General features: G+C 51.0%; 4 protein-coding genes across 10 annotated transcripts in view; 2 read left to right on the top strand and 2 right to left on the bottom strand.

Annotated features, from left to right (window-relative positions):
• Nucleotides 1-20,263, top strand: part of FBXO46 (F-box protein 46) — a 22,053-nt gene extending 1,790 nt beyond the window's left edge. Inside the window, exons 2-3 of one of the 3 annotated variants that reach the window (XM_054250564.2) lie at nt 13,114-13,681; nt 17,341-20,263. In XM_054250564.2, the coding sequence (XP_054106539.1) occupies nt 17,419-19,230 (1,812 nt within the window). In that variant the 5' untranslated portion in view covers nt 13,114-13,681; nt 17,341-17,418 and the 3' untranslated portion in view covers nt 19,231-20,263. Of the gene's footprint in view, nt 1-12,555; nt 12,746-13,113; nt 13,682-17,340 lie in introns of those variants that run through there. The other 2 variants (XM_078360155.1, XM_008988245.5) reach the window with 2 other exon arrangements.
• Nucleotides 20,264-26,955: 6,692 nt separating this feature from the next.
• Nucleotides 26,956-40,383, bottom strand: QPCTL (glutaminyl-peptide cyclotransferase like). Of its 3 annotated transcripts, XM_035284827.3 has the most exons (7): nt 40,139-40,383; nt 39,494-39,637; nt 36,553-36,834; nt 33,379-33,531; nt 33,179-33,278; nt 29,340-29,456; nt 26,956-28,096 (listed from the first exon to the last, which is right to left on the bottom strand). In XM_035284827.3, exons 1-7 carry the CDS (start codon nt 40,343-40,345, stop codon nt 27,951-27,953), a joined length of 1,149 nt encoding a protein of 382 aa, XP_035140718.1. In that variant the 5' UTR covers nt 40,346-40,383; the 3' UTR covers nt 26,956-27,950. The 3 variants fall into 3 exon arrangements, with proteins under 3 accessions (XP_035140718.1, XP_035140719.1, XP_078216284.1); XM_035284828.3 differs by lacking the exon at nt 29,340-29,456; XM_078360158.1 differs by lacking the exon at nt 36,553-36,834.
• Nucleotides 40,384-41,100: 717 nt separating this feature from the next.
• On the top strand, nt 41,101-48,262 carry SNRPD2 (small nuclear ribonucleoprotein D2 polypeptide). Its single transcript, XM_002762247.7, has 3 exons — nt 41,101-41,152; nt 43,732-43,911; nt 47,985-48,262. Coding segments are annotated over exons 1-3 (357 nt in total). The 5' UTR covers nt 41,101-41,150; the 3' UTR covers nt 48,160-48,262.
• A 3,232-nt stretch (nt 48,263-51,494) lies between these two features.
• On the bottom strand, nt 51,495-64,677 carry GIPR (gastric inhibitory polypeptide receptor). 3 transcript variants are annotated; one of them, XM_017968207.5, is made up of 14 exons: nt 64,608-64,677; nt 63,317-63,432; nt 62,194-62,293; nt 61,581-61,688; nt 60,731-60,834; nt 59,792-59,895; nt 59,141-59,285; nt 57,197-57,356; nt 56,920-56,980; nt 56,510-56,579; nt 56,298-56,386; nt 56,066-56,204; nt 54,013-54,054; nt 51,495-53,928 (listed from the first exon to the last, which is right to left on the bottom strand). In XM_017968207.5, the coding sequence occupies exons 2-14, from the start codon at nt 63,386-63,388 to the stop codon at nt 53,722-53,724; spliced, it is 1,401 nt and encodes a 466-aa protein (XP_017823696.3). In that variant the 5' UTR covers nt 63,389-63,432; nt 64,608-64,677; the 3' UTR covers nt 51,495-53,721. The 3 variants fall into 3 exon arrangements, with proteins under 3 accessions (XP_017823696.3, XP_054106540.1, XP_078216282.1); XM_054250565.2 differs by having other exon boundaries at nt 56,298-56,579; XM_078360156.1 differs by having other exon boundaries at nt 51,495-54,054.
• Nucleotides 64,678-66,700: the final 2,023 nt, after the last annotated feature.

Raw genomic sequence — 66,700 nt, 5'->3', positions numbered from 1 at the left:
CTGTTGCCCCACCTTAGCCTCCCAACTAACTGGAACTAATTTTTTATTACATGCGTTTGATTTTTTTTGTTTTTATTTTTATAGATATCCGGGTCTCAAAATGTTGCCCAGCCTGGTCTCAAAGGGTCCTCTTGCCTCAGCCTCCAAAAGTATTGGGATTGCAGGCAAGTGCCACCATGCCTGGCCCTGGGCAAGTCTTTTGGCTTCTTCTCATCTTTAAAATGGGATCAGTAACCCTAGGAAGGTGAGAAGGTTCAGGAAGGTAATGCAGTGAAGGGGACTCCATTACTTAGGGAAGGGCTCGGTACATGTGAGTTTGTTGTTTTTTGAATGTGGTGGGAAAGAGAAGGCAGTAGAGAGGAACCAGAGAGGGAAGATGTCAGGCTGCCTCCTTTCTTTCTCATGCTATCATCATGTCCCTGCCCTCCACCCGTGGACTCCTAAATCCAATTACATTCCTGGAGAGAATGCTTACAAACTCAATCTGTGGGCGGGGCATGGTGGCTTATGCCTATAATGCCAACACTATGGGAGGCTGAGGCAGGCAGATGGCCCGAAGCCAGGAGTTCGATCGAGACCAGCCTGGCCAACATGGCAAACCACTCTCTCTACTAAAACTACAAAACTTAGCCAGGCATGGTGGTGCACGCCTGTAATCCCAGCTACTCAGAACCCAGGAGGTGGAGGTTGCAGTGAGCCAAGACTGCGCCACTGTACTCCAGCCTGGGTGATAGAGACTCTGTCTCAAAAAAAGAGGAAAAAGAAACTCAGTGTGTCCTCATTCCCATTCCTGTCCCCGCCAAATACCCAGTCTGGCCTAACTCCAGGGGTTTCAGTGAATAGAAGATGTTTCTAACCAGGTTTTTGTTGTTGTTAGTTTGCTTTTGTTCCTCTAATGTTTGGGTCATTAGGGCCTCACTGGGCAGTTTGACAACTTTGTAAATTCACCTTGAACCAGTTTGGTTTATATCTTGTGAGCTCTCTGGGCTTCATTCAGTGTCTGTGACACTAAGCTTATGGTTGAAAACATTGGCTTCAGATAGGCCCAGAGTAAAATCCCTGCTTCTGTTGCTGTGTGTCCTCGGCCAAACTGCATTCCTACTCTGGACTTCAGTTTTCTTTTTCTTTTCCTTTCCTTTATTTTTTTTTTTTGAGACAGAGTCTCGCTCTGTCGTCCACGCTGGAGTGCAGTGTTAAAATCGCTCACTGCAACTTCCACCTCCCAGGTTCAAGCGATTCTCTTGCCTCGGCTTCCTGAGTAGCTAGGATGACAGGCTTGCGCTACCACATCCAGCTAATTTTTGTATTTTTAGTAGAATTGGGGTTTCACCGTCTTGGCCAGGCTGGTCTTGAACTCTCAACCTCTCAAAGTGCCAGGATTACAGGTGTGAACCACCATACTGGTCTCTTTTTTTTTTTTGTTTTGAGCCAGGCTCTCACTCTGTTGCCCTGGCTGGGGTGATGATCTTCTTGGCTCACTTCAGCCTCTACCTCCTTGGATCAAGGGATCCTCCCACCTCATCCTCCTGAGTATCTGGGACTACAGGTGTCTGCTACCACGCCTGTCTAATTTTTGTAGAGTCAGCGTTTCACCATGTTGCATAGGCTGGTCACTCCTGACCTCAAGTGATCCACCCACCCGCCTTGGCCTCCCAGAGTGCTGGTGTTACAGGAATGAGCCATGAGGCCCAGCCAGCCTCAGTATTCTCATGTAAAAATGGGACCACATTTAACCTCTGAGCTTCTCGTAAGGAGTTCATGTGGTAACTGATGAGGTGGCATATATAAAATGCCTGGGGTGTATTATGCTCTCAATAAGTGTGAGATATTTTTCCAATATTTTTTTTTTTTTTGAGATGGAGTCTTGCTATGTCACCCAGGCTGGAGTGCAGTGGCTCGATCTCGACTCACTGCAACCTCTGCCTCTGAGGTTAAAGTGATTCTTCTGCCTCAGCTTCCCTAGTAGCTGGGACTACAGGCACCTGCCACCACACCTGGCTAATTTTTGCATTTATAGTAGAGACATGGTTTCACTATGTTGACCAGGATGGTTTCGAACTCCTGACCTTCTGATCCATCTGCCTCAGCCTCCCAAAGTGCTGGGATTACAGGCGTGAGCCACCGCACCTGGTTTTCCTATGACTTTTATTCTTTCAAGAAACGATATTGAAGCTGGGCAAGGTGGCTCATGCCTACAATCCCAGCACTTCAGGAGGCCAAGGTGGGAGGCTGGGATTAACCAGGATGGCAGGATCACTGGAACTCAGGAGTTTGAGACCAGCCTGGGCAACACAGGGAAAATTCATCTCTACAAATAAAATTTTTTTTTTTTAGACAGAAACTCTTGCTTTGTCGCCTAGGCTGGAGTACAGTGGCACGATCTCATTCACTGCAACCTCTGCCTCCTGAGTTCCAGCGATTCTCCTGCGTCAGCCTCCCCAGTAGCTGGGCTTACAGGTGTGCACCTCCATGTCCTGCTAATTTTTGTATTTTTAGTAGAGAGGAGATTTCGTCTTGTTGGCCAGGCTGGCCTCAAGTGATCCACCCACTTGGACCTCCCAAAGTGCTGGAATTATAGATGTGAGCCACTGTGCCCGACCTTGTTTTTTTGTTTTGTCTTGTTTTGTTGACAAAACTCTGTTTTGTGACCGAGTGGAGGGCAGTGGTGCGATCTCAGCTCACTGCAGCCCCAACTTCCTGGGCTCAGGTGATCCTCTCACCTCAGCCTCCTGAGAAGCTGGGACTACAGTTGCATGCCACCACATACAGCTAATTTTTGTATTTTTTTGGTAGAGACGGTGTCTCACTATGTTGCCCAGGCTGGTCTTGAACTCCTAGACTCAAATGATCTGCCGGACTTGGTCTTCCAAAGTGTTGAAATTACAGGCATGAGCCACTGCACCCAGCCTCAAATAATTAAAAAAAAAAATTAGTCGGGCTTGGTGGCATGAGCCTATAGTCCCAACAACTCTGGAGGCGGAAGTGAGAGAATCACGGACCAGGAGGTTAAAGCTGCAGCGAGCTCTGATTGCCCACTACACTAGCCTGGGTGACAGAGCGACAGCATCTCAAAAAAAAAAAAAAAAGCAACAACAAAACAAAAAGAAAAATGTACTGAGTGCAAGCTCTGGAGTCAGAGTGCCTGGCTTTGAATGGAAAATGGGGGTTCATTCCTTAAGTGTTTGTTTATTTATTCTTTTTTAATTTTTTTTAGTTGCCCAGGGTGGAGTGCAGTGGTACGATCTTGGCTCACTGCAGCCTCCACCTCCCGGTCTCAAGCCATCCTCGCACCTCAGCCTTCCAAGTAGCTGGGACTGCAGGCATGGGTCACCATTCCCAGCTAATTTTTTAAAAATTTTTTGTAGAGACAGGGTTTTGCCATGTTGCTCAGGCTGGTCCTGAACAACGAGACTGAAGCTGTCCACCCGCCCAAAGTGCTGGGATTACAGGCGTGAGCCCCCACACCCGGCCCACAGGTGTTTTAGTTATTCATTTATTTGTTCATTTATTCTTTGAGACAGGGTCTGACTCTATTGCAAGGGCTGGAGTGCAGTGGCACTATCTTGGCTCACTATGACCTCTACCTTCTGGGTTTAAGCCATCCTCCCACCTCAGCCTCCAAAAACCTGGGACTACAGGGGCATGCCACCATACCTGGATAATTTTTGTAAGTTTTGTAGAGACAAAAAATACATGTTGTCCAGGCTTGTCTCGATCTCCTGAGTTCAAGGGATCCGCCAGATTCAGCCTCCCAATGTGCTGGAATTACACGGTTGAGCCACCGAGCCCAGCCTGTTTATTTATTTAGAGACAGGGCCTGTCTCTGTTGCCCAGGCTGGAGTACAGGGGTGCAGTCATAGCTTACTGAAGCCTCAACCTCCTGGCCTCAAGTGATCCTCCTGCCTCAACCTCCAGAGGAGCTGGGACTGGAGACGCTCGCCACCACGCCCAGCTAATTAAAAAACCTTTTTTTGTTGTTGGCAGGGCACGGTGGCTCACACCTGTAATCCCAGCACTTTGGGAGGCCAAGGTGGGCCGATCACTTGAGATCAGGAGCTTGAGACTAGCCTGGCCAACATGGTGAAACCCCATCTCTACTAAAAATACAAAAATTAGCTGGGCATGGTGGCATGTGCTTGTAGTCCCAGCTACTCAGGAGGCTGAGGCACAAGAATCTCTTGAACCTGGGAGGCCAAGGTTGCAGTGAGCCGAGATCGCGCCACTGCACTCCAGCCCGGGTGAAACAGCAACCCTGTATCTCAAACAAACAAATTTTTTGTTTTGTATAGACAGGGTCTTGCTGTATTGCCCAGGCTGGTCTCGAATTCCTGGGCTCAAGTGGTCCTCCCACCTCAGCCTCTCAAAGTGCTGGAATTATAGGCATGAAACACGGTTCCTGGCCCACAGGTGTTAATAGAGCACTTACCATGTGCCATGGCGCCTCACATGTACGGGGTACAGACTCCACCCTGTCATTGGGGAACTCGCTGTTGTCATAATGGTGCGGTAGGTATGTGGGCATTTATGCTCATTTTCAAGTTTGAGTTTCTCTATTCCCAATTCATTTTCAGCCCCTTATGCTAGCTTTGCCTGCTTGTCACTGCTTTCAGGGATTCTTTTTAACACTCTGTCTCCGGCTCTCATTGAATTATCTGGAAATCTATTGGTTTAGGGAAAAGTTGCCAATCTCTCACTTGTCCCTGTTCCTGTGTGTCACATCTGGCCACCCTGGGGTGACCCGACACTTCTTTGTTTTCCATTGCCTTCATTTATTTGTCTTAGAGCATTTGTCTGCTTTCCAAGTTATTTTGCCTTTTCTTAAAATCTCAAGTTTGTTTTCAGCCTGTGCTTGTCTGAAGCTTACTCATACAAAATGGTATTTTTACCATTTTTATTTCAAAACCTGTGACATATACTAGGAAACGAAGAAAGAAATTGTATTTTTTACCATGTTTAATGTTGTATTTCTAACTGCTATGGTAAAGCTGTCTTATTCCTAAAAGCACAAGTTTTCTCAAAGGTTTGGCTCATAGCACCTGCTTGGTGATGCCATTCTTGACCCCTTGATTTATTATTTATTTATTTATTGAGACAGAGCCTCACTCTTTCTCCCAGGTTGGAGTGCAGTGGTAGTACCATCAGAGCTCACTGCAGCCTCAACCTCCCAGGCTCAAGCAATCCTCCCACCTCAGCCCCTCAAGTAGTGGGATTACAGGCCTGTGCCACCACAACCAGCTAGTTTTAGGTTTCTTTTTTGTTAAATTTTAGTAGAGTTAGGCTATTCTTGTGTTGACCAGTCTGGCCTCCAACTCCTAAACTCAAGCAGTACTTCTGCCTTGGCCTCCCAAAGTGCTAGGATTACAGGCCTGAGCCACTGCATCCAGCTCTTTTTTTTCCCCCTGTAAGATAGAGATGAGTTCTTGCCATGTGGCCCCAGCTGGTCTCAAACTCCTGGGCTCAAGTGATCCATCCTCCTCAGCCTCCCCAAGTGCTGGGATTACAGGCATGTGCCACTGCACCTAGCCCCCTTGATTTAGAATCATACCCTCACCCTTCCAAATTCTCTTGAGATCTGCCACCTAGGTCTCCCAAAGTACCGGGATTACAGACGTGAGCCACCACACCCATTCAGTGATTTTCAAAGTCTTCATTAGCCTCCCTTTTCCTTATCTTTTGTTGTGTTTTGCTTTTGTTCTTAAGAGACAGGGTCTCACTCTGTGGCCCAGGCAGGAGTGCAGTGGTGCAGTCATAGGTTACTGCAGCCCCACCCTCCCAGGCTCAAGAGATCCTCCCACTTCAGCCTCCTGAGTAGCTGGGATACAGGCATGCACCACTATGCCAATTTTGTTTATTTTTTGTAGAGACAGGGTTTCACTATGTTGCAGGGACTGGTCCCAAACTCCTAGGCTCCAGTGATATGACTGCATCAGCCTCCTGTGCTAGGATTACAATTATGAGCCACCATGCCTGGCCTCAAATAAATTTTTTTTTGTTTTTATTATATCTCTTTTTTCATTTTCAAATAATTTTTTTTTTATTTTACTGACTAGAAGAAAGGAGTTTTGTGTGTTTTTTTTTTGACACAGTCTCCCTCTGCTGCCCAGGTGGAAGGGCAATGGTGTGCTCTCAGCTCACCACAACCTCCAATTCCCAGGTTCAAGCGATTCTCCTGCCTCAGCTTCCCAAATAACTAGGATTACAGGCACACAGCACCATGCCTGGCTACCTTTTATATTTTTAGTAGAGATGGGGTTTCACCATGTTGGTCAGGCTGGTCTCGAACTTCTGACCTCGTGATCCACACCTCGGCCTCCTATAAGTGCTGGGATTATAGGCATGAGCCATTGCGCCCAGCCTCAAATAAATTTTTAAGAAGAATTAGTTGGGGCCAAGCACGGTGGCTCATGCCTATAATCCCAGCTCTTTGGGAGACTGAAGCAAGCAGATCACGAGGTCAGGAGACTGAGACTATCCTGGCTAACACGGTGAAGTGAAACCCTGTCTTTACTAAAAATACAAAAAATTAGCCAGGCCTTGTGGTATACACCTATAGTCCCAGCTACAAGGGAGGCTGAGGCAGGAGAATCACTTGAACCTGGAAGGCGGAGGTTACGGTGAGCTGAGATCACACCATTGCACTCCAACCTGGGCAACAAGAGCAAAACTCCGTCTCAAAAAAAAAAAAATGGATTAGCTAGGCTTGGTGGCTAAGGAGGTTAAAGCTATATTGAGCTGTGACAGCACCACCGCACTCCAGCCTGGGTGTCAGAGTGAGATCATCTCAAATAAAAAACAAAAACAAAACGAAACGAAATGAAAAATGTGTTGAGCACAAGCTCTAGAGCCAGAGTGCCTGGCTTTGAATCCTGGCCTCATCTGTCATCAGCCGTGTGACCTTGGGTAAGTCACTTGATCCCGTTGGACATCAGTTTCCTTCTCTGGGAAATGAGGGTTCATTCCTTAAGTAGTCCACAAGTGTTTTATTCATTTATTTACTTAGAGACAGGGCCTGCCTCTGTTGCCTAGGCTAGAGTGCAGTGGCAGGATCATAGCTCACTGCAGCCTCAAACTCCTGGGCCCAGTGAATCTTCCTGCCTCAGCCTCCTGAAAAGCTGGGACTACAGGCTCATGTCACCATCCTCAGCCAATTACAAATTTATTTTAGAGATGTGGTCTCAGTTTGTTTCCCAGGTTGGTCTTGATCTCCTGGGCTTAAGCGATCCTCCTGCCCTGGCCCCCTCGAAAGTGCTGGGTTTAGGCCGGGCGCGGTGGCTCAAGCCTGTAATCCCAGCACTTTGGGAGGCTGAGGCGGGTGGATCACAAGGTCAAGAGATCAAGACCATCCTGGTCAACATGGTGAAACCCCGTCTCTACTAAAAAAATGCAAAAAATTAGCTGGGCATGGTAGTGCGTGCCTGTAATCCCAGCTACTCAGGAGGCTGAGGCAGGAGAATTGCCTGAACCCAGGAGGCGGAGGTTGCGGTGAGCCGAGATTGCACCATTGCACTCCAGCCCGGGTAACAAGAGCGAAACTCCGACTAAAAAAAAAAAAGTGCTGGGTTTAAGGCATGAGTCACCACCCTTATCCTTCACTTTTATTTCTAATTAATTATTTATTTATTTGAGATAGAGTCTCCTTGTGTTGCCCAGGCTAGAGTGCAGTAGCCCAGTCTCAGCTCATTATTGTAACCTCCACCTCCCAGGTTCAAGCGATTCTCCTGCCTCAGCCTCCCAAGTAGCTGGGATTACAGGCGCCTATCACTACGCCCAGCTAATTTTGTTGTATTTTTAGTAGAGATGAAATTTCACCCTGTGGTCCAGGCTGGTCTCAAACTCCTGACCTCAAGTGATCTGCCTGCCTCAGCCTCCCAAGGTGCTGGGATTATAGTTGTGAGTCACCACACCCAGCCCACTTTTTCTTTAATCCCAGAACCTGCATATGGGGCTATTCCTTAGTGCCAAACTGGTACCAGGTGCTCTACTGGGTTTGTTTCAGCAAATGGTCAGCCAGCCCATGGGTGGATGCTGTCATTATTGCCATTTTACAGTGGGGGAAACTGAGGCATATGGGGATGCAAAACCTGCCTGAGGTCATACTGCCAGAAGTGGGAAAGCTGGAATCCAGCAGGCCTTGCCTGGTTCCTATCTGCTTCCAGGATCTCAGGGCTTGGATGATTCCCACCTTCAGGGAGCTATTAGTCAGAAAGGAAAACTTAAAAGGGAGAGGACCCAGCAGACTCTTAAGGCCAAAAAACCAGGGGCAAGGTATGGATGAGTCGGGATTGTGGACAAAGGAGCAGCAGGGTGGGGCACAGAAAGAACTGGAGCCAGGCAGTGGCTCATGCCTATAATCCCAGCACTATGAGAGGCAGGCGGATCACTTGAGGTCAGGAATTCAAGACCAGCCTGGCCAACATGGTGAAACCCCGTCTCTACTAAAAATACAAAAATTAGCCGGGCATGGTGGCGGGTGCCTGTAATCCCAGCTAGGCAGGAGGCTGAGGCAGGGAGAATTGCTTGAACCCAGGAGACGGAGGTTGCAGTGAGCTGAGATCGCGCCGCTGCACTCCAGTCTGGGCAACAGAGCAAGACTCCGTCTCAAAAAAAAAAGAAGGAACAGGACCAGGAATGAAACCCTGGTGTCCTGCCACCATTTCCCACGTGACTGGGCAAGGGCATTCCTGATAACCTGCAGCCTGCTGCATGCCCAGCCCTGTGCTGCATGTGACCCTGGCCCTGTGATGGGGAATGGGGTCATCTGACTAGGGGTAGGGATGGGGAAGTGGGGTGGGTTCAGACATCTACTTTTTATTATTTATCATTATTTTTCCTCTCTTTCTTTCTTTCTTTCTTTTTTTGTTGTTTTTGAGCCAGGGTCTCGCTTTGTTGCTCAGGCTGGAGTGCAGTGGTACAATCTCAGCTCACTGCAACCTCCGTCTCCTGGGTTCAAGCAGTTCTCCCTGCCTCAGCCTCCTGGGTAGCTGGGACTGCAGTTCCATGCCGGCTAACTTTTGGATTTTTAGTAGAGACGGGGTTTTGCCATGTTGCCCAGGCTGGTCTCGAATTCATGGGGTCAAGTGATCTGTCTGCCTCAGCTTCCCAAAGTTCTGGGATAAAGGCATGAACCACCACACCCGGCCTATTTTTCCTTCTTGGTTTAGTTTATTATGTTGTTTTTCACCCTTTCACTTTTTTTTTTTTTTTTTTTAAGATAAGAGTCTCGCTCTGTCACCTAGGCTGGAGTGCAGTGGTGCAATTTCGGTTTACTGCAGCCTCCTGCTTCAAGCTCCCAAGTAGCTGGTAGCTGGGATTACAGGTGCCTGCTACCACACCTGGCCAATTTTTGTTTTTTGTTTTTTTTTTGAGACGGAGTTTCGCTGTTGTTACCCAGACTGGAGTGCAATGGCATGATCTCGGCTCACCGCAACCTCTGCCTGCTGGGTTCAAGCAATTCTCCTGCTTCAGCCTCCTGAGTAACTGGGACTACAGGCGTGCACCACTATGCCCAGCTAATTTTTGTATTTTTAGTAGAGACGGGGTTTCACCGTGTTGACCAGGATGGTCTCGATCTCTTGACCTCGTGATCCACATACCTCAGCCTCCCAAAGTTCTGGGATAATAGGTGTGAGCCACCACACCCGGCCCAATTTTTGTATTTTTAATAGAGACTTGGGTTTCACCATGTTGGCCAGGCTGGTCTTGAACTTCTGATCTCAGGTGATCCACCCATCTTGGCCTCCCAGAGTGCTGAGGTTACAGGCATGAGCCACCGTGCCCATCCAGGATGATGTTTATATTGTAGTTTAGACCTTGAGCTCTGGAGTTAGCTGATCTTTGATTCTAAGTTCTGACTGGGTGTGGTGGCTCATGCCTATGGCACTTGGGGAGGCCAAGGTGGAAAACTGCTTGAGCCCAAGAGTTCAAGACAGGCCTAGGCAACATAGTGAGACCTCATCTGTACACAAAAATGTAAAAAATAGCTGGGCATGGTGGTACACACCTGTGGTTTCAGCTCCTCAGAAGACAGATAGGCTGGAAATGGTGGCTCACACCTGTAATCCTAGCACTTTGGGAGGCTGAGGCTGGTGGATCCCTTGAGGTCAGGAGTTCAAGACCAGCCTTACCAACGTGGTGAAACACCATCTCTACTAAAAATACAAAAATTAGGCGGGGTGCAGTGGCTCATGCCTGTAATCTCAACACTTTGGGAGGCTGAGGAGGGCGGATCAGCCTGGCCAACATGACAAAACCCCATTTCTACTAAAAATACAAAAATTAGCTGGGCATGGTAGCGTGCGCCTGTAGTCCCAGATACTTGGGAGGCTGAGGCAAGCTAATCGCTTGAACCTGGGAGGCAGAGGTTGCAGTGAGCCAAGATCGCGTCACTGTACGACAGCCTGGGTGACAGAATAAGATTCCGTCTTAAAAAAAAGAAAAAAAGGCAGCTCAGATGGGAGGATCACCTGAGCCCGGGAGATTGAGGCTGCAGCCAGGTGGTGAGATTGCATCACTGTACTCCAGCCTTGGGGGACAATGAGATGTCTCAGAAAAAAACAAAAAACAAAATACATGCTCACAGAGAATTCTGCCACAACGCTGTAAATGAGGGCAATTACTTAGCCATTCTCTCCCTCAGTTTCCTAGTCTTTAACATGAAATTAAGATAGGAGATAAAAGAATCAAATAAGTTATTTGTAGAGTACTTGAGTATTGACCGCTGTTGTGATTATCATTTTCTGTCTATTATGTTCATGTTGGTTATGACTTTATTTGGATGTCTGACCCCTTTCCCATGAGCCATTCCTGGGGAGCTCAGTGTCACCTCTGTGTTCCAGCCCTCAACCCAGGGCCAGCATGCAGGACCGCAGTGAATGTCAGAGACAAGTTTTTGCAAACGTTCCACGTGTGCTGGGGATGTGAACGTGGATTATTTCATTGTTAGGGGCATTTGACCAAGGGTGTAGATTGTGTGGTTCAGGTTCTTACTAATTTTATTTTCTCAAGCATATCTTTTCTTAGAAATATGTTAAGCTTTCTAATACCAATTGTGGATTTAACAAACTTTCCCTTGTCATTTTTTTCTTTTCTTTTTTTTTTTTATAAAGACGGGGTTTCACCGTGTTGGTCAGGCTGGTCTTGAACTCCTGACCTCAGGTGATCCGCCCTCCTTGGCCTCCAAAGTGCTTGGATTACAGGCGTGAGCCACCACACCTGGCCCCCCTTGTCATTTTGTAAGTTTATGGCTGTCATGTGCAGAGATGTCTGTTTTTTGCCGTATATATTTGGAGACCATAGTATTTGGATCATGTATGTTGAGAACTTTTCTGTTTTTTTTGAGACGGAGTTTCACTCTTGTTACCCCGGCTGGAGTGCAATGGCGCGATCTCGGCTCACCGCAACCTCCGCCTCCTGGGTTCAGGCAATTCTCCTGCCTCAGCCTCCTGAGTAGCTGGGATTATAGGCACGCGCCACCATGCCCAGCTAATTTTTTGTATTTTTAGTAGAGACAGGGTTTCACCATGTTGACCAGGATGGTCTCGATTTCTTGACCTCCTGATCCACCCGCCTCGGCCTTTCAAAGTGCTGGGATTACAGGCGTGAGCCACTGCGCCCGGCCGAACTTTTCTGTTTAATGGGTCATTTTGTTTTGTCATCCTTTGCTTTTGTCAGTTTATTTTTTATTTGTTTATTTATTTTTAATTTAATTTTGAGAGTCTCATGCTGTCATCCAGAGTGGAGTGCAGTGGCTGGATCTCAGCTCACTGCAGCCTCTACCTCCTGGGCTTATGCAGTCCTCCCACCTCAGCCTCCTGAGTACCTGGGACTACAGACGCACCACCACACCCAGCTAATTTTTGTATTTTTTGTAGTGATGGGGTTTCACCATGTTGCCCAGGCTGTTGTTCTCAGACTCCTGAGCTCAAGCGATCTTTCCACCTTGGCCTCCCAAAGTGCTGGGGAGCCACTGCACCCTGCCCAGTTTTTTTTTTCTTTTAAAGGGGTAATGTTACTCCTCTACTTATCTCTTAGTTCATGTTTTCCCAGCCAGTTTTTTTGCCATCTTTTGATTTTGCATATTTTTGGTTCACAGTGTATTACAAGGAATGGATTTTCATGGAGTAGTTGCTAAAAGCTGACCTAGTGTAGGGCGTTGTGCTGGGCTCAGTGTAAAATATCTCAGTTAAAAGATCCTGCCTCCAGAGGAGGATCACAGTGAGGGAGAGAGACCCACCCCCAGACAATGATGACCCAGAATGGGCAGGGAAGAGGGAACCCAGAGGTCCCCTCTGGGCAGATGGGTGGTTTCCAGGAAGGGAATGGGGAAGGCCTCTCTACTAAAACTGCATTAGAACACAGACCTGAATGAAGTAAGGAATTGAGCCATGTAGAGCGGGAATGTATTGCAGTTGGTGGGAACAGCAAATGCAGAGACCAGGGAAAGCAAGAGCCGGGTGACTCTGAGGAGGAGATAGCAATGAGTGCACCGCTTGGATGTCCTGGGTGGAGCCTGACCCAGCCTACTGGGTTTGGGGGTGTCAGCTTCCTGGAGGAGGGGTGATCGAGTTGATACCCCATAGTGAAACAGTAAGGCACAGTGACTCTGAAATCAGATTCCCTGGCTTCACATCCCTGCTGCAGCTCACACCTCAGCTCTGTATGACCTTGTGGTCAGGAGACCTGCCCTGCGTCAGTTTCTTTATCCGTAGGGTGGAGATGATCACTCCTACCGCGATTCAGATGGGGCGTGAGTATTCTATGTATGCCAGATCAGGTGCCCACCAGGGTGCACTGGGGTATTGCCTGCGGGGTGGAGGGGTGGGGAGGGATGCAGCTGGACCGGTGGGGTACCTGGGCTTTTTCCAGAGGGCACTGGGGAGCCATGGCAGGTTCTCACCAGGATAGGGACGTGGTCAGGTTTATTGGATTATGCTTTAACAGGACTCTTCCAGCTGCCCTTTTGTACTAAGTGTGGCAGGTTTGGGGCACCGGTTTGGAAAGGCTGAACTGGCAACTCCGAGTGGCTACACGGCCTGAGCCTTGAATGCCAGGCCCAGAGGCTTGTATTCATTTGCCGCGGGAACCTTCGTACGGTTCTGCCCGTTTGTTTTTCAGGGGCCGGTGATCCCGATGAACAGTTCCCCCGCGGACATCCTCAGCCCCCCACAGTTCCCAACCAAAGCTGGACACTGATCTCTCCGTCTGCTTCCTTCCGCCTTGGTGTTCTTAATCTCTGCGCTGCCTGGCCCTTTAAATCTCGAGCGTCAATCAGGGCTTCTGTTCGAGGGAACGTTGTGTAATACGCCTCACAATAATGAGGAGTGTCGTGGCCTTTGCCCTGACCTTGTTCTGTTTAGCTGGACGTTGGGAGTTGTTCCACGCTCCCTTAAATCTGGCTATGTCTATCCCACCACCCCCCTCCCGTCACCTCTCGCCTACTCCTCCCTATTTCGAAGTTGGGCCCCTTCGCCAAGGCCTGCCTTATATGGGCACGGCTCCGAATGGCGGCCTCTCATTGGCTGAGGCCGTCACGCGCGCTTCTGTCAACAAAGGGGCGGAGGGAAGCTAGACGCTTGCCAGCCCGCGCGGTGGCCGGAGGGAAGGAGCGAAGGGGCGGGCCCTCTTACCTTCGCACGCATGCGTATGGGCTGCCGCCTTCTCCCGCCGCTTGGGGGGGCAGCGGGTGAGGGCTCTTTGGAGGCGTGTATAGGTTTCGAGGGTCACCTGAGGGTTTTGGAAGGTTTCTTTGTGGGGGGCGGTTACAAGGTTTGGGGGTTCCCTTTGCATTTGCAAAATGTTTTGGGGCTTCGGGAAGTTTTGGCGTGGGGTTTAGGGGATACTTTGGGGGTTCCCTTGCGCTTAAGGGGCACCTTGGGGTTTCGTTTGTGTTTTCGGGATCGGGTTCCCTTTGTGCTTTGGGGTGTTTGGTGGGTATAGGATTTGGGGAGTTCCCGGAGAGACAGAAGCAAAGAGCCGGAGAATACCAGTTCTGGAACCGGAATGTCTGGGCTTGTGTCCTGACTTCTTCCTACCTGTCTGAACCCGGACAGGAGATTTCACCGGTGTCTCATCGGGAGCTGGTGATTAATAACACTACCTGCTTCCTAGGGACCCAGGAGGATTACAGGATGGTTAGCATGGTACCTAGTAAGCCCGCAGCGAGTGTGCAGTAAGCACATGTCTGCTATTGTAACATTTGTGAGGTTTCCTTTTTTTTTTTTTTTTTTTGCTTTTTTTGCTTTGTGAAACATTTTTATAGTTTAAGATTCACCTTAAAGTATTAGGGAGCTTTTGTGTTTTCGGAGTTCATCTGCTGTTGGAGGGCTTCTAGTGGAATTAGATAATGGAGGAGGGTTGGGGGAGTATAGGATTCCAGGAGAGTGGTTGTTTATGACATAGGTTGGGAAATTGCTGTGTTGGGATCTGTGATAGATTCATTGAGATTGGGCCCTTCTGTGCTGGAGAGGATATTTTTAGGTTCATTGGTTTAAACTAGTATTTGAAAGGTTTTTGATATTTGGGGTAGGACATTAAGATGCTGGAGGTTGGAACTGATGAGGGGACTTGAGGGGCTGGCCAGGCTGTGCAGGATGACATCTGTAGAGACTGGCTTTTGCTGTGTTAGTCTGCCTCCCTGGACAGTTGGATATACAAGTTAAGCATTGCTTACCCGAAAAGCTTGGGACCAGAAGTGTTTCGGCTTTCGGATTTCTTCAGATTTTGAGTATTTGCATTATACTTAGCAGTTGAGTATGTCAAATCTGAAAATCTGAAATGTTCCAATGAGCATATCCCATCAGTGTCATCTTGGTATTCAAAAAGTTCTGTATTTGGAAGCATTTTCAGATGTGAGATGCTCAACATGTCTGTGAATTGGTGGTTGGTAAACAGCCATCTATAGGTTTTGGGGGCTGTGGGGTGATATTTTTAACACTGAACTGAGATTACAGCAAGGACTATAAGTATTTGAGGGGTAGGTGGGATTAGGGGTTGTCTGGGGGGAAATACATGGGGATTCTCTGTGTTTACTGGTCCTGTGAGTGCCTGGAGGCTGTCTGGATTTGGGGTTTTTTGTTTATGCTTTTTCCGTTTTACACACTTCTACTCAGTGAAGGGTTTTTTTTTGTTGTTTTTTTGAGATGGAGTTTCATTCTTGTTGCCCAGGCTGGAGTACAATGACGCAATCTCAGCTCACTGCAACCTCTGCCTCCTGTTTAAAGTGATTCTCCTGCCTCAGCCTCCCAAGTAGCTGGGACTGCAGGTGGACTCCACCACGCCTAATTTTTGTATTTTCAGTAGAGATGGGGTTTTGCCACGTTAGCCAGGCTAGTCTTGAACTCCTGACCTCTGACGATCCACCTGCCTCAGCCTCCCAAATTGCTCTGGAATTACAGGCATGAGCCACCACGCCCGGCCTAGAATTGCTTGAATTTAGATGGACAGTCTGTTCTGCAGGAGTTGGCAAACTATTTTTATAAGGAGCCAGATAATGGATATTGTAGGCTTTGCGGGCCATGTGGTCTTTGTTCTGCTATTCAGCTCTGTTGTCAAAGATGAAAGCATCCATAAACAAATGAGCATGTTTCAATAAAACTTTATTTACAAAGACAGTGAGCTGGATTTGGCTTCTGGGCCATAGTTTGCTGTCCTCGCTGGCCTATAGCCATGTGGAAGTTTCAAGGCTTAAAGGGTCATTTTGGTTTTGAGCTGTCTGGAGGGAGATGGGCCAGAGAAAGATTGAGGTATGTGTTACTTAGTAGGTAGCAACTGCAACGAAAGTGATCGTATTGGACTCATGCACAAGATTGCCTCCAGATTAGGTCATTCACATGAAATCATTACGAAATAAAATGGTTATTATTAACAGAACCCTAAATTGAAGAGTCCAGAAACCAAGTTGAGAGCCTCTTTTTGCTCCAGACCCACTGTAATCTTAGCTATATCACCCTTCCCCTCTCTGAGCCTCTGTTTATCTGTGTGCAGTTTGAGGAAAAAGCTAGACTAGAACAGGCCCCCTTTTTTTTCTTTTTTTTTCCAAGATGGGTTCTTTCTCTGTCACCCAGGCTGGAATGCAGTGGTATGATCACAGCATTACAGCTCACTGCAGCCTCAACCTCCCGAGCTCAAGCGACCCTCCCACCGAAGCCTCCCAAATAGTCTCCCAAGATGCGCCCACCCACCCAGCTAATTTTTGTTTCTTTTTTGGTAGTGATGGGTTTTGCCATGTTGCCCAGGCTGGTCTCAAGTTCCTGGGCTCAAGCAATCTACCCACCTTGGCCTCCTGAAGTGCTAAGATTACAGGCACAAGCCACCACCCCCGTTCTTTTTTAGAGGGTCTCACTCTGTCACCCAGGCTGGAGTGCAGTGGTGCCATCATTGGTCCCTGCAGCCTGGAACTCCTAGGCTGTAGAACAGGCCCTCTTATTTCACATGTTCACAGCCACACTTCAGGGAATTACCTGCACCATCTTGGCAAGTGTGTGCATTTTTCTAACTGAGGACACACAGCTTTAAGATATTCTTATTAAGCCCAATGACCTGAAAAAAATGAAAAGCTGATTTTTTAAGTGCTTGTCTGAATCAGACCTCAGATTTTTTTCCCCATCCCAGCCCATCTCGTTCCTCTCTCTGTGGGTTTAAGCAGCCATAACTGTGGGCAGGGCTGGGAATGCCTTGTCTTTTCAGCAACAAGCTACTGAGTGAATAAATAGAAAAAGGACCTTGTCTGTCAGTGGTCTTTTCACTTAGGTGTAAAGGTTATGGTGTGTAAAGGCCTCTGGATTGTGGGTGAAGGCAGTTGGCCAGTGGTGTAGGATCTGTGGAGCTCGAGCATGCTGCCAGTTAGGCTCATACTCTGTGAGTTAAAGGAGCATCTCATCCCCTCTGCAACCCTCTGTCTGTTCACCTGAGCATGGTGGTACGAATAGAGGGTTGTTTTTTTTTTTGAGACAGTTTCGCTTTTACTGCCCAGGCTGCAGTGCAATGATGCTATTTCGGCTCACTGCAACCTCTGCTTCCCTGGTCCAAGTGATTCTCGTGCCTCAGCCTCCCAAGTAGCTGGGATTACAGGTGTGCACCACCACACCTAGCAAATTTTTGTATTTTTAGTAGAGATGGGGTTTCCATGTTGGTCAGCCTGGTCTTGAACTCCTGACTTCAGGTGATCTGCCTGCCTCAGCCTCCCAAAGGGCTGGGGTTACAGGCAGGAGCTACTGCGCCTGACTGGGAGTTGAGTTCTTGATGGTCTGGTTTGGTCTGTCCCCACTGGAGAGGTGGAGGTTGGGATGGTTCTGGGAAGAAAGGCCATCCCCCAGCTCCCCAACCTTCTCTTCCTGTCTCCAGGTGGCATGTGGAGCCTCCCACCACCATTTAGGTCCTGAGATGTGTTGAAGCCCAGCCTGTCTGCCATCATCCCCCAGCATGGACCGCGGAAGCCTCCTGCCCTTCCAGCTGTGGTGCCCCCGGCCCTTTGGCACCTACTCACAGAACCAGCCTCGCCCAGCTTCTGCGGCCCTCAAGCCATCAGCCTGCGCTGAGCCTGGTGGCGGAGTTGAGCCAGACCATGGGCCTGCCCACTCAGAGAACACACCACCTGCCTTGGCCACCGAGGCCCCTGCCTCCCAGCCGGCTCCACTCCTCTCAGCAGCAGCTGCTGGCGATGAGGGTCGAGTCCTCCTAGACACGTGGTATGTCATCAAGCCTGGGAATACAAAGGAGAAGGTGGCCTTCTTTGTGGCCCACCAGTGTGGTGGGGGCAGCCGGGCCAGCTCCATGAAGGTCAAGGGGCACTGGGGCAGCGACAGCTCCAAGGCCAAGCGGAGACGGCGCTGTCTTGACCCCACCAAGGCTCCTCCTGATCCAGGGGGTCGGGAGGGGCCCCCTGCTACTGAGGAGGGCCCCTCCTCAGCTGGTGAGGATGTGGACCTGCTCTCTGTGGCCGAGATGGTGGCCCTGGTGGAACAGCGGGCAGCCCTGGCCCTGCAGAGCTACCCACGACCAGCCACCCCAGCACCTGTAGTCTTTGTGTCAGCTGAGCAGGGTGGACCGGCCAAGGGGGTGGGGTCCGAACGGCGGTCTGGCGGTGGGGACTGCAGCCGTGTAGCCGAGGCTGTGGCCCACTTTGAGGCGCAGAGGGACAGCCCTCCCACCAAGGGCCTCCGCAAGGAGGAGCGGCCCGGACCAGGCCCTGGGGAGGTGCGCATCGCCTTCCGCATCTCCAACGGCCGGGAGCCCCGTGCACCAGACAGCGGCCTGCCCAGTGGGGGCGGGGGCAGGCCTGGTTGTGCCTACCCTGGCAGCCCAGGTCCTGGGGCCCGAGCCAAGGACAAGATCACGTGTGACTTATACCAGCTCATCAGCCCCTCGCGGGATGCCCTCCCCAGCAACGTGGAGTTCCTGCTGGCCAGGGCGGATGAGGCCAGCGAGGGTGAGAGCCCAGCGCCCGTGAGGCCCGAGGACACTCCTCCGGCGCCGCCTCCACCCCCTGCCCGGGACTGTGGAGCGTCCGGCTTCCACGTGGACGTGGTGGTGACGGGCGTGGTGGATGAGTGCATCTTCTTTGGCAAGGACGGCACCAAGAACGTGAAGGAGGAGACTGTGTGCCTGACAGTCAGCCCCGAGGAGCCGCCGCCTCCGGGCCAGCTCTTCTTCCTCCAGAACCGCGGGCCGGATGGGCCCCCAGAGCCTCCCCCGGCAGACTCGCCGGCCACCGCGCCTGGCCCGGACGATGCCGAGGGCACGGCGGATACCTCCCTGTGCCGCCTATACCGGCACGTGTCACACGACTTCCTAGAGATCCGCTTCAAGATTCAGCGGCTGCTGGAGCCGCGGCAGTACATGCTGCTGCTGCCCGAGCACGTGCTGGTCAAGATCTTCAGCTTCCTGCCCACCCGCGCGCTGGCCGCCCTCAAGTGCACCTGCCACCACTTCAAGGGCATCATCGAGGCGTTCGGCGTGCGGGCCACAGACTCGCGCTGGAGCCGAGACCCGCTCTACCGCGATGACCCGTGCAAGCAGTGCCGCAAGAGATACGAGAAGGGCGACGTGTCGCTCTGCCGCTGGCACCCCAAGCCCTACCACCACGACCTGCCTTACGGACGTTCCTACTGGATGTGCTGCCGTCGAGCCGACCGCGAGACGCCAGGTTGCCGCCTGGGCCTCCACGATAACAACTGGGTGCTGCCCTGCAATGGGCCGGGTGGGGGCCGGGCAGGCCGGGAGGAGGGGAGGTGAAGCCGGGGGAGGGGCGGGGAGAGCCCACTATGCCCGCCCCTCCCCCTCCCCCGGGAGCCGAGGGTCCGGACTGGGCCGCCTGCTCCCATTCCCCCACTCCAGGCAGCATTGATCCCCCCACGGAACTGAGCCGGTGTTCAGCGGGAGTGACCCAGGAAAGCACTCTGCTGGCTCCTGTTGGTTTTCTATTCTTCAGAACCAGGGCGGTGGACCCTCTGAGAAGGGTGATTTTTTTATCAGCATCTCACTTTCTTCTACATTCAGCCCCTACCCTCTCCCTGCCATGCTCTCCACCCCAGGGACTCACCAGCAGGGAGCAGACGGCAGCTAATTTTGGTACCACTTAAGGGTTCCCCCATTCTGGCCCCCCATCCTCTCCCACGCCCCAATTCTTTTTCCAGGAGCTGTTATTTCCCAAGAGGCCGCAGCGCCCAAGGTTGGCACCTCTTCTAACCTGCCACACCAGGGTTCACACCTCCCTAGGAATTGAGGGCTGTCAGGTCACAGGTGGGATTTGGGATTTTTTCATGACAGCCCGCCATTTCTAGATGGTTTCCCTATTAAAGAAGTTGGGGGGGGGGGCGAAATGCTGTTTTCTCCTTAACCTCAAGCTACCAGTCTCACTTCCCCAGTGAGGAAGAAGGGAAAAAGCTGAAGTATAAAAATCCTCCTCCTCCCGTTATTATTTAAGCTACTGCCATCACCCCCACTCCCATAAAGCTGTGAAGCCCTTTGCCTGGCTCTTGACAGCGCAGGGGCCCATGGGCAGGGACTGCGGATTTGCATTTCTGGGTTTTTCCTTCCACTCTGGGCTCGTTCAGGCATCGGGGTCTCCTCACCCCCGGCCATCTGTTTTTTTAAGAATCCTTTGGTCAACCAGGACCTTGATTTTTTTTCAGGCATTTTGGTCTGGGGTATTTTTGTTTGTTCTCTCTCTCTTGTTTTTCCCCCATCATTGTGGTTCTGGAAGCTTCTAGCGTGTGGCATCTGACCAATTTTGAATTGGTCCTTTCTATAAAATCAATATTTATAAGGCTGTGCTCAGACTGGTTTGTATGTTGTGAAGCGAGGGTTTGGGAAGAGAGGGGAGCTGTGGCCTGTGCGTGGGGGATGGAAAAGTGGAGAGACAGGATCCCTCGCCAAGTCCCTTAGCCTGAGATTATTTTTTACTCTTCTCATCTGTGTCGGTTTGGATTTGAAAAATCTCAAAATAGTAGTAGCTTAAACAAGATTTTTTTTTTCTTAGAGATAGGGTCTCACTGTCACCCAGGCTGGAGTGCAGTGGTGCCATCACAGCTCACTGCCGCAACCTCCTGGGCGCCGGGAAACCTGCTACCTTATCCTGCCAAGCAGCTGTGTTTTCTACAGGTGTACGCAACCATACCCAGCTAATTTTTTAATTTTTTTGGTACAGATGGGGTCACCAAGTTGCCCAAGTTGGTCTCAAACTCCTGGGTTCAAGCAGTCCTCCTGCCTCAGCCTCCCACAGTGCTGGGATTACAGGAGAGAGCCACCGTGCCCAGCCAAGGTCATTTTGCTCTTACTATCACCATTTTGCTTGGAGACCCCCTTCCTCGCAGAAGCACTACACTACGTTTCTATATACATCTCACCCGTCAGACTTAGCCACAGAAGGGCTGCACAAGAGTCTAGGAAATGCCATCTTTTAGCTGGGTGCAATATGTCCAACAAAATATTCTTTACTAAAAATCTCTTTAATTAAAGTTTTAAAATAGCCACTTATTATTATTTTTGAGATGGAGTTTTGCTTTTATTGCCAGGCTGCAGTGCAATTGCACGATCTCAGCTCACCACAACCTCTACCTCCCGGGTTCAAGCGATTCGCCTGCCTCAGCCTCCTGAGTAGCTGGGCTCATGGGTGCTCGCCACCACACCCGACTAATTTTTATATTTTAGTAGAGACAGGGTTTCACGATGTTGGCCAGGCTGCTCTTGAACTGCTGGCCTTCAGTGATCCACCCGCCTCTGCCTCCCAAAATGCTGGGATTACAGTGGGGGTGAGCCACCGTGCCCAACTGGATATCTTAAATTTTCAGTTTTAAGAAAGAGAAAACTGGATATTGAGAGGCAGCTAACAGTCTCTGACATTCTTCTCAGGAAATCAATTTCTAGAAGGCTAGGATACATCGTGGTAGTGATTCAGTGCTTCAATTTTAGATCAAAAAGACTTGGGTTTGAATCTTGTGGGATTTCAATTTCTTGCGGGGAGGGTGAGTTAGATTATTCAGACCTTCTTGTTGAGAACAACTGAAAAAAAAAATCTCCTGAAAAGGATCAAATTGGTATAACCAATAAAATACAGTAAGGATCCACCATGCCAAATAGTTAAGAGAATGGTATGTGGGGCTCTGAAGCCACATTTGCTGTCAGGGCATTTGCTGATGTGGGCACACTGGGGTTTCCTACCTCGCAGCCTTACTGGAGCGAGCAGGTAAAAGTCAAGGCCAACGCCAGCCCATGGTGAACAACCACGGGAACTGGCATCCCAGAGAACGGCAAGCTCAGGTAGGGATGACCCAGAAGACTGCAGAGGTATCCAAGATGCAGAGATCAAATGAAAAAAGATCCGGAGAATTTGTGGCCACAGACTGGCCCTTGGCAGTTCCTTTGGAAGGAACTGTCATCTAGAAGCCCCACAAACAATTTTTTTTTGGGGGGAGACAGAGTCTCACTCTATCACTAGGCTGGAGTACAATGGCTTGATCTCTGCTCACTGCAATCTCCACTTCCTGGGTTCAAGCAATTCTCCTGCCTCAGCCTCCCAAGTAGCTAGGATTACAGGTGTGCGCCACCACACCCAGCTAATTTTGGTATTTTTAGTAGAGACAGCGTTTCACCATTTTGGTCAACCTGATCTGGAACACCTGACCTTGTGATCCGCCCACCTCAGCCTCCTGAAGTGCTGGGATTATAGGCGTGAGCCACTGTGCCCAGCCAATTTTTTTTTTTTTTTTTGAAACCCAGTTTTGCTCTTGTTGCCCAGCTGGAGTGCAGTGGCATGATCTCGGCACACTGCAACCTCTACTTCCTGGGGTCAAGTGTTTCTCCTGCCTCACCTGCCAAGTAGCTGAGACTACAGGTACGCACCATGATGCCCAGCTAATTTTTTGTATTTTTAGTAGAGACAGGGTTTCACCATGTTGGCCAGGCTGGTCTCAAACTCCTGACCTAAGGTGATCCACCCACCTTGGCCTCCCAAAGTGCTGGGATTACAGGTGTGAGCCACCATGCCTGCTTTTTTTTTTTGCTACAGAGTCTCCCTGTCTCTCAGGCTGGAGTGCAATGGCACCATCTCAGTTCACTGCAACCTCCACCTCCCCAGCTCAAGTGATTTTCTTGCCTAAGCCTCCCAAGTAGCTGGGATTATAGGCGCCCACCACCATGCCTGGCAGTTTTTTTGTTTGTAATTTTTTGGTAGAGATGGGGTTTCACCATGTTGACCAGGCTGGTCTTGAACTCCTGACCTCAAGCAATCTGCCTGCCTCAGAGTCCTAAAGTGCTGGAATTACAGGCATGATGAGCCACCGCACCCAGCCCGCCACAAATGTTTCAGGTAATGAGTAGTGCACAAATCACCAAACACAAATGGAAATAATATGAACAAGAACCAACAGAAACAACAAAGACACCCACATAGGCTTCACGTGGTGAAACTGTCAATCACAGGTTATAATACAACATTTAAACTATGTTTAAAAATTTAGGCTGGGCACAGTGGTGGCTCACGCCTGTAATCCAAGTACTTTGGAGGCCAAAGCAGGAAGATCACCTGAGGTCAGTAGTTCAAGACCAGCCTGACCAACATGGTGAAACCCCATCTGAAAAAAAAAAAAAAATTAAAAAACAACTTGGGGTTAGCAAGGAAGCCAAAACTGTAAAAAACAACAAAAAAATCAAGGCCGGGTGTGGTGGCTCATGTCTTCCCAGCACTTTGGGAAGCTGAGGCAGTTGGATCACCTGACATTGGGAGCTGACCAACATGGAGAAGCCCCATCTCTACTAAAAATACAAAAAATTGGCCGGGTGTGGTGGCACATGCCTGTAGTCCCAGCCACTTGGGAGGCTGAGGCAGGAGAATCTCTTGAACTTGGGAGGCGGAGGTTGTGGTGAGCTGGGATCACACCATTGCACTCCAGCCTGGGCAACGAGAGGGAAACTATGTCTTAAAAAAAAAAAAAAAAAAAAAAAAAAATCAAAGTGCCCTAGTAGGTAGGAAAGAGAAAGAAAGCCCGCTGACATAACTTTCACAAATCAAAAATGCATACATCAGTGTTGTGTAGGGGAAAAATGAGAAATGCAATAACCAAGAGTCACCCAATAGCTGGGTGAAATAACAAAAAGATCTACCACATTTATACAAGTGGCTTTTTAAAGGCAGAAACAATAACGTTTAATTGGCATTCCAGAATCAAAAGAAAGAATACATACAAAGACAATATTAAAAGACATGATAGTTGGAAAATTACAAACTGATAAAAGACACAAATAGTATTTTTTAAAAGGCCAAGTGTGGTGGCTCACACCTTTTCTGAACTTTGGGAGGCTGAGGCAAGAGTAGCACTTGAGGCCAGTTTAGCAGCAGCCTGGGCAACATACCAAGATCTCATCTCTACAAAAAACTAATTTAAGCCAGGCTCGGTGGCTCACACCTGTAATCCCAACACTTTGGGAGGCTAAGGGCGGATCACCTGAAGTCATGAGTTTGAGACCAGCCTGGCCAGCATGGCAAAACCCCATCTCTACTTAAAAAAAAAAAAAATTAGCCGGGCGTGATGGTATGTGCCTGTAGTCCCAGCTACTTGGGAGGCTGAGGCAGGAGAATCGCTTGAACCCAGGAAGCAGAGGTTGCAGTGAGCCGAGATGGTGCCACTGTACTCCAGCCTGGGTCACAGAGCAAGACTCTGTTTCAAAACAAAACACAAAAATTAACTGGGCATGGCAGCGGGCACCTGTAATCTAAGCTACTGATGAGGGAGAGTCACTTGGACCCAGGGATTGGAGGTTGCAGTGAGCCAAGGTCATGGCACTGTACTCCAGCCTGGGCGACAAGAGTGAAACTCCATCTCAAAAAAAAAGTTCTCATGATGCCTGGCACACAGTAGATGCTCAGTAAACGTCAGCGAATGTAGAACCTAAATTTGGGACCTATGTTTACCCTCTCATTTGATATCCTGAGTTTCAGACCTGGAGGTGATTTGCAGGGAAGATGCTCACCTTCAATAATCCTCCAACCTGTGCTCACTGCTAAGTCTCTATCAGAGTCATAAACCCTGGCATGTTTTTGTAAGTAGAGAAAAAAGAAGTCATGAACCTGCAGGGTCATAAACCAGCAGGCACAGAGTACAGCGTAGAACTCTGCTTCCAGGCTCTACCTGTCTCAGCTTTTTCTTTTGCGTTGGTTTGCTGAGCAGCTGTGTATGCACCAGAGTGTATCCTTAAGAAGAGCATGGGCCAGGCGCAGTGGCTCACACCTGTAATCCCAGCACTTTGGGAGGCCGAGGCTGGCAGATCACAAGGTCAGGAGATTGAGTTCACCCTAGCTAACACAGTGAAAACCCGTCTTTACTAAAAATGCAAAAAATTAGCCAAGCGTGGTGGCATGTGCCCATAGAGTCCCAGCTACTCAGGAGGTTGAGGCAGGAGACTCTCTTGAACCTGGGAGGTGGAGGTTGCTGTGAACCGAGAACGCGCCACTGCACCCCAGCCTGGGTGGGCAACGAAATGAGACTCCATCTCAAAAAAAACAAAACAAAACAAAAAAACCTCCTGGGCTCAATAGATCCTCCCACCTCTACCTCTCAAAGTGTTGAGATTGCAAGGATGAGCCGCCACATGCAGTCTGCATTGTTTAATAAGCACCCCAGCTGAGTCTGAGAATTAGGTAGGGCTGGGAAATACTTTCTCACTGGAGTTTGCAATTACACCTGCCGTCTCACACTTCTGTGCCCACAGCTGAAAGGAAACAGTGTGCTCTAACGACTCTGCAGTCAGTCCAGGTCTTTCTTACCCATTCCTCCCATAGATGCTCTCGGACTTTCAAAACTCCGTGTTTTTTGAAATAGGATACCTCATCTTCTGAAGTATCCTAGTTCTTTTTGTTGTTGTTTTGTTTTTTGAGACAGAGTCTCGCTCTGTTGCCCAGGCTGCAGTGCAGTGACGTGATCTTGGCTCACTGCAGAAACCCCATCTCTACTCCGCCACCTGGGCTCCAGCGATTCTCCTGCTTCAGCCTCCGGAGTAGCTGGGATTACAGGCACCTGCCACCACACCCGGCTAATTTTTTTTTTTGAGGCGGAGTTTTGCTGTTGTTACCCAGACTGGAGTGTAATGGCACGATCTCGGCTCACCGCAACCTCCGCTTTCTGGGTTCAAGCAATTTTCCTGCTTCAGCCTCCCGAGTAGCTGGGACTACAGGTGCGCACCACCATGCCCAGCTAATTTTTCTATTTTTAGTAGAGACAGGGTTTCACCTTGTTGACCAGGATGGTCTCAATCTCTTGACCTTGTGATCCACCCGCCTCGGCCTCCCAAAGTGCTGGGATTATAGGCGTGAGCCACCGTGCCCGGCCTACGCCCGGCTAATTTTTGTATTTTTAGTAGAGATGGGGTTTCACCATGTTGTCCAGGCTGGGCTTGATCTCCTGAGTTCCGGTGAACCACCAGCCTTCGCCTCCCAAAGTTCTAGAATTATAGGTGTGAACCACCGCGCACGGTCAAGGTATCCTAGTTCTATGAAGTGCTTCTCACTAAAAAGGGTTCCATAGTGAAATGGATTCTGTCTTAAAAATTCACATCATGCAGTGAGGAAACTTTTTTTGCGGGGGGATGGAATCTCACTCTGTTGCCCAGGCTGGAGTGCAACAGCGCTATCTTGGCTCACTGCAAACTCTGCCTCCCGGGTTCAAGTGATTCTCCTGCCCCAGCTTCCTGAGTAGCTGAGATTACAGGCGCCTGCCACCATGCCTGACTAATTTTTATATTTTTAGTAGAGAGGGGGTTTCACCATGCTGTCTAGAATGGTCTCGAACTCCTGACCTCGGGTGATCCACCTGCCTCAGCCTCTCAAAGTGCTGAGATTACAGGCATGAGCCGCCACACCCAGCCAAGAAAACTCATTTTATGTTGTCTCACCTGCTTCTTGGATTTCAGATCCCCCTTGTCATGCACCATCTATTTACATGAGTCCTACAGCATGTTTGGGGTTTTGTTGTTGTTTTGACACAGAGTGTCACTGTGTTGCCCAGGCTGGTCTTGAACTCTTGGGTTCAAGGGATCCTCTCACCTCAGCCTCCTAAGTAGCTGATGCTACAGGCGTGCACCACCACACCTGTCTTATGCAGGCAGGCAGTGCTTTGCAGAAACACTTGTCACACTTTTTATTCTTTTCCTTTCTGTGGAGAATGGGGTCTCCCTATATTGCCCAGGCTGGGCTCAAAGTCCTGGGCTCAAGCTATCCTTCCGCCTCTGCCTCCCTAGAGCTGGGACTGCGGGCATGAACCACCACACCCAGCCAGAAACACTGGCTTATTGCCCACTGGGTCTGACAGAATCTGGACTTTCACAATAACAGCTTCCGTCTCCTCTGTGCCTGGTTATGAGCACATCCTCTGTGTGCCCCATGTGGGAGTTAGGTTGGGACTGGTGCAGTAGCAAGGCGGCCACTCTGGAGAATGAATGGACACAAAACAAGCCACAGAGAATTCATTTGGTTGGTGGCATTACTGGTCCAGACCAGTGACAGTCTTTTATTCTTTTTTTAAACTTTTTTTTTTAAAATTTTTTATTTTTTGAGACAGAGTCTTACTCTGTAGCCAGGCTGGAGTGCAGTGGCATGATCTCAACTCACTGCAACCTCTGACTCCCAGGCTCAAGCGATCCTCCTGCCTCAGCCTCCCAAGTAGCTGGAGTACAGGCATGCACCACCGCCACAGTCGGCTAACTTTTTGTATTTTTAGTAGAGACGGGGTTTCACCATGTTGGCCAGGATGGTCTCAATCTCCTGACCTCGTGATCCACACACTTTGGCCTCCCAAAGTGCTGGGATTACAGGTATAAGCCACCACACCCAGCCTCAATTATTTTATTTTTATTTTTTGAGACAGAGTCTTGCTCTGTTGCCAGGCACCAAGCTGGAGTGCAGTGGTGCGATCTCAGCTTACTGCAACCTCTGCCTCCCGGGTTCAAGCAGTTCTCCTGCCCCAGCCTCTGGAGTAGCTGGGACTACAGGCACCTGCCACCACACCCAGCTAATTTTTGTATTTTAGTAGAGACAGGGTTTCACCATGTTGACCAGGATGGTCTCGATCTCTTGACCTCGTGATCCACCTGCCTCGGCCTCCCAAAGTGCTGGGATTATGGGTGTGAGCTAGCGCGCCCTGAAGTCTTTTACTCTTTTAGTTCACAGACTAGAACAACAGCATTTGGCCCCTGTAAACCTTCAGACCAAGTATTTACCTCTGGGGAGGGCCAAGTTCTTATTCCTCTGGCTGTCACCCTACAATGGTCTCTTCCCTGTCCTTGAAGGGTGGCAGCTTGAGACAATCAAAAGAAAGAAGGTCTTCCAATTGTAGCACAATTTGGAAACAAAGGTGTGAAAAGGACAAGCAAGCATCCCCTAGGCAGGTCCTGCCTGAGAGCCACTGGTCCCGCACCAGGACCTTCTCTCTCACAGTCCTCTCCACAGGCATTGGGCCAGCTCACTAGAGCCCCAGGTATTCGGCCAGGAACACGGCGAGAATTCGGCTCAAGTTGTGTACCGTGGGCGGGTGGAGATTGGCCTCGGTGTCTGCAGGGGTGTGCCAGACAGCAGGGAAGGGCGTGGAGATTAGATGGAGCACGGGGACCCCTGAAGTGACAGAGGAGACTTCGTCAGGTCCGATGCAGCCCACTATAACCCAGGAGTCCAAGCCCCGCCTCTGGATAACCTGGCCTTGTCCCCACACACTGGCAAAAGATATGTTCTGGCACTTTTTTTTTTTAAGACGGAGTCTCTCTCTCTCGCCCCGGTTGGAGTGCAGTGTCTCGGTCTCGGCTCACTGCAGTCTCAGCCTCCCAGTTTCCAGCAATTCTACTGCCTCAGCCTCCTGGATAGCTGGGATTACAGGCAGATACCATGATACCCAGCTAATTTTTGTATTTTTAGTACAGGTGGGGTTTCACCATGTTGGCCAGGCTGGTCTCAAACTCCTGACCTCAGGTGATCCACTCACCTCGGCCTCCCAAAGTGCTGGGATTACAGGCATGAGCCACCATGCCCAGCTCTGGCACTTTTTTTTTCCCCCCTCTGTCGCCTAGAGTAGAGTGCAGGGGCTCGATCAAGGCTCACTGCAGCCTTGACTTCCCAGGCTCAGGTGATCCTCCCACCTCAGCCTCTCAAGCAACTGGGACTACAGGCGCGCACCACCATGTCCTGCTAAATTTTTGTATTTTTAGTAAAGACAAGACTTATGCAATGTTGCTGGTTTCAAACTCCTGGGCTCAAATTCCTCCCGCCTCAGCCTCCGAAATTGCTGGGATTACAGGTGTGAGCCACCGTGCCCAGCTGCAAACATTTCTTGAATGCTTGCTATGTGCTGGGCGCTGGTCCAAGCGAGGTCTTTATAGGTATTAGCACGTTCAATCCCCTCAACAATACTCTAAGATAGAGAGTATTAAGGCCTGATGCGATGGCTCATGCCTGTAATCCCAGCACTTTAGGAGGCCGAGGCAGGTGGATCACGAGGTCAGGAGATCAAGACCATCCCGGCCAACATGGTGAAACCCCGTCTCTACTAAAAATACAAAAATCAGCTGGGCGTGGTCACACGTGCCCGTAATCCCAGCTACTCGGGAGACTGAGGCAGGAGAATTGCTTAAATCTGGGAGTCACAGGTTGCAGTGAGCCAAGATCCTACCACTGCACTCCAGCCTGGGTGACAGAGTAAGGCTCTGTCTCAGAGAGAAGAGAGAGTATTATCCCCATATTACAGATGAATAAAAGCACAGAGGTTAAGCCACTGAGCACCATTCCCCAGGCTTGGGAAGGGGACACGGCCAGTTCCAATTTGTGGCTTCCTAGGTTGCCCACCCTCCTCGCTGCCCACAGGTACCTCTTCGGAGGAAGGGGATGTGGTCGTCTTCCACAGAGCCAATGGGCTCCCCAGGTTGGAAGTACATCACTTCCTGGGGATGAGACTGCAGCAGGTTCAAACGATGCAGACGCTTCTCTGGATGTGGGGGCGATTTGAGAGGAAGGGTTAGTCCTTAGCAGTCTAAAATCTCCAGTCCACAAATCGGAGGAGGGCAGAGCACCCAGAGGTAAAGCCCTGGTCATCCCAACAGGAGTGAATACCAGTCACTTCTTCCTGTGGCCTTGCTATGTTTCCCGTTTCATTCAATCCCTCTGAGTCTAAGACAAAGACACCTTTTTTTTTTTTTTTTTGAGACAGAGTTTCGCTCTTGTTACCCAGGCTGGAGTGCAATGGCGTGATCTCGGCTCACCGCAACCTCTGCCTCCTGGGTTCAGGCAATTCTCCTGCCACAGCCTCCTGAGTAGCTGGGATTACAGGGATGCGTCACCATGCCCAGCTAATTTTTTTTTTTTTTTTTTTTTTTGTATTTTTAGTAGAGACGGGGTTTCACCATGTTGACCAGGATGGTCTCGATCTCTTGACCTCGTGATCCACCCGCCTTGACCTCCCAAAGTGCTGGGATTACAGGTGTGAGCCACTGCACCTGGCTCCCCACCTTTTTTTTTTTGAGACAAGATCTTATGGCTGGGTGCGGTGGCTCATGCCTGTAATCCCAGTACTTAGGGAGGCTGAGGGAGGTGGATCACCTGAGGTCAGGAGTTCGAAAGCAGCTTGGCCAACATGCTGAAATCCTGTCTCTATTAAAAATACAAAAATTAGTCTGGGCGTGATGGCTCACGACTGTAATCCCAGCACTTTGGGAGGCTGAGGCGGGAGGATCATGAGGTCAGGAGATCAAGACCATCCTGGCTAACACAGTGAAACCCTGGCTCTACTAAAAATACAAAAAATGAGCTGGGCATGGTGGCATGTGCCTGTAGTCCCACCTACTCAGGAGGCAGAGGCAGGAGAATCCCTTGAACCCAGGAGGCGGAGGTGGCAATGAGCCGAGATCATGCCACTGCACTCCAGCCTGGGTGACAGACCGAGACTCCATCTCAAAAAGAAAAAAACAAAAACAAAAATTAGCTGGGCATGGTGGTGGGCGCCTGTAATCCCAACTACTTGGGAGGCTGAGACATGAGAACTGCTTGAACCAGGAAGTGGAGGTTGCACTGAGCTGAGATCAACTCTGTCTCAAAAAAAAAGATATTGCTCTGTCACCCACACTGGAGTGCAGTGGGGCAGTCACAACTCAGTGCAGCCTTACCCTCCCCAGCTTAAGCGATCCTCCACTCTCAGCCTCCCATATAGCTGGGACTTCAGGCACATGTCACCATGCCTCTGTGTGTGTGTGTGTGTAAACAGGATCTCCCTATGTTGCCCGGGCTGGCCTTGAACTTCTGGGCTCATGTGATCCTCCTTCCTTGGTATCATAAATTGCTGGGACTACAGGCATGAGCTACTACATCTGGGTCCCCTGGCCATTTTACAGATAGAAAACTGAGACTCAGAAATGAAGCCACTTGTCCAAGTTCACCCAGCTGGTAAGATTGGAAACCACTGCTGTGTCACCCTAGGGCCCCTGTCTGGAAATCACTATCACTAATCTCTAGTTCCTTAGAATGAGCCTTTATTTATTTATTTATTTATTTTTTTGCCATGGAGACTCTCTCTGTTGCCCAGACCGGAGTGCAGTGGCACAATCTCGGCTCACTGCAACCTCTGCCTCCTGGGTTCAAGTGATTCTTCTGCCTCAGCCTCCCGAGTAGCTGGGACTACAGGCACGCGCCACCATGCCCGGCTAATTTTTATATTTTTAGTAGAGACGGGGATTCACCATGTTGGTCAGGCTGGTCTTGAACTCCTGAACTTCTGATCCGCCTGCCTTGGCCTCGCAAAGTGCTGGGATTATAGGCGTGAGCCACTGCACCCGGCCGAGCCTTTATTTTTAAAACAATTTTTAATTTTTGAGACAGAGTTTTGTTCTCGTTGCCCAGGCTGGAGTGCAATGGCCTCATCTCGGCTCACTATAACCTCTGCCTCCCGGGTTCAAGCCATTCTCCTGCGTCAGCCTCCTGAGTAGCTGGGATTACAGGAATGTGCCACCACGCCCAGCTAATTTGTATTTCTTAGTAGAGACGGGGTTTCTCTGCGTTGGTCAAGCTGGTCTCGAGCTCTTGACTGACCTCAGGTGATCTGCCTGCCTCAGCCTCCCAAAGTGCTGGGATTACAGGCATCAGCCACCAGGCCTGGCTTTATTTATTACTTTTTTTTGGCAGTCTCACTCTGCCACCCAAGCTGGAGTACAGTGGTGCAATTACAGCCTACTGCAGCCTTGACCTCCGAGATTCAAGTGATCCTACCACTTTAGGCTCCCAAGTCACTGGGACTACCACCATGGTGGTACCACCATGCCCTGCTAATGTTTTTCTTTTTTTTCTTTGAGACGGAGTCTCGCTTTGTTGCCCAGACTGGAGTGCAGTGGCGTGATCTCGGCTCACTGCAACCTCTGCCTCCTGGGTTCAAGCGATTCTCCTGCCTCAGCCTGCCAAGTAGCTGCGAATACAGGCGCATCACCATGCCCGGCTCATTTTTTTGTATTTTTAGTAGAGATGGGGTTTCACTGTGTTAGCCAGGATGGTCTCTACCTCCTGACCTCATGATCCACCCACCTCGGCCTCCCAAAGTGCTGGGATTACAGGTGTGAGCCACCGTACCCGGCCTTTTTTTTTTTTTTTAAGACAGTCTCGCTCTGTTGTCCAGGCAGGGGTGCAGTGGAGTGATCTCAGTTCATTGCAACCTCCACCTCCCGAATTCAAGCAATTCTCCTGCCTCAGACTCACGAATGGCTGTGATTACAGGCATACACAACCATGCCCGGCTAATTTTTTGTATCTTTGGTAGAGACGGGGTTTTGTCCTATTGGCCAGGCTGGTCTCGAACTCCTGACCTCAGGTGATCTGCCCACCTCAGATTCCCAAAGTGCTGGGATTACAGGCATGAGCCACCGTGCCTAGCCTAATTTGTGTGTGTGTGTGTGTGTGTGTGTGTGTGTGTGTATAGCGATGGGGTTTTGCCATGTTGTCCAGCCTGGTCTGGAATTCCTGAGCTCAACTCATCCACCCACCTCAGCCTCTCAAAGTGCTGAGATTATCATCCACCCACCTCAGCCTCTCAAAGTGCTGGGATTACAGGTGTGAGCTACCAAGCCAAGGTATTTTTTTTCTTTCTTTCTAAGATTCAATTCAGGTATTTTTTTTTTTTTTTCAAAGACAGGATCTCATTCTATTGCCCAGGCCAGAGTGCAGTGGTACAATCTTAGCTCACTACAGCCTTGACCTCCCAGGCTCAAAAGATCTTCCCCAGTAGCTGGGATGACATGCATGCCACTGCACCCAGCTAATTTTTCTTTTTTTGAGACAGAGTCTCACACTGTCACCCGGGTTGGAGTGCAGTGGTGTGATCTTGGCTCACTGCAACCTCCGCCTCCTAGGTTCAAGTGATTCTCCTGCCTGGGATTACAGGCACATGCCACCATGCCCAGCTAATTTTTGTATTTTTAGTAGAGATGGGCCAGGGTGGTCTCGATCTTCTGACCTCATGATCCTCCAGACTCAGCCTCCCAAAATGCTGGGATTACAGGCATGAGCCACTGTGCCTGGCCACTAATTTTTTTTTAAGAGATGGAGGGTCTCCCTATGTGGCCCAGACTGGTGGATGAGCCTTTGGAGGGCAGGTGCCTGTCCCCCCTCAGCTTGCCATCCTGTGCCCCTTACCCCAGGTGTGCTTGGGCCCACCTCCACATTCACTCTTACCAATACTCCTCAGCCGATGGAACCAGCGGAGTGTGCGAGGGAAGTGGCTGTAGAATGTGGGATTCGGGGCTCCCAGGAGATCAAGAAGCATAAAGAGCTCCTAAGAAGAGAGGCCAGGACTGGAGGAGCCCAAGCAGGATGATGCCAACCCCATTTCACCTCTCCCTCCCTCACCAGAAGCCAGGGCACCCTGGTCTTACAATAGCCTGGATCCTGGTGGGGCCGGGACTGTGAGGTATAGACTCCATGAGCTGTGCCAGGTGTCGGGAGCCATAAAGGGAGTCCTTGGGTCCCCACTCCTTCAGTGCTTCTTCACCGTCCAAGAAGAGCAGCTGCAGGGTCACCGGGGCTGCCTGTGGGAGCAGCAGGGGGCGGCCAGACCCAGCTTAGGACTAGCCCGCAGCCTCAATACACCCATATTTCTTGCCCGCTTGCACAGCGTAACAGAACAAATGAGGTGTCCTCATTCATAGAACGTGGCAGTCAAGAGCACAGACTCCAAGTCCAATTGTCTGAGATCGAATCTGTTCTTCGCTGCTTCGTAACAAAGCAGACATGGGGAAGTTACTAATGTCTCAAAGCATCAGCTTCTTCATCTATAAATGGGGTTAATAAAAGTTCCTTTTTTTTTTTTTGAGATGGAGTCTAGCTCTGTTGCCCAGGCTGGAGTGCAGTGGCGTGATCCAAGCTCGCTGCAACTTCTGCCTCCAGGGTTCAAGCAATTCTCTTGCCTCAGCCTCCCCGAGTAGCTGGGATTACAGGTGCCTGCCACCATGCCTGGCCAATTTTTGTGTTTTTAATACAGACAAGGTTTCACCATGTTGGCCAGGCTGGTCTTGAGCTGGCCTCAAATGCCTCGGCCTCTCAGAGTGCTGGGATTACAGATGTGAGCCACAGTGCCTGGCAATAACAGTTCTTTTCAAAGGGTGAGGTTTGAATCTGGGTCTTAGAACAGTGCCTGGCATATAACTAAATAAGGGTTATCTGTGATTATTATTCCTCAAGCTCAGTTTGGTTAAAGAGACGGACCCACAAATGAATAATTATACACAGTGAAATGCGGTTGAGACAAATGCTTCGGGGAACTGTAGAGGGCATAGGAAGGAGGCTGGGGGATGACCTGGCCTGGAGAGGGCGTGGGGAGGGCGTGGGGTCTTTTTTTTTTTTTTTTTTTAATAGAGATGAGGTTTCACCATGTTGGTCAGGCTGGTCTCAACCTCCTCACCTCCTGATCCATCCACCTCGCCCTTCCAAAGTGCTGGGATTACAGGCGTGAGCCACCGTGCCCAGCCTTTTTTTTTTTTTTTTTTTGAGACAGTCTCACTCTGTGGCCCAGACTGCAGTGTAGTGGTGTGATCTTGGCTCACTGCGACCTCTGCCACCCTGGTTCAAGCAACTCCTGCATCAGCCTCCCGAGTAGCTGGGATTACAGGTGCCTGCCACCATGCCTGGCTAATTTTTGTAGTTTTATTAGAGATGGGGTTTCACCATCTTGACCAGGCTGGTCTTGAACTCCTGACCTCATGATCCACCTGCCTTGGCTTCTTAAAGTGCTGGGGTTACAGGTGTGAGCCATCTTGCCTGGCTAGGCTTTTTGGGAAGGGATATATGCCCTGGGAGTGGGTAGGAACCAACCTGGAGCAGCAGGAAGAGTATTCCCAGCCAAGGGAACAAAACAGGGCAAGGCTGTGACCAGGGAAGGGGTCACAGGGTTTGAGAGGAGTCTGGAGGGGTGAGCAAAGGCCAAAGAGTGTGGGCTTGTATGGGCTCTGTTATAGGGAGACCAGGGAGGCATGGAGCGGGGTTGAGCAGGGCAGGAGCATGATGAGATCTGTTTTTTGTCTTCTGTTTGTTTTGAGACTGAGTCTTGCTCTGTTGCTCAGACTGGAGTGCAATGGCGCGATCTTGGCTCATGACAATCTCTCCCTCTTGGGTTCCAGCAATTCTCCTGCCTCAGCCTCCTGAGTAGCTGGGATTACAGGTGCCTGCCACTATGCCCAGCTAATTTTTTCATTTTTAGTAGAGACAGGGTTTCACTGTGTTGGTCATGCTGGTCTCAAACTCCTGACCTCAGGTGTCCTCCTGCTTCGGCCTCTCAAAGTGTTGGGATTACAGGTGTGAGCCTCCATGCCCGGCCCTTTTTAAATTTTTTTAAATTTTTAATTTTTTTTAAAGACGTGGAGCTCTTTGAAGAGGAGATATTGGAGTAGACACCTGAGTGCAGAGTAGGAAAATATCTCCGAAAAGCATATCTTTTTTATTTTTTTGAGATAGAATCTTGCTCTGTCGCCCAGGCTGGAATGCAGTGGCACAATCTCACTGCAGCCTCCACCTCCCAGGTTCCCGACCTCTTGATCCACCCGCCTTGGCCTTCCAAAGTGCTGGGATTACTGGCATAGGCCACCATGCCCAACCTTTTTTACATTTTTATAAAGATGGGGTCTCCCTATGTTGTCCAGGCTGCTCTTGAACTCCTGGCCTCAAGCAATCCTCCTGCCATGGCCTCCCAAAGTGCTGGGATTACAGGTTTGAGCTTGGCCAGAAAAGCACATTCTAGGCAAAACAAACAGCAAAGTACAAATGCCCTGAGGGAGAGTGAGCCCTGTGGGTTTGCTGAACTCAGAGGAGGTGGGTATGGCTACAGCAGAGTGAGCAAGGGGTGAGGGGAGGGAGATTGGGCTGGAGAGGCAACAGGGCACAGCTCCTGGGCTAATCAAAGAACTCTGGATTATGCTTGGAATGAGGTGGGAGCCCTGGGAGAGTTTGGGGGAGAGGAAAGAGGATCTGACATCCAGGAGGTAAAAAGATCCCTGTGGCAGCCAGGCACAGTGCCTCAAACCTGTAATCCCAGCACTTTAGGAGGTCAAGGTTAGCAGATCACCTGAGGTCGGGAGTTCAAGACCAGCCTGACCAACATGGTGAAACCCTGGCTCTACTAAAAATACAATATTAGGCTGGGTGCAATGGCTTACACCTCTAATCCCAGCACTCTGGGAGGCTGAGGTGGGCAGATCACAAGGTCAGGAGCTCAAGACCAGCCTGGCCAACATGACGAAACCCCATCCCTACCAAAAATATAAAAAATTAGCCAGGTGTGGTGGCACGTACCTGTAATTCCAGCTACTCAGGAGGCGGAGGCAGGAGAATTGCTTGAACTTGTGAGGTGGAGGTTGCAGTGGGCCGAGATCATGCCACTGCACTCCAGCCTGGCAACAAAGTGAGACTCCATCTCAAAAAAAAAAAAAGATCCCTGTGGCTCTGTGCGTGAAGCAGAGTGGGAAGACGAGAGGAATGACAATGACCAGACAAGGGAGGGTGGGGACTTGTGGAAAAGTGGAGGTAGCCCACCACCCTCCCCTACTCCTGCTCCTCACCTGTTCTTTGGCCCTACTCAGCTCCAGGTCAAGTGCCTGGGCCAGCTCCAGCATCAGGGCACAGGGCACAGCCGAATCTGTGGCCCCCACAAAGGGAGTCAACCCAGGTGGGAAGAGCTTCGAGTCGTAATGGCAGGCGAGGGTGAGGTGACGGGCAGCCCCCGGGTCCAGCGTGGCCACCACATTGCCAAAGTCAAGTGGCCCCAGGGGCGTCGAGGCCATGAAGGGATCCAGCTCCACATGCCAGCCTGCTGTCAGGGACCGCAGTGTGGCCTCCAGGAACTAGCGGCAAGAGAGAAGAGGGAGGGTGGACGGGACTGGGGAGAAGGTGGGGAAAAGGGCTACGTGACCTGAGCCATGCAGAGCAGACTGGTTGACTCTAAAGCCCCACTCTGATTTAATGGGTTTCTTTTTTTTTTTTTTTGATTTAATGGATTCCTTCCTTCCTTCCTTCCGTCCTTCCTTCCTTCCCTCCCTCCCTCCCTCCCTCCCTCCGTCCCTCCTTCCTTCCTTCTTTCTTTCTTTTTTTTTTTTTGAGATAGATTCTCATTCTGTCACCCAGGCTGGAGTGCAGGGGCTTGATCTCGGCTCACTGCAACCTCCGCCTCCCAGGTTCAAGCCATTATCCCGCCTCAGCCTCCTGAGTAGCTTGGGTTACAGGCGCCTGCCACAATGCCTGGCTAATTTCTGTATTTTAGTATAGACAGGGTTTCACAATGTTGGCCAGCCTGGTCTCAAGCTCCTGACCTCAAGTGATCTACCTGCCTCATCCTCCCAAAGTCCTGGGATTACAGGTATGAGCCACTGTGCCATGCCCCCTGCTCTGATTAAAATCATCCCCTTGACACACTCCTGCTGAGTATCTACTGGGTGCCAGATGTTGGGGTGACCCTACCTCTTGAAGGCAACAGACTCATCACGGCATACCCTTAAATAGCTCTCACTGTGTGCTAAGCTCTGTTCTAGGAACTGTACAGGGTAGGGACTGCCAATACATGACCCCATTTTGCAGATAAGGAAATGGACTCAGAGAGGCTAAGAAACTAGGCCAGGCGCGGCGGCTCACACCTGTAATCCCAGCACTTCTGGGAGGCTGAGGCGGGTGGATCACAAGGTCAAGAGATCGAGACCATCCTGGTCAACATGGTGAAACCCCGTCTCTACTAAAGATACAAAAAATTAGCTGGGCATGGTGGTGCATGCGTGTAATCCCAGCTACTCAGGAAGTTGAGGCAGGAGAATTGCCTGAACCCAGGAGGCGGAGGTTGCGGTGAGCTGAGATCGCGCCATTGCACTCCAGCCTTGGCAACAAGAGCGACACTCCATCTCAAAAAAAAAAAGAAAGAAAGAAACTAGTCCAAGGCCGGGTGTGGTGGCTCACGCCTGTAATCCCAGCACTTTGGGAGGCCGAGATGGGTGGATCACAAGGTCAAGAGATCGAGACCATTCTTGTCAACATGGTGAAACCCCATCTCTATTAAAAATACAAAAAATTAGCTGGGCACGGTGGTGCATGCCTGTAATCCCAGCTACTCAGGAAGCTGAGGCAGGAGAATTGCCTGAACCCAGGAGGCGGAGGTTGTGGTGAGCTGAGATCGCGCCATTGCACTCCAGCCTGGGTAACAAGAGCGAAACTCCGTCTCAAAAAAAAAAACCTAGTCCATGGTCACAATCTAAGTGAATGAGATAGCACTGGGACTCAGGCAATATTTAAATGACTTTTTTTAAATTTTTTAAAATATGGAGTCTCACTCTGTCACCCATGCTGGATTATAGTGGCACTATCTTAGCTCACTGTGGCCTTCACCTTCTGGGTTCGAGTGATTCTCGTGCCTCAGCCTCCCGAGTAGCTGAGACTACAGGTACCCACCACCATGCCCAACTAATTTTGTATTTTTAGTAGAGATGGGTTTCACCATGTTGGCCAGGCTGGTCTCAAAGCCCTGACCTCAAATGATCTGCCTGCCTCGGCCTCCCAAAGTGCTGGGATTACAGGCATAAACCACTGCACTTGGCTTTTAAATGACTCCTGATGCTTTCCAGGAAACAATAGATGGACCGCAGCACCAGCTTGGAGCCAACCTGCTTGGGTTCAAGCCCTAGGTCTATCACTTTCTAAAACTGTTATATTTATTTATTTATTTATTTTTTATTTTTTTTTTTGAGATGTAGTTTTGCTCCTGTTGCCCAGGCTGGAGTGCAATGGTGTGATCTCAGTTCACTGCAACCTCTGCCTCCTGGGTTCAAGCACTTCTCCTGCCTCAGCCTCCAGAGTAACTGGGATTACAGGCATGTGCCACCACGCCTGGCTAATTTTTTTTGTATTTTTAGTAGAGACGGGGTTTCTAATTTTTTTTTGTATTTTTAGTAGAGACGGGGTTTCTAATTTTTTTTTTGTATTTTTAGTAGAGACGGGGTTTCTAATTTTTTTTTGTATTTTTAGTAGAGACGGGGTTTCTAATTTTTTTTTGTATTTTTAGTAGAGACGGGGTTTCTAATTTTTTTTGTATTTTTAGTAGAGACGGGTTGGTCAGGCTGATCTTGAACTTCCCACCTCAGGTGATCCACCCGCCTCGGCCTCCCAAAGTGCTGGGATTACAGGCGTGAGTCACCACACCCAGACAAGGTCTACCATTTATCTGTAGGATTTGCACAATGTGTATAACTTCTCTGAGCCTCAGTTTCCCCATCTGCATAATGAAGATCATATTGGCACCCACCTTATAGGGCTGTCTATGCCTAGCACGCAGTAAGCTTTTGGGGATATTAAGGTGGGCAGTACAGCCTGCTGGTTTGTAACTAGCATGGGAGTCTAGAGTCCGATTAACTCCAGTCAGTTCTCCAGTTCCTCCTCTTAGGTCCTTTGGGATCTTGAACAGGATGCTTATTTCCGATTCCCTGGGGTCCTAGGGGGTCAGGGACTGGATGTGGGTCCCTTTACCTTTCTGACTTGCAGATTTCCCGGGCTGCCTGGGGTTCGCACAACCAGCAGAGGGCGCAGATAAGTGCCCCAGAGACGCTGCGGGTCCAGTTGTCCCACCACCCTCCGCAGCCGGGCTTCGGGGAGGCTTCCAACCAACGGGACCTTAAGAAGGAGGTGGGATAGGGAAGGGAAGAATGAGAGCAACCCCTAATTTCGACCCTACCCGGGTGCCATCACTCCCAAGGAGCCCCGGGTCCTCTTCCTAATCTGCGGCCTCCAGCATCACAGACTTCTAGGATAAATCCAAGACTCAGGAAAAGTCCTTCCAAGCCCATCAGCTCCCGGCTACGTCAAACTTGATGGGGAAATCGAGGCCCAGTGAGAGAGGGGAAAGGTTCGGGACTCTTCCAAATAGTTGACCAGAGGCGTAGAACCCTGCACCCCCTGTCTCACTATTCCAGACCCTTCCTCTTAAGAGGATGCTACTATTGCAGAACCAGCCCGAAGCCTTATTCCGTTGGTAAGGGACATGCGCTCAGATGACAGAGACGGTGACACCTGCGGTTAGGGCCGTACGCTAAAGCCACGTCAACCTTAGGCTCTAGGTAACGGGGGGAAGGGAATGAGGGTCCCCGCCGTGCCTGGGTCCCCGCCCAGCCTCACCCGCAGCTCCCGGCCCAGCGGCAGCTCCTCAGTCCTGCGGTGCCAGCCGCTCCAAATGGTATAGAAGGCCGAGCCCACGGCCAGCGCCATCAACAGGGGCAAGAGCCGAACCCGCGGTAGCAGGCGGCGCTTCGGCAGCGAAGGTGGCTCCATGAGGCCACGTTCCCCGAGCCGCAGGCGGGGCCGCCCGCGGCCCCCGGAACGCATGGCAGCTTTGCCCTGAACCCAGTCCCAGACCGCGGATTGAGTTTAGGCCCAGCCAAGTTCCACCCCATGGAATCGATGGGCCAATGAGCAACAGCAGCGGCTGCACCAGCGCGCCCCAAAGCGAGCAGTGAAACCAATGAGAACTGTGGTCCTGAGGACACGCCTTCCAGCCGCCCTTGGGTATTAGGGTTGGTTCCCCTGAGAATTGCACGGCCCAAAAGGGAGCGCGAAAGGGGTAGGCTCCGCCTTAGCTGAGAAGCGAAAGCCAATGAGCAGCGTTTGATCGTGGAAAACATTCGCCTTCCCAGGCGCAGGTCTATGCCCCTCCCGGATGTAGGCACGGGATTGGTGGCGCAGGGTCGGAAAGATAAGTAGAAACGTCAATAACCCGTCCCAGAGGGAAGAGGGGCGGTGCCTATTTCCGAAGCGAGGAGCAGATTGGCTTCACGGAGGCCGCGCCCCCGAAGTCAAGGCTGGCGGGCATTTGGAAATAGCTTGTCATTTCCCTCCTTCAAGCTGTACCATTCTACAACAAAACGGTTTGAATCAGACTGCCTTTCCTTTTCTCTTCATTGTCATGAACCTCTGCCCAGTGTGGTTCCGACTTGCCTCGAACCCCTACCCGAGGCTTTTATTCCATCATTGTGCACCATTGGTGGGAAATGCTACGACCACGCCTCCACTTGCTGGTTGGCTTTGCGCATGCGCCACAGGAAGTGGGTCGCAGGAAGAGGAAGTCCCGCCTCTCTCTCCTCAGGCAGCAGCAACGCGGAGGAAACCGGAGTGAACCGAGAGCTTAGCCAACATGTGAGGCCGGGCTAAGGCATAGGCGGCGGGAATGTGGTTGAGGGTGGGAATTTGGCCGATTGAGGGTGGGAAGGGGTGAGCAGAGATGGGGGGCAGGGGCAAGATGTTTTAGGGATTGAGCGTCCTGCTTTTCTCCTGATGAGTTTGAAAACGTGCGTGCGGCCTTTGACGCGTCCTAAGTTCGGAGGAGGCGACAGCTTAATTAGATAACTCGCTGGGCCGGGCGCGGGGGCTCCTGCCTGTGATCCCAGCACTTTGGGAGGCCAAGGCAGGAGCATTGCTAGAACACAGGAGTTCGACACCAGCCTAGACAACATAGCGAGACCCCGTCTCTACAAAAAAAAATTTTTTTTAATTATGAAAAACATGTTTTAAAAGATAACAAGGTTGGGAGGGTTCCTATATAAATTGCTGTTAAGGGGCAGCAATTTTACGAATACTGGAAGAGGGAAGTTAGTACTTTTTTTTTTTTTTACCTTTTTTGAGACGGAGTCTTGCTGGAGTGCAGTGGAGCGAGCTCGGCTTACTGCAGCCTCCGCCTCCCGGTTCAAGCAATTCCCGTGCCTCAGCCTCCCAAGAATCTGGGACTACAGGCGTGCGCCACCATGCCCGGCTAATTATTTTATTTTTAGTAGAGACGAGTTTTCACCATGTTGGCCAGGATGGTCTTGATCTCCTGACCTCGTGATTCACCTGTCTTGGCCTCCCAAAGTGCTGGGATTACAGGCGCGAGCCACCGTGCTCTGCCAGAAGTGTGGACTTTTAGAAATAATGATTTGAGATAAGGGACTTATCCTGATCATTTGAGCTGGAGACGGGTATGTTTTAGATCTAATTCAAACCTTCTACAGATAACGAGTCATTGGCATGATTTTGTGCATTTATTAATTTAGCAAATATTACATTGAGTGCTTATGTAAAAGATGCTGCTTAAGCCACGTAGGATACATCAATGAATGAAACCCCCAGTCCCTAAGGGGAGAAAAAATCTCTCTCTCTTTTTTTTTTTGAAAGAGAGTCTTGTTCTGTCACTCAGGCTGGAGTGCAGTGGTGTAATCTTGTTTCACTGCAACCTCCACTTCAGGGTTGAAGCGATTCTCCTGCCTCAGCCTCCTGAGTAGCTACAGTTACAGGCGCCCGCCACCACTTCTGTATTTTTAGTAAAGAGCAGGTTTCACCATGTTGGCCAAGCTGGTCTGGAGCTCCTGACTGCAAATGATTCACCTGCCTCCACCTTCCAAAGTGCTGGGATTACAGGTGTGAACCTGTGAGCCTAGCTGGGGTTTTACTTTCTACACTGAGATGGGGGAGCCATGGGAGGGTTTTGTTTTGTTTGTTTGTACTTTGAGTAGAGACGGGTTTCACCGTGTTGGCCAGGCTGGTCTCAAACTCCAGATGCTAAGTGACCCACTGTCTCGGCCTCCTGAAGTGCTGGGATTACAGGCGTTAGCCACCACACCCGGACCCTTGGAGGGTTTTGAAGAGGGACATGTTATGATTTAGGTTTTAGCAAAACCCCTTCAGACCATTCTGGGGAGAACAGACTGTCGGGGAGCATAAGTAGAGGCAGAGAGACCAGAAAGATTCTAGGACAGAGATGATGGAGGCCATTTCCTACAGATTTAATATAGGATGTGAGGGAAAAGGAGGAATCAGGGTGACAGAGTTTTTGCCCAGAGAACTAGAAGTATAGAGTTACCGTCAAAGCAGATGGGGAACACTGTGGGTAGGGTAGGCTCGGGTGGTTGGGTGATCTGGATCTGTATCTGGGATATACACAGTTGAAAATGTCTGTTATGGCGGGCATGGTGGCTCATGCCTGTAATCCCAGCACTTTGGGAAGCCTAAGCACATGGATCACCTGAAGTCAGGAGTTTGAGACCAGCCTGGCCAACATGGCAAAACCCCGTCTCTACTAAAAATACAAAAAAATTAGCTTGGTGTGGTGGTGGTCACCTATAACCCTAGTTCAGGAGGCTGAGGCAAGAGAATCGCTTGAACCCAGGAGGTGGAGGTTGCATTGAGCTGAGATTGCAGCATTGCACTCCAGCCTGAGTGACAGCAGGTCTCTGTCTTTTAAAAAAAAAAAAAATGGCTGGCAGAGTGGTTAATGCCTGTAATCCCAGCACTTTGGGAGGCTGAGGTGGGAGGATCACCTGAGCTCACGAGTTTGAGACCAGCTTGGCCAACATGGTAAAACCCCATCTCTACGAAGAAAATACAAAAAGTAGCTGGGTGTGGTAGCAGAGATCTATAATCCCAGCTACTCTCGGGTGGGTGAGGCAGGAGAAATTGCTTGAACTTCAGGGGCGGAAGCTGAGATTCAGTTGTGGTGAGCTGAGATTGCGCCACTGCACTCCAGCCTGGGGAACAGAGCAAGGTTCCATCTCAAAAAAAAAAAGAGAGAAAGAAAAAGAAAATGTCTGTTAGGCATTCAGTTCATGATACCCAGAGATCAGGCTGAGCAGGAGGACGGGCATGCTGGGGCAAGACTGGGGAGACTTGAGGCCAAGGCCCTGACCACCCATTCTTACAGCTCCAGCTGCTCTCACTTATGGGTTTTGCTTTTGTCCATGCAGGAGCCTCCTCAACAAGCCCAAGAGTGAGATGACCCCAGAGGAGCTGCAGAAGCGAGAGGAGGAGGAATTTAACACAGGTCCACTCTCTGTGCTCACGCAGTCCGTCAAGAACAACACCCAAGTGCTCATCAACTGCCGCAACAATAAGAAACTCCTGGGCCGCGTGAAGGCCTTTGATAGGTGAGTGCTGAGTCCTGGGAGGTGTTCTGTGCAGGCCTGGAGAGGCTGTCCCAGCTCTAGTCTGAAGAGCCCAAAGACAGGTTTTTCAGAAGCCTGGGGTGTATGGCCAGGTGCAGCGGCTCACGTCTGTCATCCCAGCACTTTGGGAGGCCAAGGCAGGTGGATCACCTGAGGTCAGGAGTTCATGACCAGCCTGGTTAACATGGCAAAACCCCGTCTCTACTAAAAATTTAAAAGTTGGCTGGGGGTGGTGGTGTGTGCCTGTATTCACAGGTACTCGGGAGGCCAAGGCACGAGAATCACTTGAACCCAGGAGGTGGAAGTTGCAGTGAGCCCAAATTGCAGCACTGCACTCCAGCCTGGGTGACAGAGCGAGACTCTTATCTCATAAAAGAAAAGCCTGGGGTCTAAGCACCCTAAAACCCCAAGGTATGATTGTCTCTCAGCGCCCCTCTGGCTGTGCAGTATGGCGGTTATGGGCATATACGGGAAGCCAGCCTGCCTGGCTTCATGCCCCAGCTCTGCCTGTTAGCAGCCAAGTAACCTTCAGCAAGTGACTGTTTAGTTTATATAGTGGCAATCATCAGAGATGGTCTGTCTGAAGAGGCAACAGTGAACAGACTTGAATCAGAGGAGGGAGCAAGCTGGGGTCTGCATGTTTCAGCCAGTGAGAACAGCAGGTCATTTTTCCTCTCTGGGCTTCAGTTTCCTTATTTGAAATATGCATGCGCGCCTATAGTCCCAGCTACACAGAAGGCTGATGCATAAGGATGGCTTAAGCCTGGGAGGTGGAGGTTGCGGTGAACTGAGATCACGCCTCTGTACTCCAGCCTGGGCGCCAGAGTGAAGACTCCATCTAAAAAACAAAAAACAAAAAAAAAGAAAGAAAGAAAGAAAAAAAAACGAAATACATGCATCATCATACCCTTCATGAAACAATTGTGAGGATAAAGGATGTTATGCATGAAAAGCACTTGGCGCAGTTCCTGACACATAAATGCTCAGCAAGCACATAGCCTGCAGCCTTTCATTCATTAGCATTTGGGAAGTATGTTCCTCAACAGTGCGCTGAAGCTGAATTCAGGAACGTTTTTGCTACTAGCTATTCTGTGACCATCATCAAGTCTTTCACTCTGAGCCTCAGTTTCCTTTTAGCTCAGATGAGAATAAGAACAGCAGGAAGGCCGGGTGCGGCGCGGTGGCTCAAGCCTGTAATCCCAGCACTTTGGGAGGCTGAGGCGGGTGGATCATGAGGTCAAGAGATCGAGACCATCCTGGTCAACATGGTGAAACCCCGTCTCTACTAAAAATACAAAAAATTAGCTGGGCACGGTGGCACATGCCTGTAATCCCAGCTACTCAGGAGGCTGAGGCAGGAGAATTGCCTGAACCCAGGAGGCGGAGGTTGCGGTGAGCCGAGATCGCGCCATTGCACTCCAGCCTGGGTAACAAGAGCGAAACTCCACCAAAAAAAAAAAAAAAAAAACAGCAGGAAGTATGAAGCCCAGGAGGAAGAGAGACCTGGCTACGAACTTCCTCCCGCCATACTTGAGTTCCCACACTAGAGGCTTATTGTTCTTTGTTGTTGTTGTTGTTTGAGACACAATCTCACTCTGTCACTCAGACTGGATTGCAGTGTAACTATCATGGATCACGATGACCTTGACCTTCTGGCCTCAAATTTGCCTACCTCAGCCTCCTGGATGGCTGGGACTACAGGTGCACTCCTCCACACCTGGCTAATTGTTCTATTTTTCGTAGAGATGAGGTCTTGCTATCGTTCCCAGGCTGGCCTCAAACTAGTGAGCTCAAGCGATTCTCCCACCTCAGCATCCCAAAGTGCTGGGATTACAGGTGTGAGCTACCTGGCCTTATTCTTTTTTTTTTTTAAGTTGAATTTTCTTCTTCCTTTTTTTCTAGCTTCCTCCTCTGCCCCCATCTGCCTCCTACCTCTTCACCCCGCTAGCCTGTCATCCTAGCATATATCCTGCCACATTAGACCCACATGCACTGCAATCCATGCATTCACGCAATCCTGTGTGGTGTTAGTTAACAGCTTTATGAAGCTATAATTACCATGATATTCTAAAAGTGCTTTTAAAACAAAACCTGGCCAGGCATGGTAACTCACACCTGTAATCCCAGCACTTTGGGAAGCCAAGGCAGACAGATCACTTGAGGTCAGGAGTTGGAGACCAGCCTGGCCAACATGGTGGAACCCCATCTCTACTAAAAGTACAAAAGTTAGCTGGATGTGGTGGCGGGCACCTGTAATCCCAGCTACTCAGGAGGCTGAGGCATGAGAATCACTTAAAACCAGAAAGCAGAGGTTGCAATGAGCTGAGATTGTGCCACGGCACTCCAGCTTGGGTAACAGAGTAAGACTGTCTAAAAAAAAAAAATAATCATCTCCAACGGCCTTGTGAGGAAGGTACTGTGATTGTCTTCCTTCTTAAAGGAGGAGCAAAAAAAAAAAAAAAGAAAAGAAAAGGAGCAAACTAGACCAAGGTGGGTGGATCACCTGAGATCAGGAGTTCGAGACCAGCCTGGCCAACATGGCAAAACTCCGTCTCTACTAAAAATACAAAAATTAGCCAGGCATGGTGGTACACTTCTGTAATCGCAGCTACTCAGTAGGCTGAGGAAGGAGAATTGCTTGAACCCAGGTGTAGGGCTGAGGGCCCCACAGGGTCGTCGTGGTCAGCCTTATGCTGTGCTGAGGCGCAGGATCCGAGAAATAAGGAGACGGGACACAGAAGTACAAAGAAAACGCAGCTGGGTTTGGAGGGCCACACCACCTATAAGCGGAGTCAGGCGAGGCCCCAAATGTCCAGAAGCGTGAGTATTTATTGTGTATAGGTTAGGGGGCAGGGCAGTGAGTGAAATCATCTTTAAGGATAGTGATAGGGTCATGAGCAATAAAACATGGGGTCCACAGCAAGTGCCGTGTGCAGTAAGGGATCCACCCCCACTAGGTCACCAAGGCTTGCAGGTGGGCCGTGCACAGTGAAGAGAGTGCAGTATGCAATACTTCTATCTATGGGCAGACTACTTCTAAGAAGATTTATAGGAGGATGCTTTAAGTTACATAGCAGTGACTGAGCTGTCAAGGTTACCATCACCTTCTGGCAGCTTCCAATGAGTTCTATGGGAAGATGCTTTTCAAGCAACACAGTAGCAAGAGCTGATAAAGTTCATAGTCACCAAGGTAGATTGCCCGTCTGAGGGCAGCCTTCCACAAAAACTGGAGCAAGGTCCTACAACTCCTTTATCAGGAGGAGTGGCTCTCACCCCAAGCCTGCCAGACAGCAGGTATCTTTACGATACTGAATGCTGCCACCTGGGCCATGGATTCTTGTCCTGGCATAACTGTTTTTCCCTTAAATCATGCTCTGCACTGTGTCTGCTCTAGGCATTCCTCCGATTATAAGCTGCTTATTCCTTCATTCATGCTCTGTACTGTGTCCACTCCAGGCATTCCTCCGATTATGAACTAAGATATAATTATAGGTATATATGTAGGGAAATATTCTTTAGGCACTCATACTATCAACTATTATTATATGATTATATATAGAGGATTATATAAAGGGATTCTTCAAGCCCTAATTCTATAAAGTAATATATGATTATGTAAAGGATTATATAAAAGGAAATAGCTGAGTAGTAACACTATAAAGTGAGATATTCTTCAAGCCCTAACTGTGCCAGGGTTCTGCTTAGCTCTCATTCCTCGGTGCCTATATGGGGGTTACCCACACCCAGGAGGGAGGTGGAGGTTGCAGTGAACTGAAATTGCACCACTGCACTCCAGCCTGTGGGACAGGAGCAAGACTCCATCTCAAAAAAAAAAAAAAAAAAAAAAAATCAAGCTGTCACAGAGCGGTGCAGTCTTTTGCCTCAGCCTCAACCTAAGGACTGGCAGAGTTGGCCTGGGCAGCTTGGTCATCCTGGCCTAGCACCTGCACCCTTCCCCAAGCCATGTTGCTGGAGGAGGCGAGCAGCAAGCAGTAGGGCGGGCTGTCAGAGGCATTCCCTCACTCCCAGTGCCTCTCCTCCCTGTTCCCCACCAGGCACTGCAACATGGTGCTGGAGAACGTGAAGGAGATGTGGACTGAGGTACCCAAGAGCGGCAAGGGCAAGAAGAAGTCCAAGCCGGTCAACAAAGACCGCTACATCTCCAAGATGTTCCTGCGTGGGGACTCGGTCATCGTGGTCCTGCGGAATCCGCTTATCGCCGGCAAGTAGGAGCCACCTATCCCTGTCAGTCAACAGAACTCACTCCCCTGTCCTACAGAGACCGCTGCCGCTGATGTTGAGAATAATAAAGCTCTGTGTTTTTTTCTAGTGGTATCTGTTCCCAGAGCCTTGTGAGTGGGATGGCTTCAGGAGGGCTTGGGGGAGGCAGCTGGTATAGGACTGAATGCTGGGATCAGCACCCCTGAGCAAGGAGAGGCCCTGGCTCTGCACCATTGAGTTCTCTTTCCCCATCTGCAAAGCAAACAGGTTGGATGGAAATGAGCACCCAGTTGTGGTACTGGAGAATGTTTTAGCCCTCCTGCTTTAATCTTTCTGAGCATCATCTTCTCATTCTGTTGCTCCCTTCTGTGCCTCTCATAATGAGTTGGTCTCGCTTGATCAAAGTATCTTCTGGAGGCAGGCAGATCACCTGAGGTCAGAAATTCAAGACCAGCCTGGCTAACATGGTGAAATGCTGTCTCTACTAAAAATTGGCGAGGCGGGTGGAACACCTGAGGTCAGGAGTTCAAGACTAGCCTGGACAACATGACAAAACTCCGTCTCTACTAAAAATAAAAATTAGCCCAGTGTGGTGGCTCATGCCTGTAGTCCCAACTACTTGGAAGGCTGAGGCAAGATAACCGCTTGCGGTGATCTGAGATTGCGCTACTGTACTCCAGCCTGGGTGACAGAGCAAGACTCCATCCCAAAAAGTATATATGTGTGTCTCTTGGCCTTATTTTACATTTGTCCCTTCAGCAAACATCCCCCAAATGCCTCCTCTGTGCCCAGCCCTGTGTTGCAATGCAGGGGCACCAGGTACCCAAGAGCCCCAATCTACCCTCAAAGACAAGAGGATTAGACAGGTGATTTTAGCAGTCAGTACCGCCAGCACGGGGCTGAGGTGAGAGCATTGCTTCAGCCCGGAGAATGATTGTGAGGTTTAGACATATCTATAAGCTAAATCTATATCTATAAACTAAATAGCTAAGAAAGAGAAAAAAGGACCAGGCATGGTGGCTCACGCCTGTAATCCCAGCACTTTGGGAGGCCTAGGCAGATGGATCAGCTGAACTCAGGAGTTTGAGACCAGCCTGGCCAACATGGTGAAACCTTGTCTCTACTAAAAATACAAAATTAGCCAGGTGTGGTGGTGCACCCCTGTGTTCCCAGCTACTTGGGAGGCTGAAGCAGGAAAATAGCTTAAAACCAGAAGACAGGTTGCACGAGCCCAGAACTTACACTGCACTCCAGCTGGGGCAACAGAATGAGACTCTCTCTCAATAAAAAAGAGAAAAGAAAGCTCTCAGTAGCTAAATACTGCTGGTGATCCTGACTAACACTTGCTGAGCTTTTTATGTGCCAGGCCAGGCTTAGCGCTTTTCAAACGTCCCAACAGCTCTGGGGTGGGCCTGTTAATTTATTATCCCCTTTTCCAGAAGAGGGAACTGAGACACAGAGAAATGATGTCACTTCCCAGGAGCAACCAGCCAGGAAGTGGTGATGCTGTGATTTAAACTCACCTCCCCAGCCTGTAGCTTCACTCCTGAGCTCTGCTGCCGCTCGTATTCAACTTTATTGCCCTTGAGAGGAATTCTCTGACAAATACTGGGAGACAGATGGAGGTTCGAAAGGGAGGCATTGAGTATTGGGGGGATTAAGGATGTTCCCTGTGTTGCTCTGACACACTCATTGTGTGCTCCCTGTATCTTTGGGTTTTTTCTTTTTTGGTTTTGAGACAGTCTCATTCTGTCTGCCAAGCTGGAGTGCAACAGCACAATCATGGCTCACTGTAGCCTTGACTTCCCAGGCTCAAGTGATCCTCTTGCTGTCCTTTTGTAGAGGTAGGATTTTGCTTGTTACCCACGCTGGTCTTAAAACTCCTGGGCTCAAGTGATTCTCCCACCTCAGCCTCCCAGAGTACTGGGATTACAGGTGTGAGCCACTATGCCTGGCCCTCCGCCCCGTATCTTTGTCTCTGCCTGTGTCTCTGTCCTCTGGATATAGGCAAGCATCGGAAGGATGCAAGAGTTAGCAGGCCTAAGGTCAGTGCACACTCAGTGAGATGTGTGGCCTGCTCTGAGCTGTGAAAGGCACATCCTAGGGCCAGGCTTGGTGGTTCATGCCTGTAATCCCAGCACTTTGGGAGGCCGAGGCCGGCAGATCACGAAGTCAAGAGATGGACACCATCCTGGTAAACATGGTGAAACCTGGTCTCTACTAAAAATACAAAAATCAGCTGGGCATGGTGGTGCATGCTTGTAGTCCCAGCTGCTCAGAAGGCTGAGGCAGGAGAATCGCTTGAACCCGGGAGGCAGAAGTTGCAGTGAGCCAAGATGGCGCCACTGCACTCCAGTCTGGCAACAGAGCGAGATTCCATATCAAAAAAAGACAAGGAAGGGAGGGAGGCAGAGAGAGAGGGCCTGAGAGCATTGTGGCAGAGCTGGGGCCCTGCAGCAGTGAGAGGCCTGATATACAGAAGGCAATGCGTTGTGGGTTATAAAGGTGTATATTTACTATGTTAATTGCAGACCATCTGTGGGGTGGATACTAGAGCTATCCCATTTTATAGCTAAGATCGTTGAGGCCAAGAGAGGGTAAGCAACTTGCTCACGGTCACCCAGTTAGGAAAGAATGGTACTATTTTCAAACACAGGGAGCCAGGTTCTCACAAACAGTCTTACCTCTTGGGTAGCAAGATGGAGCTCCAGTACCCTAACTTTATAGAAAGTTGGGGCAATGGTGCTGTCACAGGCGGTCACCTGGGGTTTGGTTCTGATACAGGAAGCAGCACAGCCCTGGAGTCACAGTCCGGGTGCCGATCCTGCCTGCCTTCCCCAGTTGTTGACTTGTACTTATTGAGAAATAGAACTTGGTTTCCCCACCTTGCAGGCTGGCACCAAAGATTCCAGTCCTGGTGGCTCCGCTCAGCTGGTCTGAATTTCCTTCCTCACCTCCTGCCCCCCAGGCTTTCTATTGCTCCCGCCTTCAGAGGGTGAAATGAAAGCAGAGGCAGCAGGAATAGCCCTTTGCAAACTGGCCCAGTGTTGCCCACATACCAGCGCCAGGCAGGGTCCTAATTGTAACTCGTGGGCGTGTCAGGTGACGCTAGGATGCAGGTACCATCTGTTTGTATGACTGGCATAGATCACATGTAACATGGCCACTTGGGGACTCAGGCAGGGGGGACAGTGGCAGTGGGTGTCCCGTTTTCTTGTAGCAACACATGGATAAATTGGAGCAAAGCCACCACGGACCCCTATGCCACCAGGCAGCCTGCCTTGGTCATTTCCCTTTGTGACATGTCCAAGAAGATGCTTCTACCCAAGAAAGAAAAAAAGCTACTGTTTTATACTTTATTTACAAGGGCGGTGTCCTAAGGCGTGTCCCACCCCATGAGAATCCACAAGGTGGGGGGAAGGGGAAGGGGACAGCAGTGGGAAGGGGAGGAGGGCAGCAAGGCCACAAGCTTGAGGCTGAGTTCAGCTTTGGGGCACATATGTCCAGGGAAAATGCTCAGAAACACCCACACAGTTTGCGTATGGGTAGGGGGAGGATTTAGGGCTGAGGGTCTTGTGGGTGTATATACAGGTGGTCCAGCCACGGTGAGACTGTCAGCATGCCCCCTCATTCTCCCAGGTCCCACGGGCCGCCATTGTCAGGACGGTGGGGATATGCGTCCTCACTCTGCAGCCAGTACTGACCCTGGCTACTCTGGAAGTAAGGTTTCAGCTGCAAGGCCTGCCTTGCTTCACCTGTGCTCCTGTCCACACCAAATCCCCCTCTTGGACCCAGTGCCTCTCATGTTACTATCTCCGGCTCGCCCCTCTCCTGAGAGCCCCAGACCCTTACACTCAGTGTCCTGTCCTGCAGTATCTTACAAACACCGCCGGTCTAACATTTCCAAAGAGCACACATAGTTCTCCCCACCCCAAACCCAGTCTCCCTGTCTTTCCTCTCTCCACCATCCCAAACCAAGGAGTGCTCTGCTGCTGTGTCCTCACGTGATCCATCATGAAATCCTCTCATCTCTACCTTTGAAACAGCTTCAAATCTGACTGCATACCCTTCAGTGCCTCCATCCTGGTCCAGCCACCGTCACTTCCCACCTGCAGTCCCCCTCCTTGCTGGGCTCCAGCTTCCACCCCTACCCCTGATAATCTGTCCCACTACAGTGCAGACAAGAGGGCTCTGTTTAAAACAGCCCATTAGGGCCAGGTGCAGTGGCTCATGCCTATAATCCCAGCAATTTGGGAGGCTGAGGCAGGCAGATCACTTGAGGTCAGGGGTTTGAGACCAGCCTGGCTAACGGGGAAACCCCATCTCTACTGAAAATACAAAAATTAGCCAGGCGTGGTGGTGGGTACCTGTAATCCCAGATACTCAGAGGCTTGAACATGGGAGGTGGGGGGCTGCAGTGAGCCAGGATCGCACCACTGTACTCCACACTAAGTGACAGAGTGAGACTCTGTCACAAAAGGAAAAAAAGAAAAAACATTATTTGGAGCCAGGCACAGTGGCTCACACCTATAATCCCAGCACTTTGGGAGACCTATGTGGTAGGATTGCTTGAGCCAGGAATTCAAGACCGACCTGGGTAACAGTGAGATCCTGTCCAATTTTTAAAAAAATAAAGGCCTGGTGACTCACACTTGTAATCCCAGCACTTTGGGAGGCCGAGGTGAGTGGATCATGAGGTCAGGAGTTCGAGACCAAGCCTGGACAGCATGGTGAAACCCCATCTCTACTAAAAAATTAGTTGGGCATGGTGGTGTGTGCCAGTAATCCCAGCTACTTGGCAGGCTGAGCAGGAGAATTTCTTGAACCTGGGAGGTGGAGGTTTGCAGTGAGCCAATATTGGGTCATGGCACTCCAGCCTGGGTGAAGGGGTGAGACTCTGTCTCAGACAAAATAATAATTAAAATAAAATAAAAGGCCGGCCGCGGTGGCTCACGCCTGTAATCCCAGCACTTTGGGAGGCCGAGGTGGGTAGATCACCTGAGGTCAGGAGTTCAAGACCAGCCCGGCCATCAGGGTGAAACCCCATCTTAAAAAATAAATAAATAAATAAAATATTACCTCCAAGAGACACTCCTAAGAATATCCAGTGCATCTGAAATAAAATCCCAACTTGTGTGCCCCTTGCCCACTTCTCTCTCCCCATCTGTTGGCTCTGACTTAATTCTACTCCAGCCGAGGCTGGGCACCTTCCTGCCCTAGAGCCTTCACATATGCTGTTGCTTCAGCCTAGAATCCCGTTCTCCACCTCTTCCCAAAGTGATCTCCTTCACCTCTTTCTGGCGTGGCTTAAATGTCACCTCCTTGGAGAGGGCCTCCCAGACCCCTCTAGGCCCCCTTCTCACTTCCCTTCATAACCATGCCACAGCATGTGTGGAACTCGGTGTTTTGTGTTCACGGTCTGTTTTCCCCATTAAGTTGTCATCTCCAGGAGGGCAGGGACCTTTTTTCCGTTTCCTTCACCGTTCCCCCAGCGTCCTCCATACTGGGCCTGGCACGCAGTAGGCACTCAATCAATCCGTGCTAACTGAACAGATACAGGGATCCGGCCCCCTAGCAGTAACTTTCTAACACCCGGCTGGCCTCATTCCTGGGCCCTGGGAGGGTCCCCAAGGACAAGGCGCGGCCGGTAGGAACCTCTATGGGGCCGGAGCCGGAGCGCAGGGCCCGGGAGACGCACTCCGGGAGGTGGCGCTGCTCCTCGCCCAGGCTGCGTCGCAGGCGGCAGTGGTGCCAGCCACGGCGGATCTCCGACTGCACCTGCGATACGGTGGTGCTCAGAGGCGGCGCCGTACCCCCGCGCGGCCACCAGAGGGCGCGGGAGGCGGTCGGGGCTCTTCCTACCTCCTTGTTGATGAAGCAGTAGAGGACGCTGACCAGGAAGCCCTGTCAGAGGAGGCGCGGGTGCGGGTGGTGTTACATCTCTGGTGGGGGTAGGACGGTAACCGCCTCCGCTCCACCCCGTTTTTGTTTTTAAGAGTCGGAATCAGGCTCTTGTTGCCCAGGCTGCAGTGCAGTGGCGTGACCTCGGCAAACCTCCACCTCCCGGGTTCAAGTGATTCTTCTGCCTCATCCTCCTGAGTAGCTGGGATTACAGGCTCCTGCCATCACGCCCGGCTAATTTTTTTTTTTTTTTTTAGTAGAGACAGCATTTTACCATATTGGTCAGGCTGGTCTTGAACCCCAATCTCAGGTGATCTGCCTGCCTCGGCCTCCCAAAGTGCTGGTATTACAGGAGTGAGCCACAGTGCCTGGCCTATATGCCTATCTGTAGTGTGTTTAGCATGTGTCTCTCCGACTGGAGGGTAGGGTTCTTGACTGTATCCCTGTGATAAGCCTGTAAGAGTGCTTAGTATATATACATGCTCAGTAATTTTTTGCTGAATTTAATGAATGAACAGCTTTGTTCAGTGAGACTGTTATTGTCCACACTTTAGAGATGAGAAAACTGAAGTCGAATTAGGTAGAGCAGGTTGGGGACTCAGGTAAGCCAAGCAAGTGCAGGGTGGGCCTTCAATTTTGGAATAAATCTTTCCTTAGATTCTGCACGTTGGCACCTCACCTCTCCCTCCCCTCAACCCCAAGTTGAAGACCACACAGCTAGCAAACAGCTAGAAAGTGACAGAACCGGCCGGGCGTGGTGGCTCACGCCTATAATCCCAGCACTTTGGGAGGCCGAGGCGGGTGGATCACGAGGTCAAGAGATCGAGACCATCCTGGTCAACGAGGTGAAACCCCATCTCTACTAAAAATACAAAAATTAGCTGGGCATGGTGGTGCACGCCTGTAGTCCCAGCTACTCGGGAGGCTGAGGCAGGAGAATTGCTTGAACCCAGGAGGCAGAGGTTGCGGTGAGCCGAGATTGTGCCATTGCACTCCAATCTGGGTAACAACAGCGAAACTCGGTCTCAAAAAAAAAGAAAGAAAGAAGAAAGAAAGAAAGAAAGAAAGAAAGAAAGAAAGAAAGAAGGAAGGAAGGAAGGAAGGAAGGAAGGAAGGAAGGAAGGAAGGAAGAAAGTGACAGAACCTGAATTTGGTCCCAGCTGTGTCCAACCTCAAAGCCCTCACTCTTCACTAGGAGACAGCACTGCTGGGCCCGCCAGTCTCCTGTCCCCATCTGGTCCCTGCTTCCCATAGCCAGAACAGCCCTAGCACAGTATTTTGTGTTGAATGAATTAATGGGCTGGGCACAATGCCTTATGCCTTTAATCCCAACACTTTGGGAGGCTGAGGCAGGGGGATCACCTGAGGTCAGGAGTCGGAGACTACTAGCCTGGCCAACATGGTGAAACCCAGTCTCTACTAAAAACACAAAAATAGCCTGGCATGGTGGCAGATGCCTGTAATCCTAGCTATCGGGAGGCTGAGGTAGGAGAATCACTTGAACCTAGGAAGTAGAGGTTGCAGTGAGCCGAGATCGTGCCACTGCACTCCAGCCTGGGTGACAGAGCAACAAAGACTCTGTCTCAAAAAAAAAGCCAGGCGCAGTGGCTCATGCCTGTAATCCTACGCTTTTGGGAGGCTGAGACAGGTGGATCACCTGAGGTTGGGAATTTGAGGCCAGTCTGACCAACATGGAGAAACCCCATCTCTACTAAAAATACAAAATTAGCCAGGCGTGGTGGTGCATGCCTGTAATCCCGGCTACTTGGGAGGTTGAGGCAGGAGAATCGCTTGAACCCCAGAGGCGGAGGTTGCAGTGAGCCGAGATCGCACCATTGCACTGCAGCCTGGGCAACAAGAGCGAAACTCCGTCTCAAAAAAAATGAATGAATGAACAAACTAAATCCCATCTTCACACCCCATTCAGTGGCTTCATCTGAAAACGACTGCAGTTCTCGAGCCCTTCTGGGGAGGAGGCCATAGGTGGTGGAGCCTCTGTACCCCGCCTGAGCACCTGGAAGGAGCTGAGGAAGATCTCAAAGCCGAGCTTGGCGAAGCGCAGGGCTCCCTGGGCCTGTTCCTCGGTCACGGGAGCAAACACCACCTCGTGGACACCCAGTAGGGGCACCAGCGTTAGCGTGGAGCGAGCCAGCCTGGGGAGAGAGACAGCAGTGATCCCGCACGCAGTCCTGGTTTCCCATCTCGTACCCGGCCCCTTCCCCTCGGACCTCACCGCACGCCCTCACCTCAGCCGGTAATCCCGGCAGCGCATTTGCCTTGTCCTCAGCTTGGACAGGAGTATACCAAGAATGCGGATAAAAATGAGGAAATTAATCTGTGGGGAGAGATAGGGGCTGAGCCAGCCACGATCCCGTTCTGGAGGGGCAGGAGGTGGCACCCCACTTCCCAGAATGGGAAATCCCTGAGGACAGCCTGGTGGAGGTGGGACCAATCCTACCAAGATGGTCATGAGAATGGGGGTCCGTATGATCCACCAAATGGCCTTGACTTCATTGCGCTCCCAGCACCTGGGGAAGGCGGGGTAGAGCTAAGAGAAAAACCTCTAGGTTCACCGGATCACCAAGCTCATTTGCTCGCTAGGCCCGGCCCACTGCACTTGAGAACACACACACACACACACACACATTCCCTAGGGTCCCACCCATTACGATCCAGGTCCCACTCCCTCCCCTTGCCGGTTGCCCTCGAACACAGCCTTTCCTAGCTCCCCATTCCTTTGGACCCCCGCCCACGTCCCCCCAGCACCGAATAGCCTTCCGACCCTGCCTACGTTTCCATCACAACCCCGCCCATATCCCTCAAAGCCACGCCCACCTCCCAGGCCCCGCCCCCGCCCCTGCAACTCACTGCGTGTTCTCGTACAGGTACCTGACGATCACCCAGGGAATGACGAAAAGCGCGGGGGCCCCTGTGCAGACCCCGACCCCGCCCCCCCACCCCGCCGCAGCTGTCAGAGCGCGTAGGGGCCACGCCAGGCCCAAGACCCGCGGAATTCCTCTGTCGGGGGTTGGGGAGGCGGAAGCCTACAGACGGGGAGGAGACCCCCAGAGGCCAAACAGCTGGGCAGTTGGGGGAGCCGAGGAGAGGCGCGCTGGGTTGGGCGGGGGACGGGGTCGGGGCTCACCCCAGCCGAGGAGCAGGTAGCAGCGGAAGTGGCCCCCCTCGGAGCCGCCCACGAGCACCAGGAGACTGTGCAGGTAGACTCCCTCCACCAACAGCCACGTGTAGTTGGCACCCACGCAGTACTGGGTCACGATCTGAGCCGTGCGGCAGGCAGCGAGGGCCTAGGAAGCGGCCAGACCGGTAGACGGGTAGTCAGCGCTGCCTGGGTGTCTCCCCCAACCTTGATCACCCTCCACCCCATCTCTTGCCATCAAAGGTTCTTCCATCTGCGTCCCCAGTGTATGGTATCTGTGATTGGTTTCTCTCACCCTATTGCCTTTCCCTATATGGACTCTCCCACTCTGAACCCCTTAACAGTTGGTATCTGGCCAGGCGCAGTGTCTCACGTCTGTAATCACAGCACTAGGAGGCCAAGGCGGGCAGATCATCTGAAGGCAGGAGGTGGAGACCAGCCTGGCCAACATGGCAAAACCCCGTGTCTAGTAAAAATACAAAAATTAGCTGGGCGTCGGCCGGATGCAGTGGCTCACACCTGTAACCCAGCACTTTGAGAGGCAGCCTTAAGGCCTTTCACCTGAGGTTAAGAGTTCAAGACCAACCTGGCCAATATGGTGAAACCCTATCTCTACTAAAAATACAAAAAAATTAACTAGGTTTAAACCTCCAACTCCCCGGTTTAAACAATTCTCCTGTCTCAGCCTCCTGAGTAGCTGAGACTACAGGTGCATACCACCACGCCTGGCTAATTTTTCTATTTTTAGTAGAGATGGGGTTTCACCATATTGGTCAAGCTGATCTTGATCTCTTGACCTCATGATCTACCTGCCTTGGCCTCCCAAAATGCTGGGATTACAGTCACCATGCCTGGCCCTTCTTCTTCTTCTTTTGTTTTTTTGAGACAGGCTCTCAATCTTTTGCTGGATTGCACTGGCACCATCACAGCATCACAGCTCACTGCAGCCTCGACCTCCTGGACTCAAGTGATCCTGTTTTCTCAGCCTCTCAAGTAGCTGAGACTACAGGCACAGGCTGCCATGCCCTGCTAATTTCTGTATTTCTTTTGTAGAGATGGGGTTTAGCTATGCTGCCCAGTCTGGTCTCGAACAAGTGACCCGCCCACCTCAACCTCCCAAAGTTCTGGGATTACAGGTTTGAGCCACCCCCTGGCCATGATATGGCTTCCTTTTTTGTTTTTTGAGATGGAGTCTCGCACTGTCGCTGGGGCTGGAGTGAGTGCAGTGGCACAGTCTCAGCTCACTGTAACCTCTGCCTCCTGAGTTCAAGCAATTCTGCCTCGGCCTCCCGAGTAGCTGGGATTACAGGCCTGTGCCACCATGCCCAGCTAATTTTTTGTGTTTTTAGTAGAGACAGCGTTTCATTATGATGGCCAGGCTGGTCTCCAACTCCTGACCTCAGATGATCCACCCATCTTGGCCTCCCAAAGTGCTGGGATTGCAGGCATGAGCCACTGCCCGGCCACACTATGGCTTCTTAACAATTGGTAGGGTCCAGCTTGCGACCAGATAGTTCTTGCCATGTCTGCTCCCAGCCTCGAGTCTCTCCCACCCTGTCTCCTAGTAACAAACTGGCACCTACCACATCCTGCACCAGTTACTTTCTCCCATCCTGCCATGCCTCACCTCCAGCAGGTGGATCCTCTCATTGGTGAAAAAGTCCAATGATGGGTGAGATAATGAGGGAGAGGAATGGAAAATTCCATCACTGGGGTGATAGACTGGGAGATTTCAATGATGATGGAGGCTGAGTTGGGAGGGTCTCTCTCCAGATATGTCTTGGGGGGAGGGATCAAGACACATGTCGAGAGGGATCCTCCCAACTCTGATAAACTGTTGAGAGTGTATGAGGCAGGAAGTAGACTGAGAACTTCCTGGTCCCATCAGGGAAGCGAGATTCCCATGTGGAGGAACGGAAGGAGGATACCCACCTGGTTCCACAGTGCAGGGGCCTGGTCCCCAGGGTAGGGGCCGGGTTGAGGCAGTAGACGATCTCGGCTGAGAATAGCCGCCGCTCGCAGCATGAAAGACGCAAACAGGTTGATGTGGATGTAGTTTCTAGTGCAATGCAGCCGCCTAGGGGATTTGGAAGGCAGTTTGGGAGCCCCTGGAGAGCTGTATTCAGCCACACGGAGCTCTATTTCATTTTTTTAAACAGGGTCTCACTCTGTCACCCAGGCTGGAGTGCAGTGGCACAATCAGGGCTCACTGCAGCCTCAACCTGGGCTCAAGCCATCCTCCCGTCTCAGCACCCCACTGTAGCTGGGACCACAAGTGCACCACCACCATGCCCAGCTAACTTTTTATTTTTCATAGAGACAGGGTTTCACTATGTTGCCCAGGCTGGTCTCAAATTCCTGGGCTCAAGAGATCCTCCTGCCTTGGCCTCCCACAGTACTGGGATTAAGGCGTCAGCCCCTGCGCCCCGCCACACAGAAGTCCTTTAGCCACCCCCACTGTGCTCCTCATAGAAACACCAGTGGCTGCTTGGAGCTGCTGGAACCTGATCACCCCGTTTTACTAGACAAACTGACCCACTTCTCAGTGGTCCCTGCCGCCACCACTCAGGGTTAAGGTCCCACCTGAACAAAGTCAAGATGAGCAGGGCTAGCAGCAGTGTGGTGAGAGACAGGGAGTAGCCGACAGTGTACATGACCTGTAGCCGCTCCAAGATGAGCCTTTGGTCCTGGGGGGGGCAAGAAGCAGAGAAGAACAAGACTTGGCTCTTCCCCCGGGTCCAGAGAGAAATTGGAAGGACCTCAGCTCTTTGTTTCTGCCCAGACACCCTATTTTCTCTTGGGGAACTGCTGACTCTTATTTGAGAAGGGCTGAACCCAAGCTACTCAGCGTACCTCAAGTGGTCCACCCGCCTTGGCTACCCAAAGTGCTGGGATTACAGGAGTGAGCCTCTGCACCCAGTCAAATTAGAAAAAAAAAAATTAAGTAGAAATTTAAAAGTTGAATGACTGCCTGAATTATTTCCTTTCTTCCTTCCTTCCCTCATTCCCTCCCTCCTTCCTTTCTTCCTTCCTTCCCTCTCTCCCTCCCTCCTTCCTTTCTTTCTCTCTTCCTTCCTTTCTTTTCTTTCTTTTTTTGAGGCAAAGTCTCATTCTGTCACCCAGATGGGAGTGTAGAGATGTGATTAGGACTTATTGCAGTCTCTACTTCCCAGGCTTAAGTGATCCTCTTGCTTCATTTTTTGATTTTTTTCTAGAGATGAGGTTTTGCTATGTTGTATAGACTGGTCTCGAACTCCTGGGCTCAAGCAATCTTCTCGCCTTGGCTTTCTGAAGTGCTGGGATTCCAGTTGTGAGCCACAGCACCCGGCCATCTCATTCTTTTCCATCACAGAAGCCAATACATCTTTCTCTCTCTCTTTGAAGCAAGTCTGAGTTGAGTTTCTGTCACTTCTGTTTAGAACTTAGAGTTCTAAACAGTCCATGGGATTTCAGGCCCTGCCTTAGCTACTGCCTTTCCATCCCTCCCTGGACTCCTAACCTGAAGCCCTCACCTCCTCTTACCAGAAAGGCCTCATTCTTGTCTGGGTTCTCACATTGTGTATGATCTCTCCAAAGTCCCCACTGGCCATCACTGCCACACTGGCGGAGGACGACACCTTCAGCCACTGTGGGGAAATAAGAGAGGGGATTAAGGTACACAGAGAGAAATACAGAAAAACAAGCTGTGAGACAGTAGCAGAGAGGGGGAGAGCCGAAGTGATGATGATGATGGTGATGACGATGATAAATCAACCCTTATATGGCATGTTATGTATATTAATTTGATATTCATACAAGCCCATAAAATTGATAATATCCTTAACCCAGTTTTACACTTGGGAGAATTGAGATACAAAAAGTTAAGGCCGGGTGCGGTGGCTCAGCCTGTAATCCCAGCACTTTGGGAAGCCGAGGCCGGTGGATCACTTGAGGTCAGGAGTTCAAGACCAGCCTGGCAACATGGTGAAACCCCGTCTCTACTGAAAATACAAAAAAAAATTAGCCGGGTGTGGTGGCTCTGCGCCTGTAATCCCGGTTTCTCAGGAAGCTGAGACTGGAGAATCACTTGAACCGGGAGGCGGAGGTTTTGGTGAGCCGAGATGGCGCCACTGCACTCCAGCCCATGAGATAGAGCGAGACTCCGTCTCTAAATAAATAAATAGAGATAGGGAGACAGAGAAGTTGCGTTGTGTGAGAGAGGCCGGGTTGGACAGACGGGAGAAACCCAGCCTGCCGTCTGGGATAGGAGTAGGGCAAAGAGGAGCAGGAGAGGGATGCAGGTGAGCTGTGGGACCCGGATGTAGGTGTCTCGGGGCAAAGGTTAGCAGTTGTTTGTGTCTAGGGAGGGCTCCAGGCCCAGGCAGCACCTCACCGTGGCGGTACCAGGGCAGGTACCAGGGGCAGGACGCACGGGCAGTGGCGTTAGGTGCAGCATAGTCCCAGCAGACGTACATATCGAAGGACCCGTTACAGGAGAGGCCTGGGGGTGGGCAGGGGGGCCAGGTGCCCAGTGGACCCGCTGCGCAGTGGGCCAGGGCTTCCCGGCCCGCCACAGTCCAAGCCCGGGTCTAGCCCCGCCCACTCGGAGTGCATGTTGTCCCGGGTTGGCCACAAGCCCCTCCCACTAGCCTCAAAGCCACGCCCCCTCCCAGCCCCACTCGAGGCTCCTCCCACCAAACAAGTCACCGCCCCAGATCTTCCCACGCGGAGGGGCCCTACCCAGTCTCCATCCCAAACCACATCCCCTTCAAGGTCCATTTTAGTACAGGTCCCACCCAAGGCTCCTTCCATTTCAAGCTTCTTCCGAGGCTGCCCCTCGGAACCGTGGTCCCGCTCCAGTTCCCACAGCGCCCAGGTCAGCCCCCGGGCCTCTCCAGCCCACAGCACCCGAGATTTCTTCTTCACCTGTCAGCCCGAAGCCCCCCTCTAAGCCTACCCCTTTCAGCTTTGGGTCCTCCCTGCGTCCCCAGCCCTCTTGGTCACACCTGAGGGCGGTTCCGCGGCTGCCAGGGTCTCCTGGCACTCCTTGCGGTACCGTTTCCAGCGCTGGTATAGCTCCCCCGCCGTCTGCCTCTCGGAGCCTGTCTAGGAAAAGAAAGAAGGGAGGACCCCCCAGACCGACCCCCGCCCCCGGGCTGCTTGGCCATGTGAGCCAGAAGCACCCCAGAGAGACTTCGAGGGGCTGTCCAGTTTTGCTCGGGAGTCTTGGGTGGTTTGGAACCAAGTTTCAAGTCTTGGGGCCTGGAAGCCACCGAATGGAGTGGCTATGGGAGACTGAAAACCTTCAAGAAAACTGGGGAAGGGGTGGCTGAAATTATCAGGAGGATTTGTTGGGGGAAGAAAAGGAAGTGGAAACAATCATCAAAACTTGAATCTGGGCCCCGACGTGGTGGCTCATGCCTGTAATCCCAGTACTTTGGGAGGCCGAGGTGGGTGGATCACTTGAGGCCAGGAGTTCGAGACCAGCCTGGCCAACATGGTGAGACCCCCGTCTCTACTAAAAATGCAAAAATTAGCTGGGCGTGGTGGTGGTGGCAGGCTCCTGTAGTCCCAACTACTCAGGAGGCTGAGGCCGGATAATCACTTGAACCCAGGAGATGGAGGCTGTAGTGAGCTGAGATGGCACCACTGCACCCTAGCCTGGGTGACAGAGTGAGACTCTGTCTCAAAAACAAAAAAGAAAACAAAACCCCACAACTTGAATCTGGGCAAGTGGGGCAGTCTTGAAACTCTCCTTGTGCTTTATTTTTTTATTTCTCTGAGATAGTCACACTCTTGTCACCCAGTCTGGAGTGCAGTGGTGTGATCTTGGCTCACTGCAACCTCTGCCTCCTGGGCTCAAACGATTCTCCTGCCTCCGCTTCCCCAGTAGCTGGGACTACAGGTGCGTGCCACTACACCTGGCTAATTTTTAAATTTTTAGTAGAGATGGGGTTTCACCATGTTGACCAGGCTGGTCTTAAACTCCTGACCTCAAGTGATCCACCTGCCTCGGCCTCCCAAGGTGCTGGGATTACAGGTATGAGCCCTAATTAGGGAAGCCCTAAAACCAACCATCCCCAGACTTCCCTCCAAGCCTGGAGCTCCTCTGGCTCCTCGGGTCCTCACCTCCGCCCTCCGTAGCAGCAGCCCCCACAGCAAGAGCCGCAGCAGCAGCTGCAGGGTAGGAGAGGTAGTCATCGGGAGGGTGATGAAGGGTCTGGTTGGCGCAGGGTCGATCAGGCCTGGAGGGTCCCAGGGCAGGGTGAGCGCCTCAGCCTTCCGCCCTCTGACTCCATCCCCAGCGTCACCCAGCCTCAGGGATTTACATATGCAGACTCCCAGGCAGCTCGTCCCCCCATCATTCCCTCACACCCCCTAACCCCCCCCAACAACTCCCAGGTGTGATGATCTGGGGGGAGGGAGAGGCATGCGGAGTGGGTGGGACTCGGTGGTGGGCAGGGCCCCTTAAGTGACTCCCAGGCCGCCCTTGACGGTTGCTCGGGCAGCGAAGGTGGAAGGGGGGTGTTTGCTGAGCGGGCGGTTGCCCTAGAGCTACGCTGGGCGGAAGCGTCAGTGTCACCGGGAGTCTGGACCTACAGACTCCTGGGAACCCAGGGACTGCCTTGGAGAAGAGAGAGTAGAAACCATCAGCCTAGCCCCCTTTTATATGGGGGACTGAAAAACTCGAAGATTTTCAGTTCCTCCTAGTGGGGTGCTTGAAACGACCACCTGAGTTCCCCAGCCTGGTGGAGAACTTGAAATGCCTTTCCAGGTTCCCTCTCCAAGCCCAAAGGGTTTTGTAGCACAGATAGGAAGCCAACCTTATAAAACTTTCCCCGGTGGGGGCAGATAAAGCCCAAGGAAGTGGGACAAGCCTTTCCCAGCACCCAAATACTCAGGGACGGGAAAGGCGACAGATCCGGGGTTAGGTGTGTGCAGATGCCTGGAAAGCCGTCTATGTAACGCCCACCGCCCACCACCCACCCACCCACCCACCCGTGCCCCCGCAACTCCACGTAGAGAAAGAGGGAAGCAGAGAGGATCTCAGATCCAACCCCAGACAACGGCGTCACAGACACAAGCGACAGAAATATAAAGACCGAGAGGCACAGAGACTGAGGGACAGAATGAGATCCCCGGACAGAGACCAGAGACCAAGAAACAGAGAGACACAGATGTGGGCTAGAAGACAAAGAGGAGGGAGAGAAGTGCAGGGAGACAGCAAGGGGGAAAAAGGGTATCTCAGCTCAGCAGAGATGAAGACACACAGAGACATCAAGAGACAGAGATGAGCAGAGACTGTGGTGGGCACAGAGACAGAGACAAAGGCAGGGCAGAGAAGCAGAGGAGGAGAGTCCCAGAGACTTGAGGGGTGGAGGGGGGCAGGAGGAATGGGCTGGGACTGGGGAGCCCTCACCTGTCCCCAGTCCTGCTCCTGGTCCCTTGCTCCCGCAGCCCCTGCCACCGCTGCCTCCACTGTCTCATCTGGGCTCCGGGAGAGGTGACAGGCGCAGGCAGCCCGGGGTGGTGGGAGGGGGCGGGGCCAAGGCGGACGGGGAACGGAAGTGGGGAGCTCTGGGGCAGAGAGCTGAGCAGGGGGCAGTCATCAAGGTCATGAGGGAGGGCAGTTACTGAATTGTTCTTATCGTCCTGAGGACCCCTGTACCAAGTGTGCACAATCTCTCATGCTGTCCCACCCACAGGTCCCCCCCACCCAGTCACTCATTCCCAGAGCCTCACTCACTCAATCAAAACATGCAGTGTCACACAATCCCATAGGCTGAGCCGTGGAGAGGCACAGTCACAGAATCTCACAAACTGTTACTCACACAGCCGCAAGTTCAGTCACAGCCCTACAGTCCCATGGTCACACCCAGAGAGCCACAGCTCCTCACTCACAGGCAGACAGTCATCCATAGTGACACAGCCACATGCCCAGGGCCATGGACTCCCACACACAGTCACACTCACAGTGTCCCAAGTTCCAACAACACTCGATCACACGCAGATTCGCGCAGCCACTGAGTTTCGTCACAAACACTGTTGCCCTGCTAGCCTGTGAGACCTGAGAGGGCAGAGCCAGGACATCTGGGTCACCACTGGGTCCCCAGAATCATTCAGAGCAGGGGTTCAAGGAAGAATGGTCATGAAATAAATATGTGTAGTATGCAGTTGTCTGGTTACTCGCAGACATATCATTTTGTTTTGTATTTTTTGAGACAGAATCTCTCTCTGTCGCCCAGGCTGGAGTGCAGTGGCACAATCTCAGCTCACTGAAACCTCTGCCTCCCAGGTTCAAGCGATTTTCCTGCATCTCAAGCGATTTTCCTGCATCAGCTTCCTGAGCAGCAGGGACCACAGGTGTGTGCCACCACACCCAGGTAATTTTTGTATTTTTGGTTGAGACAGGGTTTCACTGTGTTGCCCAAGCTAGTCTGGGCAAGATGAGGAAACCTCCTGACCTCAGGTATCCACCTGCCTCGGCCTCCCAAAATGCTGTGATTATAGGCCACAGCCACTGCATCCGGCCCATACAATCCTTTTTTAATTAAATTAATTTATTTATTTACAAGAGTGGAGGGCACTGGCACAATTATAGCTCACTAGAGCCTCCACTTCCTGGGCTCAAGGGATCCTTCCACCTCAGCCTCTCCAGTAGCTGAGATTACAGGCATGAGGCACCCTGCCCGGCTAATTTTTTTGGTATTTTTAGTAGAGATGGGGTTTCACCATGTTGACCAGGGTGTTCTCCAATTCCTGGCTTCAGATGATCCTCCTGCCTTGGCCTCCCAGAGGGCTGGGATTACAGGCATGAGCCACCATGCCCCACCCATTTAAAAAAAAATGTCTATATCATACAATCTTTTTTTTTTTTTTAGAGATAGAGTCTTGCTCTGTCTCCAGGCTGGAGTGCAGAGGTGTGATCTTGGCTCACTGCAAAATCTGCCTCCCAGGTTCAAGTGATTCTCCTGCCTCAGCCTCCCAAGTAGCTGGGATTACAGGTGCCCGCCACCAGGCCCAGCTAATTTTTGTATTTTTTGTAGAGACAGAGTTTCACCATGTTGGCCAGGATTGCCTCAATCTCTTGACCTCGTGATCCACCCTCCTTGGCCAAAGTGCTGGGATTACAGGCATGAACCACGGTGCCCAGCCATACAATCTTTTTATGACACAAGCTGAAAGTCACACACAATGTCATGCGACCTCACCCATTAATGCTCTTACACATTCACACACTTCACAGTCACCCACAGAGTCTCAGTCACATTCTAACAACACACATTCCCCAACTGTCATGAGGCACACACTCTCACACCGTCACCCTCACCCCCACAGTCACACTGAGTGACACGGTCACACAGACTCACAGCTCTCCCTTCATCTCACCCTCATTCACAAGTCACATCCAGTCACATACGTGTCACATACACAACCTCACTATCCCCCAACTGTACATGCCACACAGTCACACTCGTCACACCCTCAGTCCCACCTCCCACAGTCATGCAG

This window comes from Callithrix jacchus, chromosome 22, assembly GCF_049354715.1.
Source record: "Callithrix jacchus isolate 240 chromosome 22, calJac240_pri, whole genome shotgun sequence".
NCBI classification, from domain to species: Eukaryota; Metazoa; Chordata; class Mammalia; order Primates; family Cebidae; genus Callithrix; species Callithrix jacchus.
Note: the sequence above shows the minus strand (reverse complement) of the source record. Positions and strands in the feature narration are given on the sequence as shown.

Coding starts and splice junctions, on each gene's coding strand:
- GIPR (XM_054250565.2), bottom strand. CDS start 63,388: ATGACTACCTCTCCTACCCTGCAGCTGCTGCTGCGGCTCTTGCTGTGG. Junction 56,205..56,297: donor TGCCGGGATTACCGGCTGAG/GTGAGGGCGTGC, acceptor CTCTCTCCCCAG/GCTGGCTCGCTCCACGCTAA. Junction 54,055..56,065: donor TCTTCCTCAGCTCCTTCCAG/GTGCTCAGGCGG, acceptor CTCCTCTGACAG/GGCTTCCTGGTCAGCGTCCT.
- SNRPD2 (XM_002762247.7), top strand. Junction 43,912..47,984: donor CGCGTGAAGGCCTTTGATAG/GTGAGTGCTGAG, acceptor GTTCCCCACCAG/GCACTGCAACATGGTGCTGG.
- QPCTL (XM_035284827.3), bottom strand. CDS start 40,345: ATGCGTTCCGGGGGCCGCGGGCGGCCCCGCCTGCGGCTCGGGGAACGT. Junction 36,835..39,493: donor GAAATCTGCAAGTCAGAAAG/GTAAAGGGACCC, acceptor TCTTGCCGCTAG/TTCCTGGAGGCCACACTGCG. Junction 29,457..33,178: donor CCATCGGCTGAGGAGTATTG/GTAAGAGTGAAT, acceptor CCCCACATCCAG/AGAAGCGTCTGCATCGTTTG.